General features: G+C 49.5%; 3 protein-coding genes across 3 annotated transcripts; 1 reads left to right on the top strand and 2 right to left on the bottom strand.

Annotated features, from left to right (window-relative positions):
* Positions 1 to 33,611: 33,611 nt before the first annotated feature.
* Positions 33,612 to 35,502, bottom strand: BLOC1S4 (biogenesis of lysosomal organelles complex 1 subunit 4). The gene has a single exon (XM_045528862.1). The coding sequence runs from the start codon at positions 35,353 to 35,355 to the stop codon at positions 34,708 to 34,710; it is 648 nt and encodes a 215-aa protein (XP_045384818.1). The 5' UTR covers positions 35,356 to 35,502; the 3' UTR covers positions 33,612 to 34,707.
* MRFAP1L1 (Morf4 family associated protein 1 like 1) lies at positions 35,354 to 40,775 on the top strand. The gene is given in 3 exon segments (XM_045529438.1): positions 35,354 to 35,448; positions 40,118 to 40,267; positions 40,269 to 40,775. Coding segments are annotated over 3 exon segments (393 nt in total). The 3' UTR covers positions 40,417 to 40,775.
* A 10,233-nt stretch (positions 40,776 to 51,008) lies between these two features.
* On the bottom strand, positions 51,009 to 53,807 carry LOC123622275 (S100 calcium binding protein P). Its single transcript, XM_045528452.1, has 2 exons — positions 53,590 to 53,807; positions 51,009 to 51,264 (listed from the first exon to the last, which is right to left on the bottom strand). The coding sequence occupies exons 1-2, from the start codon at positions 53,725 to 53,727 to the stop codon at positions 51,118 to 51,120; spliced, it is 285 nt and encodes a 94-aa protein (XP_045384408.1). The 5' UTR covers positions 53,728 to 53,807; the 3' UTR covers positions 51,009 to 51,117.
* Between the last annotated feature and the right edge of the window lie 16,886 nt (positions 53,808 to 70,693).

Here is a 70,693-nt window from a genome sequence, read left to right as displayed (position 1 = left end):
CTTGAAGTGGCCTGGAGACATCCCAGAGGAAACCTCCGCAGGGTCTGTGTTGACAGGGGAGGCCTGGGAGGCCTCAGCTACCTCGATCCTCTGCAGCTGAAGACATTTTCAGGCGGGGTCTGCTTTCCTTGGGCAAGTGGTCCAGAGGCTCCTCCAGTTCTAAGAGTGCCCCGAAGGCAGTGGCCTTCACTGGGGGGTGAGAGGGGCTGTATTCTGGGGGTCTGTGAAGACTTTCCAAGTGACATGTGGCTGCAGAGAGTTTAAGGAACTCGATTTCCAGGTCCTGCCTGTTGGGTGGGTGGGTCAATGGTCTTTCTCAGCTCCCTTCCCACAGCCTGCTTCCTGCCATGCAAGAGAGAGGCTGACTTCATCCATCCCCGGTCAGAACCCAAACCCCAGGGACTGACAAAGCCCATTTAATCCAGGCACAGAGATAGCACTTCCCGTGTTTGTGCCCTACATATTAATATTTCTAGTGGGGCAGAACTGGTGTTGGAAACAGATTTGATCTCCTGTAGGAATGTTCTGAATTCAGATATATTATAGAGTGGAGCACGAGTGAAGACTTTTTGTTTTGTTTTGTTTGTTTTTAGTGAACATGGCTCTTTTGTCCTCTGTTGTCAGACAAGTCTTGTAGGAGCAAGCAAAGAGCTACGGTAAGAAGGATGAAAGGCGGCACGTGTGGTCAGCAAGGCCTGTCCGTCCACGGGGGGACCCAGCATTTGCCTAGAATTCAGAAGTGAGGGGATGGCCACAAAGAGGCATATCACCCCTTGATTTGAGCTGAAAGGTGAAGCCGACTCTTCCCCTCGGAGAAAGCATGTCTGATAAGCATGTTGGGTTGACAGTGAGGACCGGCTTTGCCAACTGGTTACTTTGGTGGATATTTTCCATCAATCAAATGAATTCAATCTATAGCTTTAAAATTTCATCAAAAATATAGGTAGAGCGTATGACAAGAGCATTTAATAATTGGGGGAAAGGTGTATTGAAATTAATATTTTAATTTTTCCAATTCTTTCTGCATGTGTCTGGTTAAAGAAAGTGCCTTTAAGTGAAAGAGTGACAGGTACAATGGCCTCATAGCTCGAGGTAACTCTCTGATGCACTTCTCCAGAAACTGCAGTACTGACAGAGTGAAGGACTCTAGCCACCAGGTAACAAGTCCCTGTGTACTCAGTGTTTCCAACAAAGTGAAGAAAGATCAACAAATTGAAGAAAATCATAACCAAGTTGTCCATTGACTGATCAATAAATACAATTTACATGATGGAGTATCATTATATGATTTTTTTTTTGCCACTTATCTTTAAAGACAAAGAACTGAGCGACATTTCTATAACAAAAGTTCTTCCCTTCCGATCAGCTTATTTATATGAATACATTTTCTACATGTTTTATATCTATAAATTAAAAAAAAGAACAAAAGCTACCTGACCCATGTCTCATTCTAGCTAGGAATATTAATCTGCAGATACCATGAACTAATTGAGAAAACAAGGCCTGTTTGTGTCATTAATTTCTAATAAAATTTTATTTTATTGTTCAGTAATTATTTATCAAATGTTATAACACATTTTTGATGAGTATTTTGGTAATGATGACTCAATCCAAAAGTAAGTTTTTTTTAAGTCCATAGAATCTTGGAGTTATAGAAATTTAATTTCAACTTCTATAAATATCTTTGTTAGGAAAAATAATGATTTGATAACAGTGAAATACATTTAGGCATAAAAATATACCCTATTAGGCCGGGCGTGGTGGCTCACGCCTGTAATCCTAGCACTCTGGGAGGCCGAGGCGGGTGGATCGCTCAGGGTCAGGAGTTCGAGACCAGCCTGAGCAAGAGTGAGACCCCATCTCTACTAAAAATAGAAAGAAATTATCTGGCCAACTAAAATATATATAGAAAAAATTAGCTGGGCATGGTGGCGCACACCTGTACTCCCAGCTACTCGGGAGGCTGAGGCAGAAGGATTGCTTAAGCCCAGGAGTTTGAGGTTGCTGTGAGCTAGGCTGAAGCCACGGCACTCACTCTAGCCAGGGCAACAAAGTGACACTTTGTCTCAAAAAAAAAAAAAAAAAAATATATATATATATATATATATATATATATATATACCCTATTAGATTAAGATAAAATTCTGGGGGAGGATGGAGTGGAAATATAAATTCACAGAGGGAAAAAAACAATGCAAAACTTTCCATTGTTAGAGAGCTTGTTCAAGAATTTTTTTTTTTTGAGACAGAGTCTGGCTCTGTTGCCCGGGGGCTAGAGTGCCGTGGCATCAGCCTAGCTCACAGCAACCTCAAACTCCTGGGCTTAAGCGATCCTACTGCCTCAGCCTCCCGAGTAGCTGGGACTACAGGCATGCACCACCATGCCCGGCTAATTTTTTCTCTATATATTTTTAGTTGACCAGATAATGTCTTTCTATTTCTAGTAGAGACAGGGTCTGGCTCTTGCTCGGGCTGGTCTTGAACTCCTGACCTTGAGTGATCCTCCCAACTCGGCCTCCCAGAATGCTAGGATTACAGGCGTGAGCTGCCACGCCCGGCCCAAAAATTTTTAAGTGGATAAAAGTGGGCATCGAATTGCTATGGAACTTAGATTCCATCGATTACTTTTAAAAGAGTCATGTAACAGTTTTCTCTTAATATGTCAACATTTATAATGCATTAGAAATTGCAATTGCAGCTGTGTAAATATATGATGAAAAATCTGGGGAGTCATGGGGCTCCCCCCTAAAAAATGTTAAGGCTCAAGTGAACCAAAAAGTTTGAAGATCATGACGCTAAGGATACCTCTCCAAAAGCAACCAGAGCAGGAAGAGCTAATTTTCCTGAAGTTTCCTCACTTTAGGACTGTAAGTTATGCTTTGTTTTAGGGCACAGTGATGACATTTGCTGTTGGTTGCTTGTCTGCTGAGAACACATCCACTACGTGCTGTTGGGAAGTCAAGGTCACCTTGGTCTGGACAAGGCTGGCCACTGGCCTTGGGGCAGACAGGGGGCCACAGGGCTAGAGCCAGGCTGGGTGCTACCCCCAGGGCAGGTGGAGCTCACAGAGGCCCCAGCTCTTCTAAGGTGGGGTTGGAGCCTCTCCCTGGCTTTTGCTGCAATGGGGAGTTGGAGGTGCCTGTGAGACATTGATGCTTCCAAAGGTCCAGCAAGACAGCTCTTATGAACGCTTTTTACAGATGAGAAAACTGAGGATCAGAGATGTATATTGCCTTGCTCAAGATCACAGAGTTGTAAGTAGAAGAGCAAGGTTTCAAATCAATCCTTCAAAATCTAGAACATGTGTATTCACATCAGTGTCTCATATACAACATGGCTTTGAGTCAGGATGCCTGGGTTTCTGATAGTTCTTAACTCATACGGCTGTTTGAGGATTAAATAACATAGCACTGTATACGAAGGCACTTAAAGCTAATGCCTGGCACAGGGTAAGCACTCAGTAATACCTACCATTAGTGGCTGTTGGTGCTACAGCAGAGGGAGATTTTGGGGGTATGTCCTTTACTAGAGGCATTGATGATTCCAAAGGGCAGCTGGGCACATGTATGACCATCTTTCCAGGAGGTGGCAGCTGCTCTTTGCTTCAGAAGGACTTTGCCATCATCAGAAAAATTTGTACCTAGATTTAGGAAGCTGAAATCTCAATTTTGAAGTGTCAGATAAGGAAACACAGGAGGATAAGCTTTTCTTTTGTGGCTTTTGTCATGGCTCCACCTGGAGCACTGTCTGGCATTTTCCACACCTGGGGCACCCCTGGCTCCTACCTGGGGCCTGAACAATCTTTTCTCCCACACCCCAAATAGCATAGCACCTGCATGAGGCCTTAGGCCATTTGGACAATTCCCAGGTGTCCTCTTTTGGACATTTCTGGTGAGTGGGTGGAGCTGTCCTAGGACAGTCAGGATGTAGTAGGGTTGGAGTCTCTCATCCTGTACAACCACTTACTTTGTGATCTCAGGCAGCTGGCTTAACTTCTCTGAGCCTTATTCCTTTACTCGTTTGTGCCCAGCCCCGGGCTGGGTGCTTAGGACTCAGGAATGAGTCACCTGGGCCCTTTCCTCCAGATCCTCCTAGTTTCATGGGAGAGACAGACAAGCAAACAGTGACAGTCAGTGTGACCCCTTCTGCCTGGAAGAGGCAGTATGTCTGGCTCATCGAGGGACTTCTTGGAGGAGGTGAGATCTGGGAGCCATTTTCCTCATCTGTTCATAGAAAGGGTTATAATAAATAACATTTTTATTGCAGAATTTAATTTCATTTTAAACTATTATTTTATTATAAAAGCAACATGTGCTCACAGTGAAAACTTTCAAGAGAAGAGAAAGGTATTAAGTGAAAATTTCCTTCCCTGACCATCCCCAGAAGGAGCTAACCACTGTCCAGGCTCTCACATTGCCTTCCAGAAATGCTCTGTGAGTGTGGAAACATAAGCGAGTAAAACATTAAAAACCCAAACACATAATAATAGTTCCTGCATGTTAGTGTTTGCTAGGTGCTGGGCTCACCAGTTTTGCTTACTCTTTCAGTTAATGATATACCTTGGACATATTTCCAAGGCCATAATCAACTTTTCAGGATACGGAGAGAGAAGCCTGCGGTGTCTTAGGGGCAAATAGGCAAACAGTTCCTGGTGCCTTTATCCAAACACGCCCAGAGCCATGCTGGGTATTTCAGGTCCATCGGCCCGTGTAAACTTCTCCATGGTAGAGTCATCTTTATGTCCCTTTTCAGACGTGGAAGCCGGGGCTCAGAAAGCACAGCTGTGTTCCGAGGCTGCGCCGGTGGCCAGAGGCAGGTCCCTGCCGTTTTGGACCCGTGGGGCAGTGGAGCCAGAAGGAGGTCACACGGAAGGAGGTCCTTGAGTCCTGGTTTCTGCAAGCGAGCAGGATTAAGTATGCCCCGGGGCAGGCGGGAGGCAGGTGTTGAAAGCACAGGCGTAACCAAAAGCGCAGACCAAAGGGGAGCCTGCCCTCTGCTCCGCTCGGCTCTGAGGACAACTGCACCGACCAGTCTTGTGGGATTCCGGCCAGTGCTGCGTTCCCACCCACCCAGGTCCCCAGCGTGCCATGTGCTTGCAGGCTGGCGCCTTTGACCTGGTGACTCCACTCTGGAAATTGGGGTCATGATGACGAGCATGAAGCCTGACAAATAAGGGGTCAGCGTGGTCCACAGTTGGCCCAACGGGAGAATCACTGCAGTGCTTCGCCTGTCATTGGCTATGTGACCCTGAGCCTGGGCAAGTCGCTCAAACTTTCTTTCTCTTTTCTAAAGTTTAGCTGAGGCTAAACTCACATAACATAAAATTAACCATTTTAAATTAAAAGATTAATGGCATTTAGTACATTCTTAGTGTTGTGCAGCCTCCACCTCCAGTTCCAAAACACTTTTGTCACCCCTGAAGGAGACCCCGTACATACTAAGCCGTCACTTCCTGTTCCTTCCTCCCCGCCTTCCCTGGCAACCACTAATCTGCTTTCTGTTTCTGTGGGTTTAGCTATTCTGGACATTTCATATACAGGGAATATCACACGTGGTCTTTTGCGATTGGCTTTTTTCACTTAGCATCAGGTTTTCAAGGTTCATCCATTTGGTAGCACGTGTCAGTGTTTCCTTTCTTTATGTGATTGAATAATAGTCCATCATATTGGAATTATCATGATTTATTTATTCGTTCATCAGTGGACTTTTGGGCTGCCTTCACCTTTTGGCTGTTGTGAATAGTGCTACTATGACACTCAACCTTTCTCAGCCTCAGTTCTCACATCTGTAAAATGGGATAATAAAAATACCTGCCTTGGGAGAATTAAATGAGTTTTAAAAGTAAAGCCCCTACCTGGCACACAGTGAGCACTCCATTCCCTATTGTGGGGGCTGTTTGGTGCTTACTGCACAACCTAACATTTATCCAGCAAGTACTGTGTACTGTTCAGAGCACTTTACCTGTTGCAACTCCTTTCTGGCAATGCTTTTTGTTTATTCTTTCATTCCTCCAGCCAGCTTTACACCATAGGCCCCGCTCTGATGAATTCCACTAACAGAAAACCAAGGCCCAAGAGCTAAGGAGTTACCTGTGGAGGCAGGATTTGAACCCAGGCCAACCTGATCCTGGGCCCACGTTCTAAACGCCTCTGCTGGTCTGCACAAACCACAGTGACGTCTCTGGGTTGGGGATTGTGGGGAACCTTCACTTTTCTTTTCCCCTTGGACTCTTTCTGTTCCACATTTTTATAATTGTTTGATTAGTTTGTTTTTACAATGAGCATATATTGGTTTTGTAATCAGAAGGAAACAGTAAACATAATTTTAAATGATGGCATATTATATGTTAAGAGAAAAGAACCAAACGCAGAATTCCACATATAGCTTGGTCCCAACCGTGTCAGAAAATGCACACGAAAACATCCAGAGGTCTATTCACCAACATATTAAATAAGGTTTGCTTCTGGGAGGTTGGATAGGGTGATTTTGTGACTTTTCATATAATTTTGGTAGCTTTCCCAATTTTATTTTTATAATGAATAAGCATTACTTTTATGTTTAGAAAGAAAGCTATTCTTAAAAAAAAAAAGAAAGGGCCGGGCGCGGTGGCTCACACCTGTAATCCTAGCACTCTGGGAGGCCGAAGCGGGTGGATCGTTTGAGCTCAGGAGTCCGAAACCAGCCTGAGCAAGAGCAAGACCCCGTCTCTACTAAAAATATATAGAAAAAATTAGCCGGACATGGTGGTGCATGCCTGTAGTCCCAGCTACTTGGGAGGCCGAAGCAGGAGGATTGCTTGAGCCCAGGAGTTTGAAGTTGCTGTGAGTTAGGCTGACGCCACAGCACTCTAGCCTGGGCAACAGAGCCAGCCTCTGTCTCAAAAAAAAAAAAACGAAAGAAAGAAAGACATCATGTCTGTAATCCCAGCACTTTGGGAGGCCAAGGCAGGAGGATCACTTGAAACCAGTTCAAGACCAACCTGGGTAACATAGCGAGACTCCATTTCTACAAAAAAAAAAAAAAGAAGAAAGAAAAAACGGTTAGCTGGGTGTGGTGGCGCATGCCTGTAGTCCCAGCTACTCCGGAGGCTGAGGCAGGAGGATCACTTGAGCCCAGGAGTTGGAGGTTGCAGTGAGCTATGATCCCTGCTCTCCAGCCTGGGCAATAGAGTGAGACTCCGTCTCTAAGAAGAAAGGGAAAGTGTCCTGTCCTTAAGCACATTCTGGGGATAAGAGGATAAGCCAGTAAGTCTACAGTCCTGCCAAGTAGAGACCACATCTCTAAAAAAAAGATAGATGTTCCCAGCTCAGACCCATGGGTGTTTCTGCTTCGGGCCCGGCTGGACAGGTGAACCTGAACTCATGCAGAAGCTGTCAGACGGGATGCTACTGTGCCTTGGGAGGTGCCCAGGGATTGCTGGCCTCATGCTGGTGTTTGTCACCCCAGCTCCACCCCAGGGACACAGAGAGGACATTCCAACCTCAGGGCTCCAGCACAGATCCTAGAGCAGGGGTGTCTCCGCCCTGGGCCCTACCCTGTGGCTGTCTCGGTACTGTTCTGCCGGTGCCTGGCCTTTGTTTATGCACACCTTCCTCCCGGAGTCCCCTTCACCCTAGGTGGGCACTTGCTAAATCTCCACTATGCTTCAGGCACAGTCAGGAGGGCCCAGTGAAAATTGAAAAGAGCCAGACACACTAGAAGAAGGTGTTTGTCCTGGCTTCGGTGCACAGGGTGCTTCTACACCCTTGTCTCCGGTGATCCACATCACCCCCACTCCCCAGGAGGCAAGTCTTACCTATCCTCATCACGGCTTTGTCTTGGTTTCTAGAACAAGGCCTGGCACACAGAAGGTGTTCAATAAATGTTGACTGGATGGGTATGGCTACTATCCCTACTGTAGAATGGAGACATCTGAGGCCCAGAGAGGTTAAGCAACTTGTCTAAGGCCACACAGCCAGGAGGAGGCTGGGCCACGGAGATCTGCCATATCCATACCGGTGGCCTCAGTGTTGGTCTCAGCCCTCTGCGCTCTGGGGTCTGGCGTCCAGTGGGCGTGGCTCCCTGCGTGGGAGCTGGGCAGCAGTGCTCGGACTGTGGCACCAGAGGGTCAGCATTCAGATCCCAGTTCTGCCTTGTGCTAGCAGAGTGTCCTTGGGCAAGTTCCCTAACCCCTCCTCTGTGCCCCAGTGTCCTCCCCCCTGGCACGCCTGCCATGAGGAGGAAGTGAACTGTGCCTAGTCCAGAGTACACACAACATTTTCTGGTTAAATAAAATCAAGCTTCTTGGGGGCAGCTGAGCTGCTGGGTAGAGCTGGCTTCCCTGGCTGGGCCCGGCAGAGGCTGTTGGATTTCCGACTGGCCAGTGGTGTACAGGCATCCTCACTGGCTTGGAGGGAGCCGCTGTGCCCCTCACCCTGACTGGACCTCTCCAAAGCCCCCTCCCTCTGCCTGGTACAGGCTTGAGTCTGGGGTCCCATGCCCCACCTCCCCTGGTTTAAAGTGACCCCTCTCACCTAGGAAAAGGGGACGTCAAGCCCCCCAGAATGGGGCTGGAGACCCTGCTGTAGTCAGGATATCCAGAGGAGGCAGAGAGACAGCTAAATCCATATGACAATATGGCAGGGCACAGTGGAGGGACTGACTCCATCTGGGGGAGTCTAGAGCTTCCTGGCAGTGCCTCTCCGGCAGGTGTGACAGATGGGTGGGAGTTTGACACGAGAGAGGGGAAAGGCTCCCAGCCGTGAATGGAGGGGGAGGGAGCAAAGGCAGAGAGGCAGGGAGAGCAGAGGACACTGCCTCTGACCCTACGGCCACCCCTGCTTTGGCAGGACACCCAGGCTGGACCCACTCACCCCTGAGCAGCAGCTGCCAGGAGGACAGGTCAGAGCAGGACAGACCTTGGCAGGAATGCGATCCAGCTTAGCAGCTGAGTGGGCTGGACCCTGGCCTCCCTGGAGCTGTCACTCCTGCCTGACGCCCAGGCCACGCAGCAAGTTTGTCGGCCTGCCCTGGCCCCATCAGGCAGCCCGGCTGAGGGGGAGCCCTAGGGTGGGTGGAGGCCCCATTCCTGCCCAACTGTCCTGACACGGCCCTGCCCAGAAACTGGGCCCAGCCTCATATGGACTGGACCTGCCCGGTAGTGCGAGGTGTGCCTGGGTTTCCCAGTCTGCCTTGCTGGGCTCTGGAGAGCATTCAAAGAGATAATGTCGGAGCAAGTGCATTTTAACTCCTGACACTCATCTGCAAAGCATTGTTGTTGTTGTTGATACTATTATTGTTACTGCTTGACTGTTGGGGCTGACACATGGGAGGAACCAGAGACATCTGGTTTGAATTCCAGTTCTGCTCTGGGCAGCTGTGGGTCTGGGCAAATCACGTCTCTGACTCAGTTTCCCAGTCTGTGAATATTTAGGAGAGGTGAGTCCTTGGGCTCTGTATTGGCGGTGGCCAGCCTCTGGGAAGGGCAAGGTCAGGGCAGGGCCCCGCTGGGTCTTGTCCAAAGGCAGAAACAGTGTCCTCCGGAACCAAGGCCAAGCCACTGCCCTGGCCTCTGACGCCAACCCTGCCCCAGGTTGACCTCTCCCACCTACCCGCCCACAGCCAGCGAGCCTTGGGCGCCCACTCTCATAAACCTTCACCCGTGCGTGAACCCAGCGTTTAGGAGGCATTTCACCTAAAAGGTGCTGTCAGCCGCTTTACAAACAACTCTGTTCCGCTGTGGCTGTGGGTGGGCCCTGTGCTGGGCGCTGGGCCCACATGGGCCGAAGCCCAGCGAGACAGAGGGACAGCCACAGCCAGCACACGCCACTGGGATGGGGCCGTCACCCAGGCACAGGGTTGGGACTTGGGGGAGGGCGTCCGGCCAGGCTTGCTGGGGGAGGCGGCCTTGGCTGGCCTCAGAGGGCCCCATGGCTTCCTCCTCTGGCCCTTGTAGCGCCCCCAGGCTGAGGTTTGCAGTTGGCTCCCGTGTCTGACACACGCCTCTCGGCGCAGGTGCCCGGTGGATAGGCGTAGAATGAAAGAATGAGTGAATGAATGAAATGACGTGGAGAATATTTTATTATTTTTACATCAGGCCCCAGAATTCTTTGCAGGGAGAGAACTTGATTCTGGGAAATTACTTAGCCAAGCCTCTTGGGGTGGAACAGAGGCGTCAGGGAATGTTTGGTGTCTGAATGGTGGACAGTCCTCCTCGGCTCCCGGGCCCGGGGGTTCAGGTCCCCTCCCCAGGCGTTCTTCTCAGCCAGGATCTGGGTAGGGCTCTCCCCAGCCTGGGCAGCCCACGGGCAAGCCTCACTGTGCTGTGTGGCCTCAGTTTTCCCATCTGTGAAGTAGGGTTGTGACTGCAGGCTGCCCAGGTCTGCGCCCAGGAGGCGTGGGAGTGGGAGGACTCAGCAGATAGCGAGGCTGTGCCGTCAGGGTTTTTACCTTGGCTCCCCTCAGTCCATGGGGAGGGTCCCCCCTATTCATGCTCCTGGGCTTCCTGGTGCCAGCCATGCTGGCTGCTGGCATCTTTTTAATTACCATGTCTGTCCCCACACCCAGGTGCAGCTCTGTCTGCCTGAATGAACTCATTAAAGCCCCATAAAGCAGGGTGACAATGAGCCATGTCAGAGATGGGGAGAGGAGGCTTCCCAGAGGCCTCCAACTCAAACGGGCGCCGGGGAGGGAAGGCCATGGGCCCCCGGGGCCAGTGCCTCCTGAGAGGGGAGGTGAGTGGGAGACACAGCAACACAGGGGAGATGGAAGGGGAGAGGCGGAGACGAGAAGGACCACAGAGCCAGGGACAGAGACAAAGAAAGAGCCTGGGACGTCCCTAAGGGTGGGGAGCAGGGACACAGGAAGGGGAGGAGGGCAGAGAAGGGGCCCTGTCATGCAGGCACCTTGGACACAGCAGCTGTGCCTGGACACCGCGTGACCTGGCCTGGGCAGCCCTGCCGAAGCACACGGAATGCTGGGCAGCTGGGTGCTGGGGAGAGGCAGAAGGCACCCTGAGGCTCCCACAGTCCCTCAGTGGGCTCCCGAATACGCCCTGTGACACCCCGGCAAGCACACACGTGCCCACCCTTGCACACTTGCCCGTGCTCGTGCCCACCCTCTCGCCCGCACAGCCAGCCGCGTGCTCACGTTTGGCGTGACCAGGGCCCAGCTGGCTAGGGAGGCAAGTCCAGACCCGGGGCCACGGGCACACACACATGGGACCTTGTCCCTTGAGGCTGCCTGGGTTCTGGGTCCACAGACACCCCTCAAACTCCTGTCGTGGTCCTGAACTCTCCCCCCTGCAGGGGCTGCACAGTCGAGCTCCAGAGATGACCCTGCCTGCCCTTCACTCATCCCAGCCCCGGCAGCAGCTTGGGCACCCTGGGAGACACATTGTCCCTCCTGTGCATGGCCAGACCTCCCTGAGAGCTCTCCTCACGTGGGGGTGTCTGTGCCGCGGGTGCCACGGCCTCTGTGCTGTCTCGCTCGTCCCGTTGCCTTTGGTGTGGACACTCGGGCTCATGGTGGGCACCAAAATCCACGCCCAGCCGGCGGCAAGAGCAGAGCAGGACTGAAGGGACTGAGGGCAGGGGCCAAGACAGGAGGCCTTCCCACGGCAGCAGCACGGGCAACTCCACAGGGAGCGTGCCCGCCACCCGCACTGAGGACATCCTGCAGAAAGGGTACCCCATCGGAGCAGGCAGCCACTGCCCAGGGCCCCTCAGGGGCATCACCACGTGGTGTGCCCAGCCCCTTCCTACGCCAGCATCTGCTTCTCTGTGCCGGAGGCTTCCTTGAAGTGCCTCTGCCCAATGCAAGGCCATCTGGAAGGGCCGGGGTGGACCCCGCCCTGCAGCCCGGGTGACAGCTCAGACACTGTTCTGCCTGGAGCAGAATCGTGAGCTCTCTCACTTCCATTTTGGTCAGCCCAGCCCTGTGAAAATGGATTTGTAACCGTTGCAAAACCCAAGCCCACAGAACAAACGTGTGAAGCAGAACAACCCAGTGGGGAGTTCCTGAAGGAAGCAGCACAGGCCAGTAGGGTCACGCAACAAAGTGTCATGCTGTCATTTGCATATACTCGCCAACCTTCTTTCTGTATTAAACACTGTTTTATTGAGATATAATGCACATAACATAAAATTTGTCATCTTAAAGTATGCAATTTGGTAGTTTTCAGTGTGTTTACCATATTGCGTAACTATCACCACTAATTCTAGAACGTTTTCATCACTCTCGAAAGAAACCTGATACACACTGGCGGTCACTCACCATTTCTCCTGATGCCCAGTCCCTGGGAATAACAATCTACTTTCTTTTTCTATTGATTTGCCTATTTTGGACACTTTGTATAAATGGTTCCTACAACATGTGGCGTTTGTGTCTGGCTTCTTGCACCCAGCCCACTGTCTTTGAGGTTCATCCACATCATAGTACTCATCAGCACGTCATTCCTCTGTGTGGCTGAATAACGTGCACTGTGCGCATAGACCATCTCCTGTTTTCCCACCCATCAGTTGGTGAGCATGTGAGTTGTTTCCAGCAAACTTTTAAGGCACGTTCTTTACAAAATACTTTTGGAAACATCAGTATGCAATTGACAACTGTCCTTTCTTATTATTTTCTTTAATCTGAGATTAAATTCCTCTTATGTTTAAATGTTTTTTTCTTTTAAGCAATGGTGGTAGCCAGGTGTGATAACATGCACCTGTAGTCCTGGCTTGAGTCCCGAACTTCCTTGAGCCCAGGAGTTCGAGTCCATCCCGGACAACACAGCGAGATCCAATCTCTAAAAAACAAAATAAAACAAAATAAATTTTAAAGTAAAGAAATTGTGGTAACTCTAGATGAAAATTTTAAACAAAATGTCTTTGGGAGGGAAAAAAAGAGTTGGCAACTCTAAATTGTCCCCACGGCTCTTTTCCTCTCCCCTGGTCTCGGGGCCACAGGGCTGCCGAGCTGTTGAGCTTGTGCAGCTGTGATGGTGTGTTCACGTTTAATCCGGGTTTTCATGGCCAAGGTGTTTTCAGGAACCTGATCTAGGTGGGGAAGAAGGTGATCCCAGCCCGTGTGTGGCCTCAGCGCGTTTCCTGGCTCTGTTCCTTCTCACCCAGGGGGACTCTGTGCAGAGGGAGATGGGGAGGAGGCGTGGGCCTGAGCTCCCGCCGGGTCACCCAGGCGTGGGGCGGTCAGGCCTGCTCGCTAGATGATCCTGCTGGCCTCACCTGTGTGCCTTGTTCCTGCTGCTGACCCAGAATAACAAGAAAGGACAGTTGTCAACTGTATACTGTTGTCCCCAGCTAAGTTTATGTCCCAGTCATCTGGAAACAGGGGTTGTTGGCATTGGAATAGTGGGAAGGTGACAAGGAAAATGGCGCACCCAATTCAATGGGTTCAAAATGACAAGCACATAGTGTTTATCATAACAGTAATAAAATAAAACAAACAAAAAATTTAACCACAAGAAAAGAAAGAAAAAAACCACCTCTATCCTCACCCTAGCACTACTGGTACTTACATTTTGATGAAGTTTTAATTTGCCTAAGCATAAAAAAAAAAACCTTTTCCCCCCCTAAGAACTGTATAGACTCATTATAGTAAAGATGTAAAGAAAAGGAGGTAAAGAGGAAAAAGAAGAAAAATGACTCATTATACTACAACTTAAAGATAGCCATTATTGTGCTAGTGTATTTCCTTCCAGTCTTTGTTTTTTCGTGATTATATTTTTATAATTATATCATACACAATATTGCAGCAATTTTCATATACAGTTTCATAATCTCTTTCACTGAAAATCATGAACTGAATTTTTTCTTACTGTTAAAAATTATTTGAAAATACTTCATTGCTGTGGATCTTTTGTAGAGTTTAAACATCCCACACGGTGGGGCGTGGTAGATCACTCCCATAATCCCAGTACTCTGGGAGGCCAAGGCGGGAGCATTGCTTGAGGTCAGGAGTTCGAAATCAGCCTGAGCAAGAGTGAGACCCTGTCTCTACTAAAAATAGAAAAATTAGTCGGGTGTGGTGGTGCTTGTGGTCCCAGATACTGGGGAGGCTGAGGCAGGAGGATTGCTTGAGGCCAGGAGTTTGAGGTTGCAGTGAGCTAGGCTGACGCCATGGCACTCTAGCCTGGGCAACAGAGTGAGACTCTGTCTCAAAAAAAAAAAAAAATAGATAAAATAATAAAAAGATAAACGTCCCACGTGAATACTTCTGTGTCCTGACTTCGTCACTCACCCTGTCCTTTACCTGCTTCATAATATCTCACAGCTTTAACACAGCACACCTTGCTCAACACCTTGCTCACAGACGTATGCAAATGCATGCATCACATGGACAGTCATACCCTTCTGATGGACAGGATTTTGCTGTTGTAATGATGCTGCAAAATACCTTTTTGTAAGTGAAATGTTTCTCTGGATAAGTTCCTGTAAATGTGTTTACCAGGTAAGAGTATGAATAAAGTTAATGTTCTATTTAAGAGTCATTTTGCAGAATTTGCCTTCATAATTTTGTAGGTGTGAAAACAACTAGCAATCAACATTCTTTTGACGTAAAACCGGGAAGTACAGTAAAATGTTACTAGAACATTCAAAAGAATGTTGATTGCTGGTATAAGTAGATAAACAAGTAGAATAACAACAGTAGAACAAACCCTAGGGCTTCATCTTTGCAAAATACAGTCTTAGAATCACAGGTGACCCCACCAAACTCTTAGGGAGCATAGAAGACCCCAGGTAGGGCAGCAGAAGGAAGTGCGCCCAGGCGGGTTGTGGGCTGAAGACGTCAGGTGGCCTCGCAGGCATGTGCTCACCTGCAGTCGGGTTGGGGATGCACAACCCTCAGACAGCAGAGTCAGCACACACAGCTTGGGGAAGGCTCGGGGAAGCCAGTCTGTCGATGTCCCGGGGGAACTGCAGAAAACCCAGACTGCCGCCCACAGATCCGACTCCTATTTGCATTTTGTATCTTTTCCCTGCACCTCAATAGTCTTTTCTCAGGAGGGATTTTAAAACATTTTCTTCTGTGTGTTTTTCTGTATTTCCAAATTGTCTTGTATGAAAATGCATGCCATTGGTAATCAGGGAATAAATATCACTTTTTAAAACATTTTGTATTGTGGGAAAATATATGTTTATGTTATGTAGTATAAAATTTACCATTTTAACCATTTTTAAGTGTTGTGTTTAGTGACATTAAGCACATTCACAATGTTGTGCAACCATCACCAATTATCTATTTCCAGAACTTTTTTTCATCATCCCAAACAGAAACTCTATACCCGTTCAACAATAACTCCCCATTTCTTCCTTCCCTGGTAACCTCTGTTTTATTTTCTGTCTCTATGAATGTGTCTATTCCAGGGACCTTATATAGTTGGAGCAATACAATATTTGTCTTTTTGTGTCTGGATTATTTCACTTAACATAATGTCTTCAAGGTGCATCCGTGTTGTAGCATGTGTCGGAAGTTTATTCCTTTTTATGAATGAATAATATTTCACTGTATGGATATAGTACCTTTTGTTTATATGTTCATTTGTTGATGAACACTTGGGTTGTTTACATCTTTTGGCTTTTGTGAATAATGCTGAACACTGTTTGAATCCCTACTTTCAGTTCTTTTGGGTATATACCTAGGAGTGGAATTTCTGGATCATGTGGTAATTCTATACTTACTTTTTCTTTTCCTGAGACAGAGTCTTGCTCTGTTGCCTGGGCTAGAGTGCCATGACGTCAGCCTAGCTCACAGCAACCTCAAATTCCTAGGCTTAAGCAATCATTCTGCCTCAGCCTCCCAAGTAGCTGAGACTACAGGCATGCACCACCATGCCCGGCTAATTTTTTTCTATATATATTTTTAGCTGTCCAAATCATTTCTTTCTATTTTTTATTTTTATTTTTATTTATTTATTTTTTTTGAGACAGAGTCTCGCTCTGTCACCTTGGCCAGAGTGCCGTGGTGTCAGCCTAACTCACAGCAACCTCAAACTCCTGGGCTCAAGCAATCCTTCTGCCTCAGCCTCCCAAGTAGCTGGGACTACAGGCATGTGCCACCATGCCCGGCTAATTTTTTTTTTCTATGTATATTTTTAGATGTCCATATAACTTCTTTCTATTTTTAGTAGAGATGAGGTCTCGCTCTTGCTCAGGCTGGTCTTGAACTCCTGACCTCGAGCGATCCACCCGCCCTGGCCTCCCAGAGCTAGGATTACAGGCGCGAGCCACCGCGCCCGGCCTCTTTCTATTTTTTAGTAGAGACGGGGGTCTCGCTCTTGCTCAGGCTGGTCTCAAACTCCTGACCTCGAGTGATCCTCCTGTCTCGGCCTCCCAGAGTGCTAGGATTACAGGCGTGAGCCACTTTGTCTGGCCTATACTTACTTTTTAAGGAAATTCCAAACTGTTTTCCACAGCACTTTCATGACTAAATGTCATTTAAAAATTTTATATTTAATATTGGTAAGATGTCAATACTACCCAAGGTGATCTGCAGGTTCAATGCAATCCCTACCAAACTACTAATGACATTTTTTGTAGGAATAGAAAAATCCATTCTAAAATTCATATGGAATCTCAAAGGACCCAAATATCGAAAACAATCTTGAAAAAGAACGAAGTTGGATTATAACACTTATGGATTTCAGAATTTACTGCAAAGCTACAGTTACCAAAGTAGTGTGGTACTGGCATAAAGACAGACATATACGTCAACAAATAAACATGGGCTGGGTGAGGTGGCTCAAGCCTGTAATCCTAGCACTCTGGGAGGCCGAGACGGGAAGATAGCCCGAGGTCAGAAGTTTGAGACTAGCCTGAGCAAGAGACCCCATCTCTACTAAAAATAGAAAGAAATGATGTGGACAGCTAAAATTATATATATAGAAAAAATTAGCCGGGCATGGTGGCGCATGCCTGTAGTCCCAGCTACTCGGGAGGCTGAGGCAGAAGTATTGCTTAAGCCCAGGAGTTTGAGGTTGCTGTGAGCCTGACGCCATGGCACTCTAGCCTGGGCAACAGAGCGAGACTCTGTCTCAAAAAAAAAACACAAAACAAACAAACAAAAAAAACAAATAAATATGGTTAATGATTTTCAACAATGTGCCAAGACCATCCAATGGGGAAAGGACAGTCTCTTTAACAAATGGTGTTGGGAAAACTGGACATCCACAGGCAAAAGAGTGAAACTGGACCCTTACTTTATACGATATACAAAAATTACTCAAAATGGATCAAAGACCTAAATGTATGAGCTAAAACTATAAAACTCTTAGAAGAAAACAGAGAAAAAGGTTCATGACATTGGATTTGGGAGTGATTTCTTGGCTGTGACACCAAAGCATAGGCAACAAAAGAGCGAATAGATAAACTGAATTTCATTAAAATTAAAAACTTTTGTGCTTCAAAGGACACTGTCCACACAGTGGAAAGGCAATCATGGAATGGGAAAAAATAAATGCAAATCCCATATCTGGTTAAGAGATTCATATCCAGAACAAATAAAGAACTACAGCAACTCAACACAAAAAAACAAACAACTCAATTAAAAAATGGACAAAGGACTTGAATAGACCTTTCTCCAAAAAAGATATGCAAATGGCCAATTAAGCACATGAAAAGATGTTCAACATCACTAATCATGAGGGAAATGCAAATCAAAATCACAAGAGATAGTGCTTCAGAACCATTAGGAGGGCTGCTACAAAAACAAACAGAGAAAATAATCAGTGCTGGTGAAGATGTGGAGAAATTGAAACTCTTGTTCATTGCTGGTGGCAACATGGCATGGCACAGCTACTGTGGAAAGTATGGCAGTTCCTCAAAAAATTAAACATAATTCCCATATGATCCAGCAATTCCACTTCTGGCTATACATACCCAAAAGAATTGAAAACAGGGACTCAGACAGATGTTTGCACACTATGTCCACATCAGCACTGTGCACACTGATCAAGAGGTGGAGACCCAGATGCCCACTGACAGATGAGTGGACAAAGAAAATGTGGTATATCTGTACAACAGAATATTATTCAGCTTTGAAAAAGAAGGAATTCTAGTGGGAGTGGGGGCAGGGCAGTGGCTCACGCCTGTAACCTCACAGTCTGGGAAGCTGAGGAGGGAGGATCGCTTGAGGCAAGGAGTTTGGGACCAGCCTGGGAAACAGTGAGACCCCATCTCTACAAAAAATGTTTTTAAATTAGACAGGCATGGCGGCAGGTGCCTGTAGACCCAGCTACTCAGGAGGCTGAGGCAGGAGGATTGCTTGAGCCCAGAAGTTTGAGACTGCAGTAAGTCTGTGATCATGCCACTGCACTCCAGCCTCAGTGACAGAGTGAAACCCTATTTCAAAAAAAAAAAAAAGGAAGGAAATTCTGACACATGGTACAACATAGATCAGATGAGCCTTGAAGACGTTATGCTAAGTGAAATACACCAGTCACAAAAGGCCAAATACTGCATGATTCCATTCCCTTGCGGTACTTAGAAGAGTCAAATTCACAGAGACAGAAAGTAGAATGGTGGCTGCCGGGGCCAGCAGGGAGGGTCGGGGGAGTTAGGGTTTAATGCGAACAGAGATTCAATTGGGGAAGACGAGAAAGTTCTGGAGATGGATAGTGGGATGGTGGTTGCACAACAGTGTGAATGTACCGAATGGCCCCAGAACTGTACACTTAAAACAGGTTAAAATGGTAAATTTCATGGCATGCGTGTCTTACCACAATAACAAAATATTTATCTATTATTTATGTATCTAATTTTTCTTTCTCACACCATTCTGACCTCGATGATGAGGTCCCCTGTTAGGAAGCTGCTGCCCCACCAAGGCCTGCAGAAAGCCACCATCTGCCAACCCAGGCTTCCCCAGCTCCCTCCCCACCTCACGAGGAGTCTAGGTCCCGGGAACTAGTTTAGCAATCAGGAAGTGGAGCTCCTTAGCTTATCTTCAACATCTCGTAAATGTCTCCAGTGTCTACTGTGTGCCAGGCACCTTATCCTTGTCATCCAGCTTGATCCTTGAAATAACTCTAACAGAAAACGATTATGATCCCCATTTTATAGACAGTAAAACTGGACTCAAGAAGTTAAGTGGCATGCCCAAGGTCATAGAACTAGCAGTGCGAGCTGAACCAGGTCTGCTGACACCTAAGCCCTTTCCAGTCCAGAGGATCTCAACTTACTCTGGGGGATACCTGAGAATGAACCTTCTTGAGAGTTAGGGAGTGAGCTCCCTGTCTCTGGAGGTGAGCAAGCAGAGACTGGATCACTGCTGGGCAGGGATGCAACACAGTTGTCACATACATCAGGTGAGGGTTTAGACTAAAGGACTTTAAGATCCCTTCCAGCTCTGAAAGATTTGATTGTGAAGGGCAGAGAGGTGAAGTGACTTGCCCAAAGTCACACAGCGAAGATGCACGTCTCCTGATTCCTTATTTAGAATCTTGAGGAGGAATGATTCGTGGTAGGTACTCAGCCAATACTTGGAATCGGTTAAGGACCCTGGAGAAACTGTGAATTTATTCGTTCAGCCGACGAGTAGTTATTATTTATGGCCACCTAGGAGACCAGACGGACAGGTACCTTGGCAGGTGGAGAGTGAAGGGAAGCATGTTCCAGATGGAAGGACAGCTCTCGAGAAGGCTTGGGGTGGGCGGAAGCACAGGGGCAAGGTGGACGGCAGTGATCGAGGCCTGGGTAAGCAGTGCTGACATCTGATTAAGGACTTGGGTCTTTGTGCCAAGCCTGGTGGCCCCTGAGGGCCCTGCCCTGACCGTTTGTGACCATGGCCTTCTGAGGCTGACTGTGCAACAAGCAGGGTGGGGTGGGGTGGGCAAGGGGGCAAGACGGAACCTCAAGGAAGTAGCATCGAAAACATGGCACTTTTCAAACGGGTGGGATTCGTTTCCCTCTTTGCCCTCTGGTATCTTTGTACCTCCTGGAGGCCGAGCACTTCTCCTGCCCGGGGACAGAACAGGCTGACGCCACAGATGAGGGAGCCCAACCCTCTGTCCCAGTCCCCACCTGCACATGTGCGCTCTCCGTGCTGGCCCCAGTCCTCATCCCCTCCCTCATCTGTTCACTGGAGCTGCTGTTGCTCGGCCCCCAGGACGCTCCTGCCTCTGGCCTTTGCATGGGCTGACCCCCCACCCCCCCCGGAATGCTCCTCCCGTGGGAACCTACCTGGCTGGTGCCTCGCCTCACTCAGCTCACCACTCACTGTCCTCCCACAGGAACCAAGGACCGTGAGCGCAGGATTTTGTCTGCTGTGGTCACGGCTCTGTCTCTGGGCCCCAGGGCAGTACTGTGGACACAGCAAGTGCTCCGCAAACACCTGCCGCATGAATGAATGGCTTCCACAGGTGAAGCTTCACAGACGGAAAGCCTAAGTTCACACTGCTCCGACCCCTGACCTCCAGCCTGTTCTCAGGAGAAGCAAATTGTCCACGTGTATTAGAGTCTCCCGTCCACATGTACGCGTGTGCGGGAGGGCAGGCTGGGCAGGTGGGAGGTGTTCTCTTCTTCGGGGTTCCGGGCCACCTCCCACGAGGTTCAGTGAGCACAGAAGGAACCACTCTGTGCACTGAGCCCAACGGCCTTCCACCACCAGCAACTCGCTGAACCCTTCCAGAGATCCCAGCAGGTGAACACAGGGGAAACTGAGGCACAGAGAGGGTAAGCCGCCTGCCCAAGACCACTTTTAGGAGGTGGCAGAGCCAGGACTGGACCCCAGGCCCATCTGGGGGCCCACACCCCCACTGTGCACTAGTCTTCAACAGGCTGTTGTTGCTTGGGGCCCCTTCTCCAAGGAGTCCCATGGCACTGCCCCGGAAGCAATGCGGTTCCGAGCAATGCGGGGGGTCTCTCCAGAGGGATCTGGGGGCCCAGAGCGAACAGCACAGGTTTGTTCCACCCACCATGCTGCCTGACCCTGGGCAGGCTGGCCACGCTGGGCCTCAGTTTCCCCGGCTATGCAGTGAAGGCATCGCTGGGCTGACCACATCCCACTGCTTCTGAGCATCCCGGCGTTGCCTGTGACCGAGGCTCCTCCAAGGAGGAGGCAGTTTTTCAACAGGCCAAGTGTGCCTTGCTCCCTGGGCCAGGGGCTGGAGGCTTTGAAGGAAAAATAAGAACCCAGCCAGTGCCTCTCAGGCCGCTCCCTGCTGCCCTGGAGAGATCCAGCCATCTGCCCACACCCAGCTGCAGGAATAGCTGAGTCACCTGGCAGGGCCACTCACCCTGAGATCTGAGCAGGCCTCAGCAGGGTTGGTGACCTCCTGGGCTGGCCCCCACCCGGTGCACTGGCTTTCTGGGAAGTCACTTCCATGAGAAGCCACTGGATCAGACAGGGCCCTAAGTCCCCAAAGTTGGGGGAAATCAGAGGCAGTCCCTTAGGGCTGAGAGAGATAAAGGGGTCCTTTTAAGGGTGCCCTATGGTCACCAGCACTTCAGGCATAAGCAAGAAGTGTCGTGGGGCACTTGTTTTTTGGGTTTGCTGTCAAGAAAGCAGCAGGTGGTTTTGGAGAGTAAAGGCTGGTGGTTATGGGGAGGTAAGGGCCAGTCCTAGGTGGGGCTCAGTAGAGGCTGCAGGAATGATAGTAGAAATCATGGCCCGATGTTGGCTGGCCAGGGAGGTCTGTAGTGCACGGCCACCTGTCCCTCGATACCCTTCCCCAGCCTCCGCAGGGCGCCCCTCTCAGGAAGGCCTCCCTGACCGCCCGGCTGCCCCGCGGGTTCCACGCTCCTGCCACGCCCACGTCCGCACACCTGGCTGCCTTTTTACTGTTCGTCCTTCACTGGAACAGTAGGTCCTCAAAAGTGGCACGCTGCTCTTTCCTCAGGGCCGACAGCAGTGCCTGGCGCATAGGAGGAGTTCAACAAACATATCTGAGAGGGGGAATGTGTCCTGTGAAGTTTACCCTCAACATTTTTTCAGAGAGGTTGTATAATTGCCCTGAGAACACACAGCCAGAAAGAGGCAGTGCTGTGGTTTGAACCAGGCCTTCTCCTAGGAGTGGGGTCTTCTTGCTCCGTGGCCCTCAGAACGCCCTGCACCTGAGGAGAGGGGCTTGTGCCCTGTGGGAGGGCACGCCGCAGGCATGAGCCCCTGGGAGCAGGGACCTGGGGTTGGCAAATTCTGTGCTGTCATTGTAGCACGACAGAGGGAGAGGGCCCCTCCACCCCCCCATGTTCACACCACCTTTAAGCCCTGGCTTAAGGGGCACTTCCTCTAGGAAGCCTTTCCTGGCTCTCCTCAGGCCAAGGAGTCCCCTTCCTCCTCCAGGTGACCCTAGCATCTTACGCAAACCCTGATCATGAGTGCAGTGGGGGCACTGTGGGGCAGGCCAGCCCAGAGGAGCATCTGGACTTGCCAAGCGCGGGCTGGAGACCCTGCGTGTACCACCTCACTCCTCTGAGCTGCGCCTCTCTCACCCGGATAAGGAAGACAGGGGTACCTGCCCGCCGCCCTGAACCTTCCAGTCGAGTCCCCTACATTTCTGACGAGGATCGGCCCGGCCGTGTCTTGCACACCTCCAGCAGCTGGGAGCACGCTACTTCCCTAGGGAGACACATGGTGAACAGCGACTTCTAGCAGGTGTCTTCCATCCCAGCCCCACCTGGAGGATCCTTGGAACCTCAAGAACTGGAAAGTGCCATCTCACAATCTTGAACAATGCAGAGCAAGTTGTCTTCTCCCCGAACATTGAGAGAGCTTGCTTGTTCTGGAAGACAAAGTCAAAAGCAGACTCCTTGTTGGTGAAGTTATCTTGTTTTGTTATCTGCCTCGAGCAGAAGTGGCTTTGGGGTACCCAAACAGCACTGATGACTTGTTGGCCCAGATAAATGTCAAATCCACACCCAAAATAGGCTATTAAAAGACACCTTTGGCGGGGGGACATGGTTTCAGGGGTGGCCACTGCAAAACTGGAAATTATGCTCTTCCCCAAACCAGTTGGATTGCTCTTGTGTGATCCCAGCCAGATGGCAAGAAGATGCCACTAGGAGCAGTCACATAAAGTCTTACATGATTCAGGCTGGGTGCGGTGGCTCGTGCCTGTAATCCTGGCACTCTGGGAGGCCGAGGCAGGAGGATCGCTTGAGTTCAGGAGTTGGAGACCAGCCTGAGCAAGAGCGAGACCCCGTCTCTTCTAAAAATAGAAAGAAATTAGCTGGACAACTAAAAATATATAGAAAAAATTAACCGGCCATGGTGGCACATGCCTGTAGTCCCAGCTACTCGGGAGGCTGAGGTGGGAGGATTGTTTGAGCCCAGGAGTTTGAGGTTGCTGTGAGCTAGGCTGACGCCACGGCACTCTAGCCTGGGCAACAGAGTGAGACTCTGTCTCAAAAAAAAAGAAGTCTTACATAATTCACCTTGGCTTTAAAAATCCATTCTCAGAGCTCAGCAAATAAAGCAGTTTTTTTCTTTTCTTTTTTTTACCCTGATGTCATTCTATTTTTTCTTAATTTTTTTTCACATTACAGACATAATAATGTGTTTATGATAGATAGTATGGAAAATATATTATAACATAAGAACAAAACAAAAATTGTCTTTCATTCCATCACCCAGAAACAACCACTGTTAACATTTCATGTTAACAGTCCTTCCCTGTCCTCTCCCCTGGCATCCCCTTTCTCTCTCATCAATGGAGTTATACTTAAAAAAAAAAAAGGGACATTGTATCTCTTTTCCCCACTGGATCTGAAGGATAGAGCTGTGAATGAGGTAGATAAGGTCCCACCCTTTTGGACCTCACAGTCCAGAGGGGAAATAGAAAATAAACACATAAATGAACATTCAAGTTGTTTCCAATTTTCTTCTGTTACAAACAACATTGCAGTGATTTTAGCCAAGTGTCTGAATACACACATGTTGATTACATTAGAATAACTTTCCAAAAGTGGAATTTATGACACAGGGTTTTCCCCATTCCATTAAAAAACTGTAATGATCATATTTATGCACATCTGTATTTATATTTTGTTGATATTATCTGATAAATACCTCCTCTGCATGAGACAGCTTTCAATGACAGACCTGTGGATTCTCTGCATCAGAAGGGATTTTACATGTTTCCTGTCTAGGCTAACACTTCACCCCTCTCCAGCATCACAGCTTACATACCCCCAGGGACAGACAGCTCATTCCTTCCTCCAGAAGTTCATTCTATCTACATGGCTCTGCCTCTGGGAGATGTTCCCTTATGTTGAAATAAAACTGGTCCCCCTGGGCTCCTGCCACTGGCCCTGGCCTTCAGCCTGTACACTGCAAATCCAAGTGTCATACCCAAACCCACCCTGCTGTGCTGGAGGCCAGCTCCCTGTCCCCTCAGAGGCCAATGCTTTACTCGTGCTGCTGCTGTGCTCCCACCCTGTGCTGAACTGCTCAACTGGGACTCAGCTCAGGGACTGCCTCACCTCCCCCAGGGAGGCTTCCCTGACCACGTCTCCTGAGGAGCAGTGGCCTCCTCTGCACCTGTACACTGTTCCTCTCTCCATCGAAGCATGTTTTATTGCCTGTCCCCCTCACCCAGCTGTGTGTCACTTCAGGGCCATCTATGCCTCCAGCAGGAACTGGATAAAACCTGCTGCATGATCGAGTGGAGGAAGGATTCCAGTGCGCGTCTCTGACAGACTCTGCAACCTCGGCATTCCACGTGTCTGATCTGGGCCCACTGCCCTCCACCGTAAAATGGACAAAATCAACTTCCTGGGGTTGTTAGTTCCCCCGTTTGTTTACTTAACAAGAAATGTTCACTAAGCAGGCCCTTCTGAGCCCCCACTATCCTGAGAACTGAGGGCACAGGGCAGGTGGGACAGGCAGGTCCTGGCCCCCAGGGCACTCCAATTGTAATGGAAATAGGCAAACAGTCACAGACTCCATCCAGGAGGTCTAGGAAGGAACTCTGCAGGTGCTGGGCAGAGAACGCCAGGGGAGCAGCCCAGCGTGCGGCCAAGGCAGCCACCCCAGGAAGGAGACTTCCAGCTGAGACCTGAAGAAGGACGGTGATCTTCAGATTCCAGGCCCTGAAACAGCAGGTGCAAAGGTCTGGAAGTAGGACAAAGCCAGGGGGACCCCAAAATTGATCAGAGATCCTGTGAATGGCCCTGGCATATTCATTCAATCAGCACCCATTGAGCAATGGTGTGTGCCAAGCCTGGGGTGGTGGGTTCTGGGGACCCTGGGGAGGAACTGACCCCAACGCTGCCCTGGAAGGCTGGAGGTGAGTGGACAAGATCAGATGATTAAAATGCACAGGCAAGGGCTGCTGCCGAAAGAGAGAATCAGTCTCTCCTGCCGGTGTCCTTGGGCTCGTTAATTAATCAATCCATTGAATCATTGCTTCATGGATTTATAGATTTATTTCTTCATTGGGTGGTTAGTTCATTCATTCATCTCCCAATGCGTGATTGTGGCCCTCTCTGAGCCAGGCACTGTGCCGGCTCTGGAGAATGGCATGAGCGAGACAGATTCTTCCTTGACCCCGGGCATCACATCCTCTAGAGGAACAAGACAAAGGATAAACAAATGGGAAAACTCAAACGGAGCAATGAGACAGAGCAAGAGGTCTTTGGCTGCAGATCCCCATCAGGGGAAGAAACAAGAAAACTTAGCCCAGGCTTGAAGGAGGAGGAGGACGCAGCCCAGGAAGAGCATAGGAACAGCCTGTGCAAAGGCCGGGGCCTGAGCGGAGGTGGCGAGTGTGCGTCTCAGAGGGAAGCCTGCTCACTCGGCCTGCCCACCCAGCCCGCCCGCGTCTGCCCAAAGCAAATTGCCCGCTAATTTGAGGGGGCTGCCCATGAAGAGGTGCCCTCGTCTCTGGCCACACGCAGTGGGTGCGTCTTCCTGGAAGCCAGCAAAGCGCGGCCTCCCCCGCGGCCGAGGCCCGGCTGCGCGGTGGCGAGAGAACAGGGCTGCTTTATGACAGTGCCACAGGATGGCGTGGGCAAACAGAAGGCCCGAGTGTGTCCAGGGTGGGCAGGCCAGGAGCTCAGAATAGCTCATTGAGCCCGTGGTGGTTGGGCCCAGAGTGCAGCCGGGAAGAAACAGGTCTTTATTACGGGGAGGCCCGGCACGGCCTGAAACGGAGGACACGCCACCAGGCCAGCCAGCTGCCACCTTTGTGAGGCCGGCCCCACACAGTCCCTGTGCACAGACGCGGCAGTCTAAGTTTACAGTCCTTCAGTAGCTTGTCTTTCATGGCAGATTTGCCGGCCCCTCCACCAGGCTTCTTTGCCTCCTGCCTCCCCAGGACAGAATCAAACTTTTACATTTCCCATGAAAGGTGGTGGCCAGTGAATGACGCCCTGCACAGCTCTGTGCTCCTCACCACTCGAGCACGATGGTGCTCCAGCAATCCCAGGAAGTGGGTGCCTTTAGCGACCCCATCCTGCAGATAAGGAAACTGAGGGTCAGAGAGCACCAGTGACTCAGCCAAGTTCATGGCTGGTGAATATGGAACAGGGATGGAGCCAGGCCTGCCCGTGCCCCAGGCCCGTGCGTTTCACCACCATGGTGTGTGTGTGGGGGGTGTAAAATACGTTGTGTGTGTGAGGCATGTGTGGTGTGCATATGTGTGCAATGTGTATGGTATGTAGTATGTGTGTGGTACATGTAACGTGTGGTGTGTATGACATGTGGTGTATGTGATGTATAGTGTGTGTGCGTGTGTGTCACGTGGTGTGTATAGTGGGGGGGTGATACGTGTGGCATGCGGGGTGTGTGTGTGATATGTGGTGTAGCAGGTGTGTGTGCTGCATGTACGTGTGTGTGAGTGTGCCTGTGAGTGCCACCTGCTCGCTCTAGGGCACATCCAGACACTTGACCTAGTTAGGGCACCCACAGCAGTTGGTGGGGAAACAGGCCCAGAGTTCCCTGCCAGTGACTCAAGCAAGGCACTTGCTCCTCAGGGGGCCATTTCCTCTATGGCCCAGCACCTCTGGGGGCTGGGTCAGGATGGTGACTTTGAGGGCCAGATGAGCAGCAGAGCCCCAGGGGCCTCCTGGCTCGCAGTCCCTCAGCAGATCCACCAACGGTGATGGGGCCCCTCACTGTCCACCTGCCCCTCCCTGCTCATCACCCCTGTGTCTTTCCCCTTTTGAAGACCTTCCTGGGGACAGACTCCAAGCCAAGGCCCTGGGACCTGCCTGCCCCCATCACTCCTGCCCCCTCCTCCAAGGCTCTGCTTCCTGGACCCCAGGCTGATCCCCAGGTGACCCCCAGGCCAAGCGGGTGCTGCATCCTGAGCTCTCCAGCCCCACATGCCTTCCCCCCAGCCACAGGACTCTTTTCATTGCAGAGTGACAGCTCCACCATCTCACCCTGCGCTGCCCCCTTGCTAGGGTAGGGCAAGTGTTCCTGGTACCTTGGCTATGGAGCAAATGCATTAAGCTCACAGATTCTGCAGGTCAGGAATTTGGGAGGACACAGAGGGGACGTCTGGGGCCTTGGGTGGGAGACTCAAAGGCTAGGGCTGGGACGGCCGGCCTCTGCGGGGGCTCGGTGCCTCTCCATGCCGTCCCTTCACACGGCTGGCTTGGGCTTCCTCACAGCACGGTGGCTGGCGTCCCTCAGGTGAGCATCCTCGGGATGGAGGGAGACAGAAAGGAGACCCGAGGGTTGGGCGAAGTGTCGAGTCATGGTGTGGGGCGGGCATCAGGGATTGTGGTCATTTGGGAAGAAGCAATCTGTCACCCACAGTGTCTCCAGAGCCCAGCACAGGGCTGGCAGGTACTCAGAAGACTGGTGAGCTCATGGAGTCCCCAACACAGGCTCCAGATGAGGAAACTGAGGCCCAGAGAGCTGCAATAATTCACTCCAGAGCCTCAGCTCCGGGGACCCTAGTGGGCTGCAGCACTCTGCCCCCTAGTGACCAGAGGTGGTACTTCCAGGAGCAGGAAGCCTGAGCGCCGCCCCGACGCGGCGTTGACCTTGACCCTCAGGCAGAGCCGGCCAGGCCACTCCTGGAATGCGTGGACAAACGCCTGAACCTTGGCAGGCTCCAGGCACAGAGATGAACTCAAATTTGTAGTGAGCGTGTATCCCAACGGTCACACTCTGTCATCTGCTGCCCCCTCCCCATCAGGGATGTCCTTAGAGATCTCTGAGGTCACCAGGGGTGTGTGTGTGGTGCAGACTGGCCTGCTGCCTGCTGGGTGGACCTGGGGTGAAGGGGTGACCACTGAGTGTAACTGCACTCCGGATTACTCCCAGGGGAGACCCCCAGTGGCTCCTGTGGCCCCAGGATGAAGGCCACAGCCTTTACAGTGGGAGTCTTGGAAGGCTTCGCCCACGCTGCCCTCCCTGTCAGTCGAGACTATCAAGGCCCCAGAGGTTCCTACTGCCCTGAAGTCAACGGGGCTCCAGACCAACAGCCCAACTGCAGTTCTCTCCCCGCCCGCAGCTTGCCCTGGGCCCAGCCACCCCCAGTGCTCTTGGGGTGAAGTCTAAACTCCTTGTTCTGCCTGAACCGGCCCCTCCCTACAAAGCGTCCCCTCTCGCTGCCTCCCCATGGACTGGGCAGAGCAGGAGATGGGGAGACATTAGGAAGGAGACTCGGACAAGCAGGGCTATGTCTGGAGCCCGTAGAGCTGCCTGCCAGCGTCTCCTTGCATGAGGCTGAGAAGCCGGCTGGGAGGTAACTCACCCCAATGGGAGGGAAGGTCATGAAGGTCAAGTGTAGCCAAAGGCCAGCAGGCGAGGCTGGAGGGGAGGGGAGACCCAGGTAAGAAGAGAATCAGTCGCTCCGTCAGGCCCCTGGCCCGGGCCCAGACCCCCAGACCTTGGGCTCCTGCCAGAGCGCTGCCCCGGGGGTGGCACAGGCTCATCCCCACGCTCCCTGCCGCAGTGTCCACAGCAGCCCAGACGTGGAAGCAGCCCAGTGGCCACTGACAGATGAATGGATACACCAAATCCGGTGCACACTATGGAATATTGCTCAGCCTCCGAAAGGAAGGAGACATTGTTGACACATGTTCCAACATGGATGAGTCTTGAAGGCATTACACTAAGTGAAGTCAGACAGATACTGTATGAATTTATACGTGGCAAATTTGTGTTATGTGTATTTTACCACAATTTAGGAAAAAGAATAAAAACTGATGGAACAGAAAAAAAAATCAGTACAAAAAATAAGAATTATTTCCAGCTTAAATGACTTTCTGGACAATTTTATAAAGCAGTAGTGATGACAGTTGAAACTCAACATTTTCCAAACTACTCCTAATTCTCACATCACTAGCAAACACACGCGTGCACCCCAACAACCTCTGTCCTGCCGGCTCTCGTCTCAGTTAACAGTGTAACAGGAAACAATATGCTATGAAAAAAGTCTACCAGAAAGCACTTCCAAGTCTAGAGACTGTGACCGATATTTGCAGGGGGAGTGGAGAGGAAGGAGTCTGTTGTTTTGTTTTTTAACCCGAGAAAACACTGAAATGGCTTTTCTTGTTTTGCCAGTAGAAGTCTCAAATTCAAACAAAAAAAAAGCGAAATTATTCTGCACAAATGTGCAAATAAAGTAAGAGTCTGTCTCTTTAGGTATAAAAAGAAGCCTCTACTTGAAGGCACTGGAAGTCCACCAAGGTAGGAAGAACTACTCGACCAGGGTCCCAGGAGAGACAGAGGCCTGGGGAGGTGACCTGATATTTGGGGCTGTTTCTACCTCAGGGACAACTGGAAAGAAAGGGGGGAAAGAGGAGCACAGAGCAGGTGTGACGAAGGCATTTACATACGTCCGATGACACTGAATGTGCCTATTAAGAGACAGACGCTTGTCAGGCCGGACAGTAAGAATCGAGTTCTGGAGAGAGAGGGGGAAGGGGACAGGTGGGAAGAAGACGACCCTCTTGTGCCCCGCCCAAGGGGAGGCGAGGAACTGAATGATGGGGGCAGTTGTGGGCATGGGGAGCACCCTGCTCCTCTGCCAGCGCCTGCTCCCACTAGTGTCCCCTTCATTCATGCAGAGGAATGCCTTAAGGGCCTGCCCTGTGCCAGGGTGGTGCTGGGTGCCACGGACTTGTGGTGGGGAAAACAGAAAAAGGCCACAATCCTTGCCCTTGTTGGGGCACAGATAAACAAGGAAACAAACGAGCACGCTCCTTTCCAGAGGAGACAGAGCAATGAGGACAGCAAACGGGGTGGGGGTGACGGACGTGGCAACTGTCTGCTGTCCCCGCCAGACAGGGCTCTCCCAAATGAGTACCCGCTCCCCCTTCCCATCCTCCCTTTCTCCTCTCCAAGCCCCATGCAAAGACAGCCCACTGTGCCTTGGGCTACAGCTGGATCCGCACTCTGCCTGCACACTGTGAGCCCCACAAGGGCTCTGCTACTCTGGTGTCCAGCGACCTTTGGAGGATGTTTTGGAGGCAGGAGCTGGATCAGCTGCTTTCAGGCCTTTCCCGCTCCTGTCGCACCCCCGGGTGGGGTAGGACTGTCCCTGCAGCCACCCCAGACTGGCCTGCGCCCACAGCAAGGAGCCCTCAGATGCCTCATTTATATCCGCACCTTCACAGACCCCCATCGGGACTCTCTCTTCCCGGGATAATGAAGATTATAAAGGAGAAGCTGTCATTCTCCATTACTGGGACCGATGATTTCAATGACTTTGGAAAATGTTCTCAAACAAATGTTTTTTAACCTCTTAGCACGTAAAAGTCTTTTAGAAAGGTAGTTCTTCTAGAAGTTCTATATCAACATCCTTGGGGAACGATTAAAAACTAGGCCCAGCCAGCCATGAGGCTCACCCTGTAATCCCAGGAAGCCAAGGTGGGAGGATCGCTTGAGTCCAGGAGTGTGAAGTTGCGGTGAGCTATGATGACGTCACTGCACTCTAGTCCAGGTGACAGAGCAAGACTCTGTTTAAAAAAAAAAAGGAAAAGAAGTAGGAGTCCACAGGAATGCTTATATGGTAAACGAGTTCAGCCCAAACCTTGAGTTGGACCAAGTAGGACTGGGCGTTTGACCTTGTCACCCACTGGCCCGTCCGGCTCCTGAGAGAAGAACCATGTCTTGTTCTTCTTTGTGTTCTCAGCCCTCCCGTGGCACTTGGTTTCCCTGGCAAGCCCTTGGGGGTTTGATGAAATTCCTGTATTTGCCTGTCTTGCGTTCCTTTCGGGGTGCCTAATTTTTGTCTAGCTGTTCATTCCTCAGCCATTCTGACAGTCACTTACTCAGCAGATACCTGAGTGTTCTAGGCACACACTACCTGCTTGCTGAGAATACAGCCAAGTCCACAGAGCTAACATCCAGTTGTCATACCTGGCGGAGGTGAGGCCCACAGTAATCAGATAATGACACAGACACTATTGCAAATTGTAATAAGTATCGTGGAGGGGATACACCGGACATCTTCAGGATCAAGGGGAGGCTGCAGAGGAGTGAGCAGGGTGCAGGAGTCAGGTCCTATGGGGCCCAGCAGGCCATAGAACAGAATCCAGGTTTTATTCCAGTGTAAGGAGGAGCTGATGAGAACTTTGGGCAAAGCCCTATATATCTGATTTATGGTTTTTGAAGACCCCTTTGACGGTTGTATACTATGTGGGGAATGGCTTGGGGTGGGCAAGGGGAAGCAGAAGACCACTTAAGAGGCTACTGAGTGGCCCAGGTGAGACACTGGTGGCCTGGAGGGGGATGGATGGAAGGGTGCACTTGGAATATCTTGTGGGGGTGATGTTAGCTCTTCCTATTAACTAGTGGTCACTCTAAGCCAAAGTCCTTAGAAGATACTGCTGTTAGACAGTCCTCGAGAAGTTTCTGGTATAGGAAGTGGGGTGATGATGCAGATATGATCCAAGCTGGGCACCATTTCCTTGTGTCTTGTTGGTCTCACTTTCAAGGAGGGCTGTAAACCTGCACTCCCTACCTGGCAGCCTCAGCTTGTCTTTCTCCTTATTCACTTTCAGCAGCAAGAAAAGAATCCTTAGGAACTAACATTTTTCATCTTCCCATGCTGCCCCTTCTAACAGCTGTTTGGCCAAGCTAGTTTAAAACTTTAAGTCCCAGACCATTATGTTTTTCCTGCCAGGATGTCTCTTAAGTTTCAAGAAATACCTGTTTTTATATATAAAGTTTTATTGGCACACAGCCAGGCCTATTTGTTTATATATTGTCTATTGCTGCTTTTGCAATACAAGGGTAGTGAGTAGTTGTGAAACCATATGGCCTACAATTCTCAAACAGATACTGTCTGGCCCTTTAGGAACTTTGCTGCCCCCTGCCCAAGATCAGGTAGCAGGTTCACACCAGGCTGATGCCAGCGTATGTCCTCTTGAAGTGGCCCAAGGCTCCTATTCCTCAAAGTTCTGGCTTGGGGGAAAAGCCACAAGGTGCTCACTGGCTCATGAGTATCCAGTTTAATGTATGTGCATAAGCCAACTCCTGAATGCCAGAGACTGCCTCTGCACTGAGGGGATGGATGTCCTGGGGACTCCTGAAACTCTCCTCAGTCACTGTGCTCCTGTGTAGGAGCCAAGAACAAGTTAATTGACTCAAGCATGATTGGTGGGGTGCCTCCCTCAAGCTATTAGAACCTATTCCCACCCCCATTTATACTTCTAGAAAGTGGCGGAGTTTCAGACCCAAGCAGCAGAGATGGTCTGCAGTGGTCACCCAGGATGACATCTGGGCCTCCCCTATAGCTCCAGGGGTGGGAGCCCCTCTCCCAACTTGTTACTGACTTAGGCAGAGGTAGAAGGACCAGTTTTCCAAGATCCAGAAGGCCCTCTTGATTCTCCAGCTGGTCAGAACTGGGCGGAAGAGGAGGGAGCCAGGTCTGAAGGTCGCAGTACCAAGGAGAGCAGGAGTGTCCTTGGCTCCCCCATCCTGTTCTTGAGAGAGACACATGACCTGCATCTAATATCTGTTTTGTATTATGCAAACCAGCTTCAATTCCCCATTCCGAACAAGACTATACAAATCTCTATCTAGAAATTTCAGAAACATTGATTGAGTAGGAAGATTTCAGAACCCAGGATCCCTTATAGATAAGCTGCACATATAATCATGTATGTTAACACTTGAACCAGGACTTTTTACTTTTAGATTGCCAGAAAATTTTATGCAATTAGCTTTAAAAATAGTTAAGCTGAATATAATTCTCTTACTGGTTATTATACTTTTAATTTTCTCAACCCAATTTACTTTTTTAAAGATACACATCTAAGTATTATACATGCCTAATTCATAAAGTTCTACCTTATAGCACACTTGTTGACTTATGCTTTCTGGAATTTAAGGTTTCTATTACGCAGATTATTAAACTTCAGCTTTAAAATTATTCTAACTTTTCATAATTTCCTCTAATTACCTTTTAATATGAAGTGAAAAAATCATTTTAGCAATAAATATGTAAGGAAGCTCTTTCCATATTCACTGAATATATCTTTAGTATACTAATTACTTATAGCAGTACCCAGTAGTTGCTAAATATTAAATGTAGATTTACTTGTTCTTTCAGCTTCTAAATTCAGGAGTTCCTTAATTTGTAATTAACAAATCACCTGAATAAAAACCATAAATGTGCACAAAAGCTGTTTGAGATTAGATTACCAGAGTCTTCATTCACAGCTAAATGAGAGAACCTCCTCTATCAACCTCAAAGATCTGTAATGACACAAAACAATGACACAGAGGCAACCTAAGCTGTATGTTTATTTGGGGTCTATTACCTAGGACCCTTATAAAACAGATTGAAATCTAGATCAAAGCTTGTTGTATCTGCAAGGGACCATTAACTTTCCATGTTGTCAGAGTGAAAGAAAAAAGTCCTAATACTCACATAAATGACTCAACTGTCCATTTCCAGGGAAAAGAAACATACAATGCTGTGAAATAGCTATGGTTAGTTTTTCTCATCAGCCTTCTAAAGGAGGTACTCCTAAACCACTTTTACCTTACTACTCAAATCGTATGAGCAATATATCTGTTTTCAAACAAACGGAAGAGAAATATATAAAGTTCTTTTCAGGAGTAAAACTTTTCCAATAAAATTCAAAATTTTTATCATTATAAACCTAACATTGGCAACCACATACAGACGTTTGCTATGGACACAAACTAAGACTGTGAGGTCATACTTTCAAATACAACTTAGAGTTAGTTGCAAAAATTCAGTATATTTTCTCAGAATTTGTATAATTTCCTTCAGTTTACAATACATGCTGTGTAAAGTTTAATATGATGCTAAATAATGTGCCATTTACCCTAAAAGTAGGTCATAGAAAATTGAATGACTACTAGGATTGAACAACAAGGCTTTAACGGCTTGTTTTTCTTATTATATAAACAATATAAATCTCGAAAAGGTAATACTGTTAGTTGAGTAGTAAAATCCATAAAAATAACAGTTCGGCCCCACTTTCATTTTGTTGCCCCTTACCCTCACCAAGCAGCTTTCAGGTTAGAACTGAAAGACAAGCTGGGTAGGGTGCACCAGTAGTCCCAGCTACTCAGGAGGCTTAGGCCAGAGGATCACTTCAGCCCAGGAGTTGGAAGCCAGCCTGAGCAACACAGCGAGACTCTGGCTCTATTAATAAAAAAAATAGGAAGACATACAAAATCTATACATTCTATGTGGAATAATGAATATACTACGAAGCAAGGTTTGCAGAAAGGAAACTAAAAATTTCGTGCTCCAACATCATATGTGCCTATTAATAGGATTTTAATTAACTTAATGGTTGAGATAAGAATCTCAGCCGGGTCCTCTTGCAGGACTGGTGAGACCACTCAGAGCTGAGGTTTTTCACTGCAGCAAGGGAAGTAGTCTTCCGTCCTAAACAGGACGGGGGGTTCGTAGCCCGTTTGTTGCAGCCTGGAGGGGGACGACTTGTTAAAGAGGGAGGACACGTTCATTGTGTGCAGGAGTTTTTTGAAGGCCCTGGGGAAAGCCCCCACCTCGGCTTCGGCTTTGGTCACTTGTTCCTCCATCCTGGCCACGCTGTTGCCGATCATCCTCACGAAGGCCTCCAGCTTGTCGATCCTGCCGTAGATCTGCCTCATCTCCGCCGCCTTCGCGTAAATACGAGGCACCCCCTCACTGACGACGTGCGACGAGTCGCCGCGAATCATGTCCAGCATGCCCACGAACTCGTCCACTCTGGTGAGCAGCTCTTCGAGACTAGAGTCCAGGGCCTCGACCTCGGGCCGCGCCCCGGCCCCGGGCAGCAGGCAGGCGGCGTAGCCCGCGGCGGCGCGGCGCAGCAGCGGCAGGTCCCGGACCGGCGCGCCGTCCTCCGCGCCCTCGTCCTCCCACGGCCCCGAGGCGCTGCTGTGGCTCTGGGACACCGTACCGCTGTCTCCGCTCCAGGCGGCGCCCTGCGCCTCGGCCTCTTCCGCCGGCCCCTCCCGCGGCAGCCCTGCAGCCCGACCCTCCATGGCCCACGGCCTCCCGGGCCGCGCAGGCCCGCTTCCGGCTCTGCGCACTCGCGTGCGCGCGCGCCAGCCCCGGCTTCCGGCGGCCGCGGGACGGTGTGCGTGCACGCGCACCCACTTTTGTTTCCGGCTTCCAGGCACGCCCGCGTTCACACTCAGAACTTAAAAAAAAAGGATATAAAAGGAATACAATAAAGCGCGTTATGTCTTATGTGTGCACATCGATGACGTTTTACGTATCCATACAACCCTGGAACCTCTTTCCAGATCAACATACAGAACACGTCCAGCACCCAAGAATGTCTCTCTCCTGTCTCTCATTTCTTTTTGCTGCTTATAGTAAATAAAAGAGATAAGCAAAAGGAAGGTTTGTTGAACACAAAGGGGATGGACCTTGATGACTTTGTATGATTTTGAAAGTTCTTAGCTTCTTCATACTGCAAATGATGTAAAATTAAGAAATCTTTCAAGCCAATATCAAATCTCAGGTACTGCCAGAAAAAACAAAGATGAAGCTGAGGTGTGTCTGTAAAATCCTTAAAACTCTCAGAAAAAACAAAGATGGTGCGTCAGAGTACCATTCAGTCAGACTAACAGCTCCTTAGAGAGATCAATGATGTGCCTCACAGAATGTCTCCATTGAACAGTAGGGTCTCTAGGAAGCTTGAGGCCTTGTTCTTAAGCATTGTCAGCAGAAGCCCAACATAAAGATGGGCTTTTGTCTAATGGCCTGAACCCCAATGAGATTCAATGGAGACCTACAAAGTTTTAAAGATAATTATATTGGCACAAACTCTGCAGATTGGACTCAACCGGGCAGAGACAGTGTGAAATAAAAGGCCTTTGGACCCCCTCACTCAAACTTCTACAAGCAGGAAGCAGACTGAGAAAAGAACTCATTAGCAAACACATGCTACCTTTCTGAAAAAAGTATGACTCAGCATGAAACCAAGAGTCCAGATAATGAAGCTGAGAGTCATGGAGAATTACTCCTAGACTTTGAGACTGAATTATAGAATTATTATGGACCAGTGACCTATTTGTACTTCCCATTTATCCCCTATTTTTTTGAACAGGAATGTCTGTGATGGTTATCCTATGCCTGCCCCACATTGTATACTGGATGTGTGAGGGCAGATAACTTGTCTCTTTAGTTTCAAAGGTCTACAGATCAAGAAGAATTATACTCCAGGAGCTGGATTTAAGGAACTACACCCAGGGAGTCTCATCCACACCTGACCTAATTTAGAAGACAAAGTTCTGGACTTGAAGCTGATGAGATAATTAGATACTAATACATAAAACTACATGAGATTTTTTAAAAATGTAACTTTTGGAAGTCTTGGGTGGGCTTGAGTGTGGTTTGCATGTTAAGAGAACGTGAATAATTGGTAGTCAAAGGGCAAACTGTGATTGCTAGCCAGCTTTCAAGATGACCCCCAGTGATTTCTACCTCCTGGTATTCACACTCTGGTGTATTCCTTCCTGTTGAGTATGTACTGGACTGAGTGACTTGCTCATAATAAATAGAAAAAGAGAAAAGCGATGGTGTGTGACTTGGGGATTAGTTCATAAAAGGTTATCTCCAATCACTTGCTCAGGGGAAAACCAGCTGCCTGGTTGTGAGCACCCTTATGGAGAGAAGCACACACAGTGCAAGGAACTGAGGTCTCTTACCAACATCTAGAGAAAAACAGCCTCTTTCCAATAACCACATGAGTAAGACATCTTGGAAGTAGATTCTCCAGCCCCATTCAAGCACAGAAATGACTGCAGCCCCCAGTGATATTTTGACTGTGACCTCATGAAAGATCCTAAGCTGATACTACATGAGACAATGCTATGATCTGAATGTTTGTTCACCCCCAAAATTCATATGTTGAAATCCTAATCCCCAAGGTGATGGTATCAGGAGATAGGGCCTTTGGGAGGTGATTAGGTCATGGAGGTAGAGTCCTCATGAATGTGACTAGTGCCCTTACAAAAGACGTACAAGAAAGATCCCTGTTCCTTCCACTATGTGAAGACACAGCAAGAAGGTGCCATTTATAAACCAGTAAATGGGCCCTCACCAGACACAGAATCTGACAGCACTTTGCTTGTGGACTGCCCAGCCTCCAGACCTGTGTGAGAAATAAGTTTCTGTTATTTATAAGCTACCTGCTTTGTGGTATTTTGTTATAGCAGCCCAAATGGACTAAGATAATAAATGTTTGAAGTTGCTAAATTTTGGGGTAATTTGTTATGCAACACTACATAACTAATATACCATTGAAGGGTTATACTACAATTTATTTGTTTTATATATTTATTCTCCTGCTGATGAACATTTGGGTAGTTTTAACTTTGTGGCCATTATAATAAAGCTTCTATGACTATTCCTTTACATGTCTTTTTGTGGACAGATGCGCTCAAAATCTCTTGAGTATATACTGAGGTGTCAAACTGCCAGGTCATAGGGTTAGCATATGTTTAGTCTTAGTCGATACTGCCAAATAGCTTTCCAAAATCGTACCAATTTACATTCCCATCACTGTGATCTGAATGTATGTGTCCCTCAAAATTCATACATTGAAGCCCAAACCCTCAGTGTGGCCATATTTGAAGTAAAGCAGTAAGTAAGGTTAAATAAGGTCATAAGGGTGGGGCCCTGATTCAATTGAATTAGTGAGACAACAGACAGCACTCCCCCTACCACCCCGCACAAGCACAAAGAAGAGATCATGTGAGGACTGCAGTGAGAGGGCAGCTGTCCGCAAGCCAAGAGTAGAGCCCTAACCTCACCAGAAACCAAATGTGCTGGCACCATAATCATGGATTCTAGCCTGCAGAACTGTAAGAAAATAAATCTCTGTGTTTAAGCCACCCAACCTGAGCAGACTAAGACACTATCAAGAATGTATGAGAGTTTCAGTTGTTCCACATCCTCCCCAACAGTTGGTATCATCAGTATTTTAACACACTGACTGCCACACTAGAAAAAAATTTTTTCCCTGGGGCCACAGTGTTTTATTACAAAAATAGAATAAAAACTTCTAAAACAAAGTGATTCTAATTTAATGAAAAATTTATTTTTTGTTTTCTGTGTGTTGAGTCATATGCAACTTGAAAAATAGTTGATGGGACTCAAGGTAAAGAGACGAATGAGCTCCATATGCTTCATGAGGCCCCAGGCTCAAAACTAGCATGAGTTAAATACAACTCACAAGGCAGTGTGTAAAATTTTAGTGATTCCAGTGGATACATAGTGTTTTCTCATTGTGGTTTTCATTTGCATTTCCCTGTTGAATCATGAATTTGAGCACCTTTTCATATACTTACTTATTGACCATTTGAATATTGTCTTTTGTGAAGTGCTAGCTTATATCTTTTGCCCATTTTAAATTGAGAGTTGTCTTTTTCTTATTGATCTGTAGGAGTTCTCAATATATTCTAGATATAAGTCCTCTGTCAGATATATGTATTGAAAATATCTTCTCCCACTCTGTGGCTTGCCTTTTTTCTCTTAATGATGTCTTTTGATGAACATCTGCTACTTGGTGTTTACAAAACTCTTTCATGCACATCATCTCATGATTGCCTTTCCCACTGACATATACTCAGCCTGGGACCACTGGTTTTTATTTATCAGACTGGAAAACTGAAGCTCTGATGTGTGGCACTTGTACAGCAGGATCCCCCCAGACAAACGCAAATTACTACTAAGGTGGCACTGGGCAACTAAGCCTAGAAATAAACTTCCTCCATTCCATAATGGCATGAGGTTGGTGATCAAAATATGTTTGTTAAATGATTATCAAAGCCACACTTACTGAGCCCACGTGATTTTCAGGCCCTGTGGGTGGTGAGGACACACAGATGACCAACATATTAGGGAAGAATTACATCTCTCCAAAGAATCCCCTAAGGCCCTGCTTGAAAGCTGCCGGAAAGGGCTGAGAATAGAACCCAAACAGAAATGGCCCTTTACCTCGAAGAGCTGCGACTTGGTCTGGTGAAAACAGACCAAGAATTATTGACCAGAACTCAAGGCAGAAAGAGGAACTCCCCCCAAAACAAAAGTGTGCGAGTGAGCCATGGAGAGCGCAGAGGGAAGAGCTTCGTCCCAGAAGGGAGCATGTGTGGCAGCAGGGACTGCGGACCCAAACTGCTCTGGGTTCAAATTCCATCCCGCACGCACGACTTTTAGCCAGATTTCCACCTAGCTTATAGGTTCCTCGTTAAGAGTTAAATGAATACAAGTTAACCTGAGCTTGTGCATGCTTGGATAGTAAGTGATGTGAAGGCCAGCCAGTTCTATTCAAAAATGGGGAAGGAGGAGCGCTTTTACTTAAAAAAAGTAAAAGTAAAAGCCCCCTAGGAGGGAAGCTCTCGAGGAGGAGGGGAAGCAAACCTGACGCCAACAAACCACTTCTGGCTTCTCAGGCGGAATAGGGAACGGAGCGGGGCGAGTCACGGAGAAGCAGGAGGGGACGGGCGTGCGCGCACCCAACGCCTATTGACGTGCGCGCGTCCGCCCCCTGGTCCTGCCGGAGGCGTGACCGTAAAGGGGCCCGGCCAGGTCGTGAAAGGGCCGCAAACGCGCCGAGGGCGGGTGGACGGCGGCGAGTCCATTTTATTCACCGCTCTGTTGTCGGTGTACGGGGTGTTTCCACAGCAGTTCTGAGGCGGGAGGCTTAAAATTAAAAGGAAGAAAACATTTAAAGGTAATTCGGGAACACCTTTGACAGAGTGTGGGTCGCTTCGACTCCAGCAGGAGCTGCTGATCCACCGTCCTCACGGCGCGCGAGGAAGAAGAACGTCGACTGCGGTTCGAGCACGGGCGGGCGTATTTAAGGACCAGGAGCAGGTTGTGGGAGATGGACGATGTGCTCATCCAAATAAAAACCCAGCTGGAGGCCTCCGAGGAGGCCCCCGGATCACGTCCAGCATCCAAATGGGGACGCTGACGAGAGAGTGTCGGAGTTGTGCGAGAAGGCCGAGGAGAAGGCGAAGGAGATCGCGAAGATGGCAGAGACGTTGGTCGAGCTTGTCTGGCGGACAGAGAGAAGCGAGTCGTCTTGAAGGAGAATATCGCAGAAGGTCACGAGCTAGCGGGAGCTGGGTGGAAGTCTCAGTGTGGCCGGAAGCACGGTCAAACAGCCTCTTGTAAAAAGGGTAATATTCTAGGAGCAAATCCCCCATTTTATTGCCTCAGAAATTGGGCACTGGGAACAAAGTGGGGTCAGGTTGCGTGCTGGTTTTGTTAGGTGTTAGTCTATTCTCTTTTTCTGTGGCACCTCCCTTTCCCAGTGGTAATTAGAGAAAAATGAAGGTAACTTCAGGTATGTTTTTTGTGGACCATAGAAGTCAATTCTAAGGCCGGGCGCGGTGGCTCACGCCTGTAATCCTAGCACTCTGGGAGGCCGAGGCGGGCGGATCACTCAAGGTCAGGAGTTTGAGACCAGCCTGAGCAAGAGCGAGACCCCGTCTCTACTAAAAATAGAAAGAAATTATCTGGCCAACTAAAAATACATATAGAAAAAATTAGCCGGGCATGGTGGCACATGCCTGTAGTCCCAGCTACTCGGGAGGCTGAGGCAGGAGGATCGCTTGAGCCCAGGAGTCTGAGGTTGCTGTGAGCTAGGCTGACGCCACGGCACTCACTCTAGCCAGGGCAACAAAGTGAGACTCTGTCTCAAAAAAATAAAAAAAAAAGCCAATTCTAATAGGACAGTCGCCAGAGGTAGACCTGCCTAGGCACTAAGGGAGTTGGGGGAGAAACCAGAGAAGACCTAGGCCATAGAGAAAAATGGGAGAGAGTGAGAATGCAGGGAAAGAGAAATAGAAAAGTGTAAAGCGAGAGGCAATTTCCAGTTTTTTCTGGAAAGCGGGTATGTCAGAGAATCTTCCCTGAAAGAAGGGGCATTCTTGTGGGTGGTTAACATTTCTTAATGTCAGGATATGGAAATCTGAGATTCAATGTCTTGATGGCAAATTTCTCTCAGTTGTACTTTAGGTTCACAGCTGATGGACTCTGGTCAACTGGTAAGGGTGGACTGACACCTTGAGGAAACTGAAACAGCTTGCCGTTTTCTCTTTTGTATGTTTTTTACCCCCTATGTACTGTACCCCTGATGGTCAGTGGTTGATGACCTTGATATGGATTTAGATCATCAAATGTATTTGGTTCTAGAAAGATAACTTTTGTAAGACAAGTGGGGCTTAGTCAAAAGTTATTTTCATGGTCACATTTATTCTTGTGACTTTGCTGTGATTTTGAAATATTGGGCATGGCCTTTGTATTTGGCTGTTACCTATGTGACCTGATTGTTTTCTGGAACTTTGGAGCATGTGAAAACTTGGGATCAGAATCTTCCACCTTCAGAGGTGCAGTGGAAGGCTCTGTGGTACTTGGTTGAACTTGGTGAAGAGTGCGTGAGTGAGACTGCTTTGCATAAAGTTTGGAAGAACTAGAAGGTAGTTGGAGATGGAAGATGGTTTGTATATATTTTGGAGCTGCAGTTCTTCTGTGAGACAAAGGAGGAGAACTGTTTTGTGGCACATTGTCTGATGTATATTGTGTAACCTGTCAGGTGAATTTATTTAGACAATGTGGCTGACCTTATATGACAAAGAAGTTTGAATAGGGAATGATGGAGTACACTTCTCTATTGTAATACCCTCACACATTGCAGGGGCTTCAGAGAGACAATCAACAAAGAGCCTTGAGAGGCTGGAGAAAGGAAAAGGGATTATCAGGGCCCATAAAGTCTCTTCTAGTTCATCAGGGTGGCAGAACTGACAGAGGTTTGAGGTCAAAGTCAAACGTGTTCATTTGCCTTGAAAAACAAAGACCTAAAAAGCCTTATTTTTTTTAAATAAAGTTTTTGTTTAAATGACCAAAGCTCCTGTGTGTGTTAATAAAAGAATCATAAATAAATTTTTTTTAGGTGGATGTTATTCCTTGAGTGTCATCATTGGCAAATGAGGGTGAACTGCCTATAGTTTGTGAGCCTTTCAGCAAGCGTTTAACTGTGAGAGAGAATTATTTGTGGAAGGTTCCATGGGGATGAGCTGACAGAACACTCAGTGTTTAAGAGAAACAAACCTTAGGCCAGCTTTTAGCTGAAGTGTGTTTAGTCGATCAGTGGGTATGTGATGGGCTTCATATCCTATCCACGGCACTAGGAATATAAAGGTAAGACATGGATTGGGCAAAGGTGTGGGATAGAAATGGTAACAGGGAATTACAATATGGTGTGCTTGAGTATCTTATGGGAGCCTTGAAGGAGTCAACCCTGTGCAGGGGAGTTTGGGAAGGATTTTCCGAGCAAGTGACTTAACTGGGCCTTCAAAATAGAAACAAATGAAGGCCTATGAGGCACAGGGGACAGCTGAGCAAGAGCATTGTGAGTTCTAGTACGGGGGAGATGGCCAATGAGCTGGAATTTAAGGAGGAGTGGGAGTGGGAAATTGTGGGAGACGAGGTGAAAGCAGCGAGCAGAGCTCAGAGGTCTTGGTTAGGGTGTTAATTCATCTTAATAAGCCTGTACTTTTGTGAGTGTTGTCTCACAGAGTGCTCCAGGATGCTCAGAGAACAGGCATAGTGCAATATCTAGAATTGCTAAATGTAATTTGATAAGAACAAATATGTGATCATAATAACAAATTTAGGTAGATGTTTTGGATTAATGTATGAAGTGATATTTTTAAAATCAAGTACCTGAGCACAGAAAAATCATACTTACAGAAGCCGTTTCTGGCTGTGTTGTGATTTCTAAAATCCTTGTTCATGCTCCTGTCTTTCTGCGTTCTTCAGTGGAAACGAAAAGTACTGCTGGAGAGACATTGGCACTTTCTGGTGACCAGGGGAGCGACAGTCACGTCTGTGGCTTAGAAAGGTTACTCAGGACTGCAGTGTATGGATTAATGGGAGTTCCAGTGGAGGCGAGAAGATAGGGGCTGGTGCAGAAGGCAGATGGGAATTGAGGGGTGAACTGGAGCAGAATGAGTGGGAAGGACCAGCGAGGCTTTTCGGGGGCCAAGGCTTGGTGTCTTTCTGTGTCAGTCAACTAAACTGTAACAGTTTACCCTAAGTCTTAGTGCCTTACAGCACCCAAGGTTTATTTCTCATTTTTACATACGTTGCAGGTTAGTTGCTCCAAGTTCTCTTAATTCTAGGAGGTGGCTGAAGGAACAGCTGCTCTTGGGATATTGTAGATCTGGATTAGGGAAGCTGTTAGTTACAAGTTACTTCACTGATTTAAAAACATGCTTTGGGGGTGAAAAAGCTGAATCCTAGACATATACATATATGTGTGTGCATACATACTATGTATACATATATTTTCCCCTTGATTAATTGTCCAGAGACTATATTCATTCACAGGGTTGCCTTTCATTTCTTCAGTATCCTAGGTTTTGATTCTAAGCCTTCACGTTCAGTGCCTAAGGAGTCTACTGAATCATTTTTGAACATTAGCTCTTGTACAGAACATTGTTGTGACAGGCTAGTTGTCTTAACCCATGCTGTGATGCAAATACAATTTAGAGGCATTCAGGGTTTTGTCCATTTTCTTCTTAGCTCACACATTTGTCCTTAATTGAATTGTATATGCATGGAATTTAAACAGCTTCAAAGTCAGCTAGAAAATTTGCATTGGCTTCTGTCAGAAGCTCTGGAAGTCATTAGTCTGTCATGTATGAGTGAGTCACACCCAAGCTCCCCTCTGAAATCTGAAATTCTACACTCTCTTCCAGAAAACTTGGCAAATTCTTCAGTCTTCACTTGTATTGGCTGGCTGATGATGACTGAGTCTTCAATAACGTTTTGTTTCACTACGTCACAGAGTTTTTTCTGAAAACATTTTGAATATCTAACATCCACATGGCTCAAAATACCACTTTTCAAGTCTCTACTCAGATGTTACCGTACCAGAAAGGCCTTCCCACGACAGCCTGTTTAACATAGCACTGCTGTCGCCTGTTACTCTCCTTGACTTTTCTTCACAGTACTTGACGTGATTATATGTGTGTGGTCTGACATCTCTCTGTAGAATGTCAGCGCTTTGAGGGCAGGGATTTTATTCACTGCTGAATTCCTAGCACTTACACCAGCATCTGGCTGACACATGGTTGGTGCCTAATATTCATTGAACAAATCAGTGCAAGTTAGATATGGAAATTAAACCTGGTTGTGTCTGCTACCAATGCAGATCACTGAAGTTACTGAGTGGGACACTTTAGTGTCATTCTTGACATTTTCCTCCTCAGAAATCCCCTCCCCATCCCATCTGTCACTAAAGCAAGTTGGTTCTGCCTAGAACATCCCTTGGATTCATATGCCTTCTTCCACCTACTCCGAGCGTCTAGTATGACAGTCTTCTACTGGCTTCTTCACTTTCAGTTTTACTCTGGTTCTCTTCCCTTACAGATCAGGTAGAGTGAATTGGGTTATGTCAAGTCCCACTTGAAATCCTTTAAAAAATTCCGTTTGCCACAGATGTTTTTTATTTATTCATCAATATTAACTTAGCTCCTACTATAGACCAGGCTCTATTCTAGGTACTGGCAGACACAGCACTGAACAGACAGTCCAAAAGTCCTGCCATCTGGAGCTTCATCCTAGTGGTGGATAGCTTCATCCTAGCAGGATAAATAAGTGCTAAGGATATCCATTCATTTATTCTACATATGTGGTACATAGATATTCAAGAATTTCTGCCATCTCCCAGAGCTGTCTCTTCCTGGTTTTCCTCAGTTGCTGCCACAAATTTAAACCTCTTCCCTGGTCCTCTCCCAAAGTTTCATCCTCAGTGTTCCAGACTTCATCTCTCCTGACTTGTCTTCCTCCCACCTCTTTACAAACTCTTTCTAATACCTACTTCAACTGAAGTCTGGCTGTCTCTGAACAGCAGGCTCTGCAGCCTCAGTATACAACTTCTCCAAACACTACTTAACTTTCTGGGTGAAGCCACAGAGAATGTAGATACTGAGGTGTGTTCAGGGTTGCAATTTTGCTAAGTGGTTGCAACTTCTTAAAAATGTGTGTGTGTGTCTATATCTCTATACAGTTGATTCTCATTATTTACAGTTATATAAAGTCACCATAAACACTAAATTAGTAAACACTGATTCACTTCCCCTAAGGAAAATTAAAGGATTAGGTTCCTAACAGCCTTTGGCCACATTTTCATCAACTGACCAATATATAACCTTGTTTAACCTTGTGTTTGTGTTTAAAGACACTTTATTTAACATATATTGCTGATTCATTAACTTTGAACTCAAAGCCAATACAGCACTATAACTCAGGCCTCAAAGCTTATCTAACACACATTTTCTTCATACGGCACTTCTCAGCCTTCTTGCGCTTAGGAACACTAGACAGTGCTTCAGCATTAGGCTTGAGGGGACATTTTAAGCAGCAAAAAGCACAAAAATGGGAAAAACATAGCACTGAGTAGACTGTGAAAGGGACTTTTTGGTTTTTTTTTTTTTTGAGACAGTCTTTTTCTGTCGCCTTGGCTAGAGTGCAGTGGCATCATCATAGCTCACAGCAACCTCAAACTCCTGGGCTCAAGCCATCCTCCTGCCTCAGCCTTCTGAGTAGCTGGGACTACAGGCATGCGCCACCACATCCCGCTATTTTTTTCTATTTTTGGTAAAGGCAGGGTCTCACTCTTGCTCAGGCTGATCTCTAACTCCTGAGCTCAAGTGATCCTCCCACCTCAGCCTCCCAGAGTGCTAGGATTATAGATGTGAGCCACAGTGCGCAGCTGAAAGGGACACTTTTTAACAGCATGAGAGCTGAAACAAGAAGTTCAACCTCAACTGGGAATGTACATGTCAGACAAATAAAATGTTTTGCTGCCCTGCACATAGCTGCTAATGACCAGGAAAGCACTGAGAGTATTGATTCTGGAGTTGCAAATAAATTTTAGCAAGTACATGAATTTGCAAATATAAAATCCATGAATAATGCAGATTGACTGTAAACACATGCACACGCACACACACACAATGATATAGGTGTCCTGGTGAAGCCATTGTGCCCAGATCAGGGCTCGGAGCCCATGCAGGGTGGAGAGGACATCCCCACAGGGGAGCAGCCTGGCATGGGGTCAGAGCCCTCTGAGCAAGGTGAAGAGGATATCTGGGGGTGGGGGAGTCGTCCCAGTGTGGACAGTCCAACTTCCAGCAGTGTGAGGAGTTCATCCATGTGGGGGTGGGTTATGGGGAGGGGAATCCAGCCTGGGAAATCAGAGCCCAGGCAGAGCGAGAAGGGAGTCCCCAGGGGAGACTCTGGGGAGTCAGGGCCCAAGTAGGATGACGAGAGTACCCACACATGGGGACAAGCTTCATAGCTTGAGCAGGGAGAGGAGGCATCCACAGAGCAGGCCAGTCCTGCAGATGACTCAGCCTGAGAGGCAAGGGGGATGTCTCTGCAGGGGGTGGACTGGTGTGGGGTTCAGAGCCTGAGCAGGGAAGAAGTTTCTGCAGGAGAGTTGATGCCAGCAGAGGGAGAGGAACATAAACAGAAAACTAGAATGGATCCCGTGGTACTGGGTTGAAAATGGAGGCATCCATGTGAACTTGTGGTGTTTATATATATGATAGACATAGAACTACAGGTGTGTTTATCTAAACTTATATATATACATACAAATATTCTCTAGTTCTGTCTATTGAGAGGCTGGGAGCAGTGACACCCCAGTAACAATGAGCACATGTAGCTCTCAGATCTTGGCTTACGAACACCATTTTCCACTAAAAGGAACTAGGGCAGCTTGGAGAAATGGCCAATTCCGGAGCTTAGGGCAAGAAAGTGCAAGATGTATCTGGAACATCTTGCTGTGACAGAAAGCAAGGGTGTGTTGAAAGCATGTCAAAGGACACAGGAACCAGCTTAAATGGGCTTCTATTAATCAGATCAGGGGCAGCTTGAGCATCAGAACAAATAACAGATAAGCAGGGGATTACAACCCACTGAATAATATGGGGAAGCAGGAGTTCACATAAATATGAAAACATGAAGAAATTAAATGTTCACTGAGGAACAGAATATTTGCATAGTTTCAAAGTTCTTCTCTATAAAATACTTAGTAATTACAAAAGTGAAAAGAATAACTCCATAGTGGATAAGCCTTTGATTTGAGCAGTGGGAGCCCATTCAAGCTGGCTTCTGTGTCCTTTTGACATATCTCAGTTGTTCTTTGAACACATCCTTCCTTGCTTTGTGTCACAGCAAGATGTTCTAGATACATCTTGTACTTTCCTTGCCCCAGTTCTGGTATGGGTGATTTCTTCAAACACCATGTTAATCAAGTGGTCAAAGTAAACATGATCAGTAATGGGACAAATTGAAATTATGTGCTGATATGATGCGATGAGTAGAAAACTGCATCACTTCCTGGATATTCTTGCCAAGGATACATAAACTGGACTAAATCATGAGGAGACATCAGACAAATTTAAACTGAAGGAAGCTCTACAAAATAGCAGCCTGTACTGTTCAGAAGTGTCAAGGTCATGAAAGTCGAAGACTGAGGAACTACACCTGAATAAGAACACCAAAGAGATATGCTAACTAAATGCAACAATGATGCTTTTGCTATAAAAATGATCCATTTGCTTTATAAAAGACATTAATAGAACAATTGGCAAACTTGAATGGGGCTTAAGATTAGGTGGTAGTAATGTATTGATGTTAATTTTCTGACTTCATTGGTTGCCTCGCATTGTGGTTACACAGGAAAATGTTCTTGTTTGTAGGACATGCACACTAATGTATTCCAGCTTATTCTTAAGTCATTCAGAAAAATAAAGTTCTTTGTACTGTACTTCTAACTTTTCTATAAGTTTGTGATTTCTGTGAATGTCAAAATTTAATTCAGAACTGCTGTGCTTATGGAGCAGTTAGGTAGGCCAGGGCTGGTCCACTACCCAAGGCATCTGACCTGGAGGTGGTGGACATGCACTGGCATTAGGTAGGGACAGGGCTTAGCCCAAGGAGCAGTTCTGCAAAGCAGCAACGGTGGCACTGGCGATAGCCCAGGGGCCAGGAGAGCCTCCGTTTCAGGTGGCCGCCTGTCCTGCTGGAAAACATCACAAATAAAGCTGGTGGGTTCAACTGGGAAGTGGCTGCTGCCGCTCGTGTTTCCAAGCAGGACAATGGAGAACACTTGACTTGGGTTAAATATTTTGTTTAAAAAATATTCTGGTGGCAATGCAAGTGTCCACTCACAGATGAATGGGTAAGTCAGTGAGATGTGTGCACACAACGGAGTATCATTCAGCCTGGGAAAGGAAGGACATTCTGTCACATGCTACGCCATGGATGAAGCTTGAGGGCATCGTGCTGAGTGAAATAAGCCAGTCACAAAAGGCTGTATTATTCCATTCATATGATGTATTAATAACTAGAGTCAAATTCATAGAAACAGAAAGTAGAATGGTGGCTGCCAGGGGTTCCGGGAGGCCATGCGGAGTTAGTGCTTAATGGAGACAGAGTTTCAGTTTTACTAGATGGAAAGAGTTCTGGGGATTGGTTGCACAACAGTGTGAATACACTTAACACTACTGAACTGTACACTTGGAAATGGTTAAGATGGTACATTTTATGTTAAGATACCACAATAAAAAAAATCTTCCTTGATCTAGTAATCCTAGGTCAAAAATGGGATCCATTTTTGAAAAATCATCTGAACTTAAAGCTTTATGCATGAAAATATTAATTGTAGCATACTTTTTAAAAACAAAAATAGCAAAAACTGCATCTTTAACAATGATGGTATCCTCATTCCAATGAATTCCTTGCAGCCATTAAAAAATGCTATTTGGGCATAGCTTTTGCTCCATAAGGACCTAGATGCCAGGTGCCTGCCAGGGAGGTATGAACTCCAGAGAGGTCACTGTGGACTTCTCCTCAGGGAATGGGCTGTCTGCCTCCTGCTCAGAGGATCCTGAACAGAAATAGGACAGTGGGGGACCACAGGAGTTGGATTACATTCCAACACAGATGTACTCTCCCAGTTGGAGCAGAGGAAGGAGCCAAGATGAGGTGAAAAGGATTCCCCAGGGCAGCTGTGGAGTCCATCCCGTGGGATGAAAATAGAGACTGATGAGGGACAGGCCCTGCTGTCTCCGTGCGAGAGGGCGGGAATGATCAGGGCCAGAGAAACCCCAGGCAGGACGTTTGAAGGAAGCGGCATGCTGCATTTTCCTACTCCTGTAGTCTGAGTTCCTGGTTGCTAAGCACAGAAATCTACTCTGGATGATAAGTTTACCAAAGATGTCTCTTTAAGAGTCAGAGAGAGCAAAGATGCAACTATACGAGTTGCAACTCTCATGACCCTGCTGCAAATCCTGAAAGAGGTTTTGCAGGTCCCCACCTCTTTGTGTCGGTTGTCCAATTCCAGGTCTGGGTGAGAACAGAGTCTGGGGGAGCCCAGGTGAGGTGCTTGCACCCCAGCTCTGAGCCTGAGTGAGGCCAGAAAGTGAGGGCTCTGGCATTTGCAGCAGCTTCTGTAGGCTTTGCCTTCCCCCAAAACTAATAAGCTGGGTGATTTTCCATTCACATGATGGTGACTAATTTGTTAAGCAGAGAGAAAAAGGAAAAAGATTCCACCCTGGTTCATCCTTTTGGTTTCCCCATTGTTAACTTACTCTTTGCCCTTTATTTCAGTGTGCAGATGCCTCCGTGCCTCACATCGCTGTGTCCACCTCTAAGGGACACCCATTTCTTCTGTAGTGAAAATGTCTTCAAACATAAGAAAAGGCTTCAAATCCTGGGTATTCAAAAAATGATAGGAGTCCTAAAACCAGATCCAATTACAAACCTGATATCCAAGACCTCACCTGAGTCACTGTGGGTGCTTCCTGAAGCTAGTGTCATAAAACTGTAGACCTGGGGCATGTGAGCAGTTGTTCACTGGTGACTCTAATCCTGATTTGTAATGTATTTTTGTCTGTTATTGTGGGTTTTCTTTTTTTGAGACAGAGTCTCAAAACTGGGGTGACCTCTGTCACCCCAGGTAGAGTGCAGTGGCATCATCATAGCTCACTGCAACCTCAAACTCCTGGACTTAAGAGATCCTCCTGCCTCAGCCCCTTGAGTAGCTGAGACTACAGGCGTGCACCACTGAGGCCAGCTAATTTTTCTATTTTTAGTAGAGACGGTGTCAACCTCCTGAGCTCAAGCATTGCTCCAGCCTTGGCCTCCCAGAGTGCTAGGATTACAGGCGTGAGTCACCACACCTGGCTCGTTACTGCATTTTATGGTCTTTTGGCAAAAATGGTATTGTATCATTAAAATGTGTTACTTGCAAAAACATGTTTGGAGAGATGGGGGGGGTCTGGGTTCAATGAGCAGCTAGTGACTGAATGCACGGATGCGTGTCCCAAACCTCCCTCAGGTCCAGGACAGAGTGGCCATACTGTGCCTCAGTCAAGGGCTGGCACAGGTGGGCGCTCAGGAAATGGCCAATGAATGGATTCTTACCAACTGACCCATCCACCATCCCCAACTCTCCACCGCGCAGGCAATGAGTAAATAAATGACAAATTTAATTAGTGAATTATTTTTTGTGGGGAGGAGACCTGACGTTTTAAGGAAATAACTAGTTTCTCTGAGACCAGGATCATTTCACAAGTATTTATTAATCACAGGGACATCAGTGGGCTCAGCCCAGGGCAGTAATCGCCAACAAGGACTTTCTGGAAGCCAGGGGCCCACTTCCAGGTCCTGCCGCGCCTCCGTAAGGAATCTGGATCTCTGGGGTATCATTCGCATCCTGCCTCGAAGAACTTGTGACAGGCACATGTGAGCGCAGCCACAAACATCATGAACTCACTGAAGTCCACCTCGGCATCTCCGTTGGCGTCCAAGTCCTTGAGCATTTTGTCCACGGCATCCTTGTCCTTCCCAGTCTAGAGGAGGGACAGGCCTGGGGTCAACAGTGGTTGCGCCTGGGCAGGCCCTTGGCTTCAGCCAAGCGCTGCTGTGGGGCACAGGGAAGGCACCCGGGTGTGTTTGCTGTCGGTCCCTCAGGCTCAGTGCTGGGCTGGCTGTGCGTACCAGACACGTGGTGTCCCTGGAAAGAACTCGAGGGCTTTAAGAAGGGAGCTGTCCTAAGCGATGTGGCATGACAAGAAGTAACTTGTAATGTTTTTAGGCCAAATTTCAATTGTGTTGTGCTATGCAGGAAGGAGTTTTATTTTATTAATATTTTTTGAAGGGGATAGGCTTTGAATTTATAATTGTGCTTTAAAATGGTGGTTCTTCCCAGGAAATACGTCCACTCAGTACTCTATTCTTTGTGCGCTGAGCTAGCTGCTTTACACAGCCTGTGACCTCACAGCCAGCAGGCAAGGAGGATGCGTGGCTGTGTTACAGATGGAGACTATAATCCCCGAGGGCCCAAGTGACCTGGCTCAAGGTCACATGGGGAGAGGGAAAGCTGAGGTTGAGACCCACGTGTGGAGGGCCCACAGAGGGCCTGTCCTCTCTGCTCAGGGACCCTGGCTCAGGGCCCAAGGTCACAGGTCTTCTTTGACAAGGCCAGGCCCGCAGGCGTCTCTGAGAGCCTGCTCATGTGACCGGTGGCAGATGCACGGTCGTCTCAGCAAGGGACCAAGGACAACCAGTATGCAGAGCTGAGCATCAGCAGCAGGGGGCGCTGGCGACCCAGCCCTGGCCAGAGAGCTGCGTGTCCGGTGGAGAAAACAGTTAAATTGGTTGGAAACGGATTATCTCACAGAGAGAGCCCCGTTAATTATAGCATAATTTGTAATAACAAAAATAAGGGGGAAAGTACGACTTCAATGGTAAACAAAGAGTTTATGTCTGCGCCGGAATACCTGTGGCCATTCCAAGGGGTGCTCATGACGTCTGTGGCAGACGGTCGCCTAGTATTAATGAAGCCCCACCTGTGCCAGGTGCTGAGCTGGGCATGGAGAAAACAGGCCACGAGGCCAGCCCAGTGCCTGCGCTCCGGCAGACAGTGCTCTCTGTCCTCATCTGGAGGGAGGGCTGGGCCTGGGCACAGACACCTGGGCCTTCTGCTTACTCTGCCCCCCGGAGACACTGATGTAACCCAAGTTAGGGAATCCCTGGCTTAGCCACCGTTCTCAAAGTGTGTTCCCTGGACACCTGCCCATGCCCCTCCCTAGGGGAACAGCTTGGGCCAAAATCCCCAGGGGTTAAAGTTTCAAACTGTGATCATTGATCATTATCAGAACACCCCGTGCTCCCGGCACAAGTTCCCAGCATGGGGGTGTGTGTTCAATGAGTGTCAGAGTTTGAGAATTTATGCTGTGATGTTAAGTTCTAAAAGAAGTTAAATTGCATATAAATTAGGATTTCACATCACTTTTGCATGGGGAAGAAGCTGGGAGGGAGAGGGAGAGTCCAGGGGGATTTCTTCCCTCCACGTTTCTTTATTTTCACATTTTCTACCACAAATAGAACTTTATTTTAAAAAGATGTCTTCACTGCGTTCACATTTAGAAAATAGAAACACAATGTGCAAAAGTGTTTAGTGTCTTTGAAGTGATGCTCGCATTTCCAGCTGTGAGCGCCAGTACAGGTAAAGCCCTCAGAGGACGGTGGGCAGACTCTGGGGGGCCAAGTGGGGAGGGGAGGGAAGGAAAGGGGAAGGAGGGGAGAGGTGACACAGAGAGGGGAGGCAGGGAGAGGACCAGTCGAGGGCCCAGGCCGCCTGGCCAGGCCTTGAGGGCCTTCTCTGAGGCTGCGGCCTGATGCAGGAGCCCCCAGGAGGCTACAGCTCTGGGTGGACAGGCGCCAGGCTGGGGCCTCCTGTCCTCATTCCCTGTCAGTCCCACTAATACCAGGTGACAAGGCCTGGGACTGGGCGCAAGGCAGGCAGGTAGGCAGTGGAGCAGGGGTGTTGTGGCCAGCAGCCTGGGGGAGGGACAGCAGCGAGCGCCCAGCACACGGCCCTGCATTCCATCTGTCCCCACTCACCACTCAGGATCGAGTCCCACTCTCCCACCCACCCCTGCGGGCGGAGAATCCCGGCCACACTCACATGAGGCTCAGCTCCGGGCTTCAGGATCACACTGACCATGTCCCCTTGCTGCTCAGAGGGCTCAGGTGTCCCCTTCTTGGGGTGGCAGGTCCATTATGTTGGCCAGGCTGCCAGGGCCTTGCAGGATCTGCCCTGCCCCCCCCTCCCCCGCAGGGGCTGTCCCTCTGCCTCCCCCACCTCCCTGCTGGCCTGGCCTGGCGCTCACCTCCAGGAAGCCGGGCAGCTCCTTCTCCATCAGCGCCTTCAGCTCCCCCTTAGTCAGTCTCTGCGCGTTGCCCTCGCCGCCTGCATACCGGGCAAAGACGTCGATGATCATGCCTATGGCCATCTCCAGTTCAGCCATGGTGCTGGATGCGGGCCCACCTTCCTCCCAAGGCTGCTGTGGCCAAGGAAATGTCCCACCGGAGGCCTCTTGGTGCTTTATGAGGCCGGCCTCATGTTGACACAGAGGGAGGGACAAACAGGGCTGGAACCGAGAGCAAACCCTGCCCCTCCCCACACTGCAACCCTCGGTTGTGGTGCAAGGGATTACTGTGCCTTCCTCTCTGGAAACTTTCCTCCGGCCAGGCCCAGCGCATGGGCCACCTCGGGCCACCCTGACTTTGCTGTGGTTACCTGTATCTGAGGCTCATCACTGAGTCACAGTGGTGTCACCATCCCTGCCCCCGCTGGGAAAGTGGGTGCCTGGGGAGTGTGCGGAGTGAGTGGCGACTGAGTGGCTCCTCCCTGCAGATATCGGAGTGTGGGGCACTCAGCGGGCAGGCACCAGAGTGCCTGTGAGTGCGGGGTGAGCAGGCCTTCTCCTGTCACCCCCTCCCCACAACACCCTGGGCCGGAGACCTGCGCACACCTCAGTCCCACTCGCTCCTGTCCTGTGGGCGCCAAGCGAAAGCTTCCCCGTCGCCCTCCGAAGGTTCACTGAAAATCAGTGGACAAAAGGCAGATTAAGAGCAGAAAGGACACAAATGTATTTAATCAGTTTCATGTAGCACGGCAGCTGAAGACCTCCAACATACACGGGAAACTGCCCATTTTTATATTTAAGTTCAGCAAAGTGTGGACAGCCCTGTAGAAATGTGATTGGACTAAAGGGTGTGACCTGATGCTGAGGGACTGGGGGAGCCAGCAGGGCCTGCCTGGCTGGGTCCCCTCGGCCTCTCTGGGCAGCATCCCTCCTGCTGGCTGTGGGATAGGCCCCTCTGGAATGGGGGTCTTATGACCTACGGTCACACAAAGTAGGTCAGAGAATTTCTTTATGGCCAGTTTTTACACAGAAAGGAGGGGGAGTTGGGCAATATTTTTAGTGTTATGGCTGGCTTTGGGGAAAAGGGGTTCTGGTTTCTATGACCCGCCTGGAGGAAGCCTCGGGGGAGAGTGAGGGACCACAGATAGGAGGGCAGGGAAGCCAGAGGGAAAGTTTTGAAATCGAAGTGGTTAGGTGTTCATTGTTGGCGTGAACACAAAAGGAAGGAATGCCTGGCTGGAGATCACTGAGCACCTGACTCGCCAGCCGCCTGGCTCTGCGTGGGAGCGGCTGATCCCCAGACCAGGTCTTCATTCTGTTCAAAAATTGGCAGCAGTTGCATTGAACTAGAATACCAGTTTCTTCCCCAAAGGAGAATGTGAACTGCTTCATGCAAAAAACTTTCTTTCTGTCTCTGACCAGGTTGGGGTTTTTTTCCTTCCCACCTTCCAGGCTTGGGCATACTGGGCTGCTGGTGCCAGGGTCTCCTTTAAGCAGTGAGACGCTGTGGGGTCCTGGGCTGACAGGAAGCACAAAGCAGCGGTGCAGAGGGCTGCAGGATCTGGGTGGATTCTGTCATGTTCCTGGGGCTCATGGCACTCGGAGCTGGGACTGAACTGCTCTTGCCGGCTCCAGGATGGACGCTTGGAACAAGGTTGATTTGGGAAAGAAAAGCTCTTCTTCCCTCAGCAAAAACACCCCCAGTTTCAGCTGCCCTGCAATCATCTAACAACTGGTGTCCCCACCCAGGACAGAGGGTGGGCCTGTGGGCAGCAGGATAGAGAAGGCAGGGCCTTGGCTGTCACCCGGGGCCCTGCCTCTACGAGGACCCAGGCTTCCCCTGGAGCTCCTGGCCCCTCTCCCGGCTCCAGCACCGCCAGCCTGGTTGCTCCAGACATCTGGGCGCTGGCCAGAAGAGGAACTTGAATTGCAGGTTTCCTGCATATTAACCTCAGGAAAGAGGAGCCCCTTAAAGACAAAGGGGGCCCAAGGTCATCCCCCTAGGGAGGCCCAGGCCACCCTAAACCAGGGGAATGGGTGTAAGGTTTTAAGAGGGAGTCCAGGGAATGGGCGGCACAGCTAAAAGTCGAAGCACCCTCCCGGGGGGTTTCAGCACCAAATGTAAGGTTTTTTGGATTGGCCGGCGCCAGAGAAAGAAAGAGGAGCAGAGTTGAAAGGGATAAGTAAAGAGGCTTTATTGGGGTGCTCTTGGGTGAGGGTAACGAGTCCCAAGAGAGGGACCTGGGTGAGATTTCCCGGTCCCAGGAGAGAGAGAGAGAGACCCGAAAAGTCGCATCAGCCAGAAGTCTGAGTGGGTTTATATATGTTTTTAGGGCTGGGGGTAGGGGTTTCTTTGGCAGGAAGATTTATGGTGGGGAGAGCAAGGAATTGTCCCTTGCAGTTTTAGGGCGGGTATTGAGAAATAGGAGGGGCCGGTGGTATGTGTGGACTCCAGGAACCGAGACTCTTATCAGGGTAACCATCCAGCTGTGGTCATCCTTTAACTTAGCTGGGCCCTGCAGGCATTGTCCTTGGCAGGTCTCGTGGGCTTCTTCTTTTTCCATTAGGGAGGGGAGGGGTGCCCGCCACCAGCCTTACAATGGGGAGGCAGGAAGCATTTCCAGTGGGGTCAGGAGGTTTCAGGAAAACCATAAGATGTGCGATGGGGCAGGCAAGCCTTGGCCAGCCCAGCCTGCCCGGAACACGACATGTCGTGGGAGCACCTCTGGAAGTGGCTCTTCTGTCCTCTGGAGTCTGGGTCAGATGAGGTGCTCTGAGAAGAACGTCCATGCTCAGCAGACGCGGCCCCAGGCCCAGCGCAGAGTGCAGCAGGTCGGCCCGAGCCATCCAGGCCCTGTGCTGGGCCGCAGGATGCACACAAGCAAGACTTGGGCCCTGGCGTTGGGGGTTCCCCAGCCAGCGAGGGGTGCCACACGCGCAGAGGAGGGAGAAGCAGGGAAGCTGGGAGGAAGACAGGGTGCATGCTGGCAGGCTGGAGGGACCTGGGCCATGAACAGGGCTGGAGGATGGAGTGGGTGTGGGGAGGGAGCTAGGCCTGGAGGAGACAGTGCTGCAAGGCAGGGGACAGCAAAGGAACAGAGGCACAAAGAACTGTCACTCTGGGGAAATGAGAAGTTGGGGTGGGCTGGAGGGGTGAGGGGCACCACTGGGAAAGGCACTGCAGGCCGCGTGCTGGGGCCCACACGGATGTGACCCCAGCCATGTGTCAGGGACCCTGGGCAAGTAAGAGCTGGCTCTGTGGGGACCCCACCCACACAGATCAGCCCACTTCCAGGGCTGGCTGGGCCCAGAGCTTCCCAGGTGACTCCAATGTGCAAGATCAACCGTCTGGGGGGTTTTCAGCCTGGAGACACCCGGTCAGACCTGCCATTTCAGGGCCCTCTCGGCAGCTGGGGTGGGAGGCTGGTGAGGCACCCGCTGCCACGCCAGGCAGGGTTCCCGCAGCCCCTTCCCCAGAAGCCCTAGGAGAGGGTGGAGGCCTCAGCAGGGAGCAGGGAAGTAGAGGAAGAGGAGGGGGCCTCACTACCCTCTGATGCAACACCCACACTTTGCAGAAGAGGAAACCGAGGCTCAGAGCAGGGAGGCAGGTCAACAGGCCTGGGCCCCTTCACGCCTGCCCACTTGCATGTCGATGCACAAACAGTTCCTGGGTCAAACCAGCTTTCCCCTTGATAATGTCTCAGACAAATATTTGATGAGGGAGGAGGGTGAGAGAGTTGAGGAAATGAGTTTCTCAAGAACCAGCTGAATGAGTGCAGGGGCCATGCACCACGTGGCTGTGAGGACAAGGGCCATGTCTCACCTGTGACAGAGGCCCTGAGACCCCACTTACAGACCTTTTTCTCCAGGCTGGAGAGCTGAATGGTGCGGTCTCCCAGACTCCCTTGCAGCTAGGGGGCCACACCACAGGCCCGGGCAGACGTGCGCCGAGGGCTACACGAGGCCCTCCGGGCTGAATGCAAGGAGAAGGCCGGGAGCCCTGCTGCCTTCGTCCTTCCTGAGCCCTGGAGGTGACCTCCAGAGAAGCAGCAGCTGTGCTGCAGCCACGTGGGTGAGGCTGTGACAGACTCTTGTTGCTTGTGACTGAGAGCGTCCCAGCTGCTCGTGCATGTTTCTTAGGGGCTGCTCTGACAAAGTGCCACAAACTAGGTGGCTGAAAACAACAGAAATTTATTCTCTCGCAGTTCTGGAGCCTAGAAGCCTGAAATCCAGGTGCTGTCAGGGCTCGTTCCTTCTTGGGGCCTCCGAGGGAGAGTCTGTCCCTTGCTTCTCTCCCAGCTCTGGTGGCTGCCACCATCTTCAGTATTCTGGGCTTGCCGCTGCATCGCTCTAATGTTCGCCTCTGTTGTCACGTGGCCACCTTCCCTCTGTGGGCCTCCGTGTCTCGGGACAGCAGCCATGATGAACTGGCCCACCCTACTCCAGCACAACCCATCTTACTACATTTGCAACAACCTATTTCCAAATAAGGTCACATTCTGAGGTTCTGGGAAGGATACAAATTTTCAGGGGACACTGCTCAACCCAGTACACTGGTGCAGAGCTCGGGTATGCCACCCAGTTGCTTGACGGTGAACAGCCTGACATTGTAGAAAGACGTAGGTTGACTTCAGTTTGGTCCCTGGCCCTGTCCTTTATTTGCTCTGTGGCACCTTGGACAAGTTCTGTGACCTGTCAGAGGATTATCATTACTCCTGTGACCTGGTGATAATAACCGTTACCCTGAGAGACGGGGAGACCGAGAGGTGCGCACGGCGCAGAACGGACTGCAGCGGAGCCTGCGGAGCGCCTGGGGGTGTCGGGAGCCCAGCGGCGCTCAGACGCTCTCGGCTCCTTCCCTCCACGTTCCCAGCTGCCTTCTCTGTGCCAGGAGCCCTAAGTCGAGGCGCTGCGTCTGGCTCATCCTGTTCCTCAGGGAGCTGCCAGTGCAGTCTAGGACACTGAGAAGCAGCAGACAATGACAGTGCAGCATGACAGTGGCATGCCAGAGGTCTGTGGGAACCCCAAAGGGGACAAACCCAGCCAGGGAGGTCAGGGGGGCTTCCCAGAGGAGGTGGGCTTCAGGTGAGACTTGAAGGAGCAGGTGATAACTGCACAAAGGAGCTTATTTATTTATTTATTTTGAGACATGGTCTTGCTCTGTCACCCAGGCTGGAGTGCAGTGGCACAATCACAGCTCACTGCAACCTCCAACCCCTTGGCTCGAGCGATCCTCCTGGCTCAGCCTCCTCACTAGCTAGGACCACAGGTCCATGTCACCATGCTTAGCTAATTTAAAAAAAATATGTTTTTTAGAGATGGCATCTCACTATGTTGCCAAGGCTGGTTTTGAACTCCCAGGCTCAAGTGATCCTCCCACCTCAGCCTCCCAGAGTGCTGGGATGAGAGGCGTGAGCCACCGCGTCCAGCCAGGGGTTTATTTAGATGAGTGGTCTTCAGAGAGTGCTCACCAGACCAGCAGCGTCAGAATCCCCCCAATTTAGAGACCTGGGGCAGGGCCCCCAGCTGCAGGGGAGGCTTGGAGAGGAGCTGCTGAGGCCTTCTAGGTGGTTCTCATGGGTGCCCCAGTGTGAGAACCACTGGCTAGACAGGGGGAGGGCGCTCCCAGCACAGGGAGGAGCCTGTGCAAAGGACGAGTTGGGAGAGACCATGGCAGGGGCAGTGGCAAAAGTTCCAAGGATGCAGCTGAGGCTGGCAGGGCGGTCGGGCAGTGGGGTAAGGAATCTGGGTGTTTCCTGGAGCTGGAGGTCTGCACTCCTGGTTCTCTGTGAGCTGAGTTGAGTGTGGAGCAGCTTTGCGGGTGGCAGTGAAATGTTAATTGGCGCAGGGCCTGGACAGGAAAAAAGCGTCCACTTCTCAAAGAAGGTGCGGCAGGTTGGACAGTGACTCCCAACCACCTTTTGGGGCCCGAGTTCCATGTCCCGCAGCCCCAGATTCGGGGAGAGGCCTGCTGTTCCCACCCTCTGCTTGCCCAAAGGCCGCCTCAAGACCACACCTTAACACATCTTTGTTGAGGTGATTTCTTTTGTGAGTCAAGATTTGCAGGTGACCGTGCTCTTAATTCAAGGGTCTTTCACCAAGTCAGTGCCTTTCTTCCCTGTGCTCATAAGAATTGGTAGTGATTTAAAATTTTCTGAACTAAGGAAGAGTTAGAAAGACAAGAAGATAGTGTTCCAAAACAGTCCAAAAGTTCCGTTCGTATGAAATGCTCCAAGAAGACAAATTAGAGGCCAGATCTGCGGTTGTGTGACCTGGGGTGGGCGTGGGAGCGAGCTGTCAGTGGCCCGAGGGCACGCTGGGTGTGGGGAGCAGTTCAACACTGGGTTCGGGGGATGGATCCACAGTCTACACATTTAGTTAAAAGCATTGTGCTACACCCTGACAATGAGCGGGTTTTATGGTATGTAAATTATCCCTCGATATGACTATAAAAATATGTGAATTTCAAAATAAAAAAAAAAAGACTTCCAGGTGACGGGGTATGGGAAAACCCATAACAGTTTGAGGGTGACTGAGCCCACGTCTGAGGCTGGAGGCCGAGAGTGCTCTGCCTTGAAGCCAAGGGGCCTCAGAGCACCTTTCACGTGTTCAAACCCAGGCTGACTCCAAAGTAACGTGTTAACGTCCTTCAAATGTCTTCCCTGGGCAGATCCTCCAGGCAGTAGCATGAATTCTTACCGGTGACCTTCATTTTAAGCAGAAGCACAAGGAGGTCTCAGGAAGTGTCCAAGTGGTGGCAGAAACCTGAGTCCTGCCTGTGGGCACAGGGCTGCCTGGTGCGGGGCACGTGGCTTGGGGTGAGGAGCCTGCAGCCTGCCTGGCCTCGGCCCCACCAGGCCACTGACTCACTGAATGACCCTGGGGGACTCCCTCCCCTCTCCAGGACCCCTTTCCTCATCTGTAAAATGAGGGGTTCAGATGAGGTTACCTCTAGGGCTCACGTTCTCAAGCTGAGCTGCCCACGCTCCTTGGCGTGCACAATGCATGCTCGGTGCACTAGAACACCCAGGATTTTTTTAACATTTCAGTTTAGACTAAGAAACTCATGAGGATTGTCAAGAGAAACAGGATCCTGTGGTGAGTACATGGGGGTCTCCACTCAGCCAGCTCCTGGAAAGACAGTGCTCCGACCCCACCAGGGGCCATGTGGTGGGGGCCCAGCCCTGCAGAAGCCGGTCCTGGGTGCCCAGGGAGGGCCAGTTTGAGAGCGTGGAGGAGCAGCCGAGAGACGTGGGAGGGGGCTGGGCCCTGAGCTGAAGTCTCCGTGAAGCCTAGGTCGGCACTTCCCGCATTTGCTGCCTCCACCCTCGCAGCAAACCTCCCAGCCCCGCCAGGGCTGACCCTCCCGTGTGCGGTGGCAGATCCCAGGCCTGGGGCAGACAGGCTGGGTTTGAGTCTGCCTCTTCCATGGACTGGCCGAGGGCCTCTCTGAGCCCAGTTTTCTCGTCTGTAGAACGGGGTGAAGTATCTCCCGCCTCCCATGGGTTGTCATGAGAATAGGCAGAGTTTGGCCCAGAGGGGGCCTGCTGGTAGCTGTGAGGGTTGATGTCCTGTGTCCACTGGGTTAGGCTATTGGACCCAGTTGTTTGTTCAACCTCTAGCCTAGATGTTGCTGTGAAGATATTTTTTAGGTGTAATTCATATTTAAATCTGTGTATTTTGAATAAAGCAGATTACCTCCCACAATGTGGGTGGGCCTCATCCAATCAGTTGAAGGCCTTAAAAGACGAAGGTTTCCAGAAGGACTTCTGCCTCAAGACTGCCACATAGAAAGCCTGCCTGTTTCCAGCCTGCGGAATTTGGGCTCAAGACAGCAACATCAGCTCTTTCCCGAGTCTCCAGCCTGCTCTGCAGATTTTGGACTTGCAGCCCCAACAATCGTCTGGGCCAATCGCGTAAATCATCTCTCTCTGTTGTAGGTAATGTTCTGTTTCTCTGGAGAACCTTAGTACAGCAGCCACTGGACTGAATGTGGCCCACAGATAGATTTTATTGGCTAACATAGGGTTAAAATAAGTTACTGATGTTCAAAAATAAGATCTCAGGCCCCCAAAAGTGGATTCCTAACTTGGAAGTCAGACAATCCGACCTCACTGGGTGTCCTTCCCTGCCACAGCGGGACAGCCAAGCCCCTGCCACTCCCCTGCCTGGCAGCAGGCTGGCCCGGAGGAGGTGCTGTGGCGTCCTGTCCGGGCCGACCCAGCCCCCCATGGCGCCGGCAGCCGGGGAGGAACGGGGAGGAGCAGGCGAGGCCTCTGTCCCCTCACCCACTCAGGAGGACAGGGCGCCAGGGGCTGGACACCTGCCCGCAAGGACAGCCTGGCTGGTGGAGCTGGGCCCACGCGTCCTGTTCCCTAGGTTGCCTGGGAGGTGCAGCACCCCAGGGGCAGCCCTGCCCACCGGGAGAGAGCTGGCACGGTCTCCCGTGCTCACCAGGAGAGCAGCAGTTGGTTCCGGAGCACGAGGCCTGGAGGGGACACCACCTTGTTACCTCTGTCTCGTGTTCTCGTCCACAGAGTGAGGCCCACACCTGCCTCTCGGGAGCGCTGTGAAGACCCTGAAGAAAGCGCACAGGACGTTTTTCCTTACCTCTGGCAACGGTGGCCCCCTCGGTGGCCCCCTCGGTGCTTGTCCCTGAGGGCGTGTGGACAGACCTGGCTGCTGAGCGCCCACCCTGTCCTCCTTTCCACCGAACCACCAATGAGACCAGCCAAGGAGCCTGAATGTTCTGAAGACAGTTAAATATTTTACCTTTAATCCTCATTTAAAAGTTTTTATATTATGACTTTTATTAGGTTTTTAAATACTGGGAAATGTGAAGAATAAAAAGAAACGGAGCCTGAGCTTCCTGCGGAGACAACTGTTGTTGACTTTAACAATTCAATAAACAACGTGGCTCCTGAGCAGATTGAGACAATTCTGGAAAGAGTAGAAGGCACCTGATGACACTGAAAACCCTGGGCTTGGCCCCCAGCCTGGGAGAACGACTAACAATTGCTGTGATTCCTTCCAGAATATTCTCACGCGGCAGCTGCTAGGAGTCAGTGCTGGTGTGTGTGGAGGTGAGGGTATGTGCGCCTCCTTCCCTTCCAGGCCCGTGGGGGCCACCGCCGCTGGCCCCTCCACTCTGCAGCCTGCCCTTCCGCCCAGCCCTCCCAGGGGCTGCCTCGCCCTCCTCCCCCTGGTCCCAGCGGGGGCCCCCTCTCCACCAGCACTGCCCACGCCAGTGCCCGGGAGCTCTGCAAAGGATGGGTGGGTCCAGCCACCCCAGTGCCCCGAGCCCAGGGCAGGAGCCCTTTCCTGGAGCCGGGAGTGGTGTCGGCAGAGCTGGGCAAGGGGAGCCTGAGGTTATGGTCCAGGCAAGGGCCGCCATCCTGCCCAACTCTGCCACCAACAGCCTGTGGTGCGCTCTGCAACCAGCTGAGGAGGATTGCTGGCTGGCGTCTCCCCAGGTGCATGGTGTAAATAAAGGTTTATTTAAACCCAACCAAGGGCTGGGAGCGGTGGCTCACGCCTGTAATCCTAGCACTTTGGGAGGCCAAGGCGGGTGGATCGCTCGAGGTCAGGAGTTCGAGACCAGCCTGAGCAAGAGGGAGATTCCCCCCTCTACTAAAAAAAAAAAAAAATAAAGAAATTAGCCAAACAACTAAAAAACTCGCGCTCCAGACGTAGCACCTTGGCCTTCTGTCATGCCAGATGACAAGGCCCCACTGTCCTCCAGCTCAAGGAGAACGTTTGCTGTGGGCTTTCCGTGGTTCCCTTTACCCACCTAGTGCCACTGTGCGAAGTTCGGCGCGGGGTGGTGTGCACTGGACCACAGGGAATGCTGTTTTGTACCTAAGGAGACCTCCAAGTGTTGCTTTCTCCACTGCTGTGCCAATGGGTGAATCGTATCACTGCACTTGCTGAGGCTGAGTAGCCGTGGCAGAGACTTCATGGCATCGACTATCTGCCTCCTTAAAGAAGAATTTTGATCCCTGGTCTAGGGCAAAGTTTTCTCTAATTGTCATGGTCCTGTTCAGTCCAAAGCTGGACTTTGAAGTGTTGCCCCGGTTCTTGGGCTCCGGGCTTGGAGGAATCACAAGCCTTGGCCCGCATGAGGGAGAGAGACGACAGACAGCAAGTGGGCGTGAGGAATTATTGTAAGGGAAGTTTAAGGGTGCAAAGCGAAAGGTGTTTCCTAAGGGGAAACGGGTCTGTCTCGGCCAGTGAAGACCCTAATTAAGTCTAGAATTCCTCCCTTTACATGCTAGTAGTTTCTTTTGATGTAAAGGTCAATTATAATTACTTAAAACTATATGTCACGGGTTTTGGGGGCTGAATTTTTCCAGGTGTGGACATAACTTAAAGGTTATGTTCCAGTCATTCCTTTCTCCTATATGTGTGATGGGGAAAGTCACTGTTTATGGGTTTTTCTATTTTCTGATTGGTGGTCACTGTTCCATGGTTTAATCACCCCATTCCTTAAGACTGAAATAACTGTTTCCCCTGGTTATTCTACTGTAACTATTTCCTTCTTATTGTTTTTCTTTAACTGTTTCCTCCTTCTTGTTTTTCTGCCCCTCTCATTCCATTACCTGTCACTTGTTTTTCCGTCCCTAACACAAGCAGTACCCCCAGCAGTGCTGGGAGGAACACAGGCAGGGACTACCATGCCCATTTTATGGATGGGGACAGTGAGGTTCAGAAAGGTCTGGTGCTTCTCCCAGGCTCACACAGGTCATAGATCCGGAAGGCACAAATGGAATTTATTTGTTCCTCCCACCGCACCTGGGCCAGACCCAGGATGTGGGAAGAGCAGTCCAGCCCTCCCTGCTCCAGCACCGCCCCCCAGCCCCCACCGAAGACTCTGAGGTGCTCTGGACGGCAGCTGGGGACATGCTCCTTAGCAGGTGCTTCCCTCCTCCAGCCACAGTGACTGGGCATCCTGGGAGGGCTGGGCTGGCAGCACCCTAAGGAGATAGTGAAAATGCTGGGAAACACCCTCCTCTGACTGGTCCCTGAAGAGGCTGGTTCCTTCCCTTGGTGAAATGGACATGCGGGTGGTCCTCCAAGTGGACCTCATGGAGCTTAAGCAGCACGTGACACACCCTGCCCCAAGGCTGCTCCCAGGCGGCTCCCAGACAGGGCTTGGGTAAGGGTTCTGAGTCCTCACCCACCTCCACGGGCGCCTCAGAAAAAGCTGGAGAGGACTGCTCCCGTTCTGAGCACGGGGGCAAGATCGCAGCTGTCACCAGGGCTGCCCTTGGGTGGGAGGAGGGGCGAGACCAGATCACAGATGTGGCAAACCCAGGTCTCTGTGAGCGCGACTAAGACCCAGTGTGACCTTCCTTTGGTTATGAACTGCACCTGCCTGCACACCTCAGCGTGCAGGCACACCCGCTGGGCAGCACTGGGACAGACTGTTGAATGGTGGCCAGGCCTCTCGACTATCAGCAGATGTCTGTGTGGGGGCTGGGGCTGGGCTGGGGGACAGCCAGTGGGTGAAGCCTCACACCTATGGCACTGGCACCACTGGGGGAAGCCATGCTGTGCCTCCTGCTTCTTGTGTAAACTTTTCAGGCCACCTCCCAGGGAGACCCTGGGGGAAAGGGCCCATGGATCAGGGCTCAAACCCATAATCATCCAGTGCATAACCTTAGAATAAACTGGATTGCTCCAGGAGGGAGAGGGACCTGAGGGGCCAAAGAGGGGTTGGTGGGATAGGACAGCATCCAGCCTGGGGAGGGCTGAACTGCGGGACAAGCTGTGTGGGGAAGCCTAAGCTGGGGAGCCCCAGCACTGGGAGGACCCTTGGGGAAAAGCAGGAAGGGGGCTGCGGGCTGGGGAGAGGGCATTTGGGCTGTGGTTGGAATGCTCCCAAAGGAAATGTTCTAGAAATGGAACGTCAGTGCTGGTGCCCCTCTGGCTGCTGGCTTCAGAGAAAACTGGGGGTGGGGGCCATGCTCACTGACTGACCACCAGGGCAGGCGGAGCCACTTTGAGCTCTGCAGGGTGAAGAGAGAGGCGGACCTGGCACAGAGACCTGGAGGGGCCACCTGCTGCCCCATCTGTCCTGCTGCACCAGGTCGGTCCCATCAATAGGTGTGTCTCTTCATACCACACACCGTCAAGCAAACAAAGAAACTCTCCCTTGAGCTGCTCCTATAGCTACCCCATTTCTCTGCCCCACATCACAACAGAACTCCTCCAACGGTGCTCCACGGTTTTCTCTCTCCAGTTTCACCACCTTTTAGCCTCAGTGGAGTGTCCCAGTGAGAGCACTAACATGGGCAAAAGCCCTGAGGCCATCATGTGCTTGTCACAGTCAGGGAGCAGCACTGCAGAGACTGCAGAAGCCTGCAGGCTACACACGCTGTGGTCTGCAGTCCAGACTTAGACTCCGCTCTAAGGGCCAAACATTGGACTGATGGTTGAATGCTCAACAATAGATGCCAGAAGTTAGTGGGATAGTATCTTAAATGTACAAAGAGAAAATACTTGTAAAACTAAAATTATATATCCAGCAAAACTGTCTTCCAAGAGAGGGCAAACAAAACAGAAGTTCACCATCATTGCTTCTCACAAAAGGTAGTTCTAAAATATGAATTTCAGGGTGAAGGCAAATGATCTCAGACTAGATGCAAGAAAGAAAATGATAAATAGGTAAATGTAAATTAAAATGGATTAAATAATACTGATTTCTAATGTACCAGGTTAAGAAAAACCATTAGCATATAAGAAATGTTTAGATCCTTGTGTATTTTAGGAGGGTAAAGATATTAAATTTTGGCTAGGCAGAGTGGCTCATGCCTGTAATCCTGGCACTTTGGGAGGCTGAGGTGGAAGGATTGTTTGAGCCCAGGAGTTGGAGGTTACAGTGAGCTATGATCATAACACTGCACTCCAGCCTGGGCAATAGAGCGAGACCCTGTCTCTGAAAAAAAAAATAATGAATTTTGATAAGATAATTATGGATGTTAAAATGTTGAGGGTAATATAATTAAAGCAATAGAAAAAGAGTATGTTACTTTTAACTAGTAGAGAGGAAAACAAAGAATTAAACTCTATTCATCCATAATAAGGCAAGAGAGGAAGAATGAAAGAAAATGGAAAAAGCAGAAGAGGTCAAAATAAGAAGGTAAAATAAGGCCAAATATATTAGTAATTATGATAAATGTAAAACAATTAAATTCTCATGTTAAAAGACAAAGATTTTTGACCTGGATGAAAACACTAAACCAAACCAAATCCAGTTGCATGTAATTTACAAGAAACACACAGAAAGACTGAAAATAAAGTAATGGTAAATGATTACCAGGCAAAAAGAACCAACCAAAAGAAAGCTGGGATAGCTTATATTACAAGCAGACAAAACAGACTTTAATGTAAAACATATTACTAGAGACAGATGGTCACTATATAATAACAGTTTCAATGTAACAGGAAGAAAGTACATTTCTAAACTTGTGTGTACTTAATCATATAGCTTCAAACTATCTAAATAAAAAATGGACAGACCTACTAGGAGAAATTGGCAAACCTACTGGAGTGGGTGAGTTCAGCAAGCTCCTCTGGGTGGCTGACAGCTCGAGTAGATAACAGGATTGCTCTGTCAGACAGGGATGACTTAAAGGACCACATTAAGGAAATTTTCATTCATTCTTCTCTGAGTCTTGAAGTATATGTGCAACTATGACTGTGGGAGTTAAGAAACATGGAAAAATGTGTCCGATCTGCATGATGCTGAATAAATGATAAGACTGATGGTTATTATCTGACCCAAGCTCAGGATGCCTTTGACTACCTGAGAATTATATCACGCCTATTACCAGAGGACCATGGCAGGGGAAGATCAAACATCAATTTCATTTGTCTGGCAACTTTTCCAATTGGAGAGATGAGACTCTGAGTCCAAATACAGGACCTATTTGGAAGTGCTAGCGTGACTGTACTAGAATTAAATTCCAACACTTTGAAAGTGCCTAAGACAACTGTCCTCAAAGTGCTGCCATAAGGGGCAAGGCTAAAATTGTCCAAGAGGTGGCTGGATATTTATGTGAATCCAAGTCAAATAGAATGTCAAGGCTCCAAGGAAACTCGGAGATAAGACAGTACAAACCTATTATTTTATGGTGGCCCAAAAAGAGACAGTCACTTACCTAAGGCCTCAGGGTGAGTGAGCAGCAGAGCCAGGGGTGGAACTGAGCCCTGCAGACTGAAGCCATGCCTGGTGTGCCACCCACTATCTGGTGTACCTTCAGCAGAGCCAGGAGCTCTCCCTGCCTGAGCGTCTTCCCATCCTCTGGACTCAGACACCAGATACTGCCCTTGGTTCCCAAGATGCAAAGTTCATGAGCTTAGCTGTTACCATCACGGCACCCAAGATCCAAACTGCCTTCATTCCAGGGGTCAGCCTAGCTGAAGAAACACAGGTGCAGTATCTCAATAGCATTTCAGGCAGTTCTCTGCTGAGAGGATAGGGGCCAGATTGTAACCTCTACATGCCCTTTTCCTTGCCCACCTCCCCACACGCCTTCAATTATGTAACATGTCTGTGATCCCTCTGGGAAAGAGCCTTCCCTACTCCCAGCCCCCAGCCCTTTCCTCACTCTCAGCACTTCTCACCCAATGGGGAGCAGCTGCTAAACTGGCATCTCATCCACTAGTGTGGAAGCTCTCTGAACTGCCCTGGTGTCCTGAGGACCTAGTACATTGCTGGCAAAACATTTGTTGAATGAATAAATGAACAAATAAGTGAATCCATCCTGTGAAATCAGCTGGTGTCCAGAAGACATCTGGAATGCGGGACACGGGTGGAGGTGGACACCTGTATTCAGGCCCCTTGTCTCACTCGGCCAAGGGGTGCCTCACCTCTCCTCGGTCTACGCAGGCTCAGTCATGGGACACCCTACGAAGCCAGAAACTCAGTCCTGTGCCTGCTGCTGCAGCCCTCCCCACAGTGGCCAGCATTTCGAACTGTCGTTTAGAAAACCACCGGAGACTTGGCTGCTGGGAGAGAAGAGGTAGATGGCACAATGGGAGCCACTGATATCATGGAAAGAGCTCTGGCATCAGTTGAACTCTCCTCGGGACACTTCTGAGGGTTTTCCCCCCGGTTCAAGTTCTCTCACCTAAACAATGAGGATAATAAAATGACCCCTGTGTGCTAAGTATCTAATCCCAAGTGGATTCTTGTAATACAGACTTTGTTTTTCATTTTTACGAACGCAACGTCTTGATATTGGCCGGGTGCTTTAGGACTTCGGCTTGGGGTAACAAAAGAAAGAAGGTCAATTCATGCTGTTTCCTTTTTGGCCCCTTTGAGTGGTCTTAGAATCTGACCTATTTCATCCTACTCACATCCTAGAGATTGATTTCCTCTTTGTGAGTTTGCTGAAAGCAAATGTAACAATCGCAATGATCATTTTTAAAAAATGTATTTCTTTTAACTGAAAGCATGCTTGCCTTAACAGAGACGCCAAACTCCAAGATGGAGACTCGCAGTGAATCCCCCACCCCTGCCCTTCTCCATGTGCTGCTACTGCACAATCATCCGAGGTCTGGCCTCTGGGCACAGCCAGGAAAGGGACCCGGGGGAGGGTTGGGGCCTCTAGAGAGGGAATACCGACCTCAGTCCTCAGCCAGCTGTCCACAATGGCTCCTGGGCATTAGTCACTGGTTAAGCCACGGCACAAGACACACCCTTCCGATGCTGATAAACAGAGTATGGACTTGAGGGTGCAGGGGGGACCTGAAGCTGGTGGCTGCGATTGTAACACTGACAGACTTTGCAAGGAGACAAAGGGAGCTAAGGCAACAGAGGCAGATCAAGTCCTCATGTCCTTTCTGCACGATTACAGCAGTGATGCTTCCAACTTCACACTGTTGCCCCAACCATTTTACACAACCACACATCGGTTTTCCTAAACCACAAAGGTGAAACTGTTGACCTGCCCAAACCTTTCCACGGCTTCCTATTACTCTGCTTCTCAAAGGTTCTCAAACAACCCTTAACCTCAGAGGACCCTGATACTCAAAGTGTGGTATCCTGACCAGCAATGTAGGCATTGCCTGGGAGCTTGTTAGAACACGGAATACCAGCTTCTTTTTTCTTTTTTTTTGACAGAGTCTTGCTCTGTTGCCCAGGCTAGAGTGCCGTGGCATCAGCCTAGCTCACAGCAACCTCAAACTCCTGGGCTCAAGCGATCCTCCTGCCTCAGTCTCCCGGGTAGCTGGGACTATAGGCGCGAGTCACCATGCCCAGCTAATTTTTCTATTTTTAGTAGAGACGGGGGTCTCGCTCTTGCTCAGGCTGGTCTCAAACTCCTGAGCTGAAGTGATCCGCCCGCCTTGGCCTCCCAAGTGCTAGGATTACAGGCGCAAGCCTCCACACCCGGCCCAGGTTCTTAACTATAGGATCAGACTCTGCATTTTAACAAGACCCCCAGGGTTCAGATGCACTTAGTTTAAACAGCCTGTTCCAGGGGGCAGAGTCAGAAGCAGCCACAGGGTGTGACTTCTTTGGGCATTGGTATTTCATTTTAAAAACTGAAAATAATTCCCATCAAACATTCAAATAAGTTGACCATTCAGAATGCACCAAGACATCCTTTGGCACCAGGAACTCTACAGCACTCTGAGGCAACCCCCCTCTCTACCCTCCCAAGCACAGACTCCCGGTAGACACACAGAATCAGGTTCAAACCCTTCAAGGTCACGTGAAGACCTCCACAGCCGTGCCTCCTGCCTTCCTCACTGGCTCCCGTTCCCTCCACACACCCTCTCCATCACCCACATTTCTACCTGCTGCTGGACCCCTCACCCGTTCTTTTGTGTTCCCTGTGCCTGGGGCACTGTTTGCATAGTTGTGCTCAGGCTCCCAGCCCAGAGCAAGAGTCACTAGGTCTGAAAAGCTTTCCCAAGCTTCCCGGTGCTCAGGTGATGTCCTCCTCAGTCCCCCCAGCACACACAGTACAAACACAGGCATCCACGTCTTTGCCTGGACAGTCCTCGTTCACTTCTGCAGTCCCACACTAATTTAGTTTAATAGGGCCACCTTTCA

This window comes from Lemur catta, chromosome 17 (assembly GCF_020740605.2).
Source record: "Lemur catta isolate mLemCat1 chromosome 17, mLemCat1.pri, whole genome shotgun sequence".
Lineage (NCBI taxonomy): Eukaryota > Metazoa > Chordata > Mammalia > Primates > Lemuridae > Lemur > Lemur catta.
Note: the sequence above shows the minus strand (reverse complement) of the source record. Positions and strands in the feature narration are given on the sequence as shown.

Excerpts from the sequence above, each read along its gene's own strand:
- BLOC1S4 (XM_045528862.1), bottom strand. The coding sequence starts at position 35,355 with ATGGAGGGTCGGGCTGCAGGGCTGCCGCGGGAGGGGCCGGCGGAAGAG.
- LOC123622275 (XM_045528452.1), bottom strand. The coding sequence starts at position 53,727 with ATGGCTGAACTGGAGATGGCCATAGGCATGATCATCGACGTCTTTGCC. Across the intron at positions 51,265-53,589 it reads AGCTGCCCGGCTTCCTGGAG|ACTGGGAAGGACAAGGATGC; the intron begins GTGAGCGCCAGG and ends TCCCTCCTCTAG.